A 51,799-nucleotide genomic window follows, 5' to 3' on the forward strand; every position below is an offset into this window, starting at 1 on the left:
CTTGCCTGGGAGAAGAGACCAACATCTGTCTGTCTACAACCTCCCTTCAGATAGTTGTAGAGAGTAATAAGGTCACCCCTGAGTCTCCTCTTCTCCAGGCTAAGCAACCCCAGCTCCCTCAGCCTCTCCTCGTAGGGCTTATGTTCCAAACCCCTCACCAACTTTGTTGCTCTTCTCTGGACTCGTTCCAGCAAGTCAACATCCTTCCTAAACTGAGGGGCCCAGAACTGGACCACCATTGCCCCTTGTCCTGTCATTGGGCATCACCCAGCATCCTCTTGGCTCTCACCTCTTGGCACTCACCCTGCACATCTTTATAAACATCAGTGAGGTCACCTCTCAGTCTCCTCGTCTCCAAGCTAAAGAGCCTCAGCTCCCTCAGCCTCTCCTCATAAGGAAGATGTTCCACTCCTTTCATCATTTCTGTGGCTCTGTGCTGGACTCTTCCAGTAGTTCCCTGAGGTCCTCCCTGAACTGAGGGCCCAGAACTGGACACAATGTTTGAGATGCAGCCTCAGCAGGACAGAGTGGAGGGGGAGGAGAACCTCTCTTGACCTCCTAGCCACAGCCCTTCTAATGCACCCCAGGATGCCATTGGCCTTCTTGGCACAAGAGCACATTGTTGGCTCATGGTCACCTTTCCATCCATAAGGACCCCCAGGTCCCTTTCCTCTTCACTGCTCTCCAACAGGTCAGTCCCCAGCCCATACCACTCCATGGGGTTGTTCTTTCCCATGTGCAAGACTCTACACTTGCCCTTGTTGAATTTCATTCCTCTTCTCCCTGCCCAGCTCTCCAGCCTATCTCAGTCTCACTGAATGGTAGCACAACACGATGCTGCTGTTGTCCAGCAATTTGCATTTGTACTTTCTTTATATGGAGTTGTTTTTTTTTTAAATTACTATTATTTTTAGGATATCCCTATAGATCTTGCAGCAGGGCTCCAAGGATGATTAGAGGATTGGAGCACTGCCTTATGAGGAGAGGCTGAGGGAGCTAAGGCTTTTTAGTCTGGAAAAGAGAAGACTGAGAGGGGATTGAATGTATGTTTATAAATATCTGAGGGCTGGGTGTCAGGAGGGAGGGGATAGGCTCTGCTCACTTGCACCCTGTGATAGGACAAGGGTAATGGACATAAACTACAGCACAGGAGGTTGCACCTCAATGTGAGGAGGAACTTCTTCACTGTGAGGGTCACAGAGCACTGGAACAGTCTCCCCAGAGAGGTTGTGGAGTCTCCTTCTCTTTAGACTTTCCAGACCCATCTGGATGTGTTCCTGTGTGGCCTGTGCTGGATTCTGTGGTCCTGCTCTGGCCAGGGGGGTTGGACTTGATGATCTCTTTGGGTCCCTTCCGAGCCCTGACATGCTGTGATCCTGTGGATGCAGCTACTGAAAAGAATCACTCTTTTTTATACCAATATTCTCTTTCTATTATTTTTTTTCAGTATATTTTCTGTGCAATACTGTAAATCTGATATTTTTTTTGTTCCTGATTTGAAGACCATGAACCTCTAAAGGCAGAGTTCTGTTCTTTTGTGTGTGTGTGCTCTGTTCGATGCATCAGACCCACAAAGTTGCATCTGAGCTTCTTGCTGTCATGTGTCAAGCAATGTGACTGACACCTGCCATGTGCTGTTTGCTCTCTCCTGGTTCCCCAGGGAAAAGCAGAGAGCAGACAGCTTTTCATTCAGGGGGGGCAGGGCCATGTTTCTTTAAAAACACAGAGACTGTTGCACTGTGCAGAGGTTACAGAGAGGTTAGATATGGCAAGATCAAGAAATTACTGCCTTGCAATTGGAGCTCTGCCCTTGGAAAGGTCTCTGTTTCAGGCATGCTTTCACAGCACACATGGCCTCTCTCAGCTCATCCTCTCTGCAGGCACTGGAGAGCAGAGGAGCTTCACAGGATAAATCCCTTCTATCAAGGAAGCCAAGCTCGTTACAGCATCACAGTACATTAGAGGTTAGAAGGGACCTCCAGAGATCATCCAGTCCAACCCCCTGCCAGAGCAGGATCACCTACACCAGATTACACAGGAACTCATCCAGGCAGGTCCTGAATGTCTCCAGAGAGGGAGACTCCACAACACCCCTGGGCAGCCTGTTCCAGTGTTCGGTCACCCTCACAGGGAAAACATTTTTCCTCCTGTTTCCATGGAACTTCCTATGCCATGGAACATCCTCTTGGCACTCACCCTGCACATCTTGATAAACATGAATGAGGTCACCTCTCAGTCTCCTCCTCTCCAAGCTAAAGAGCTCCAGCTCCTTCAGGCTCTCCTCATAAGGAAGATGTTCCACTCCCTTAATGATTTTTGTGACTCTGTGCTGGACTCTTCCAAGCAGTTCCTTGAGGTCCTTCTTGAACAGAGGGGCCCAGAACTGGACACAATATTTGAGATGCAGCCTCACCAGGGCAGAGCAAAGGGGGTCCATCTCCTCGACTGTCTAGCCCCTGGAGGACTTTCTGTCTCTATGGTCAAGACTTCCAGTGCTTAACCCCAAAACAATACTGTACAGCAAACAGAAGGCACAAGTAGCAGTAGAATGCAAAATTGTTTGGGTTGGAAAAGACCTCTGAGTTCATTGAGTCCAACCATCAGCCCCACATCACCATGGCCATTAAACCATGTCCCAAAGTGCCATGTCTACGAGACTTTTGCATGCCTTCAGGGATGGAGGTGTTAAGGTGCTCCAGAATGGAGTGTTAAGGGTAAGTCAGATGAAACCAGTTTGCTGTAGTTGAGGCTGCTGAGCAGATGCTCTGTGCTAGATGATGTTTGTGCAGCCTTGAAGGCCTCATGCTGCATCACTGCAGGACAGGGAAAGGATGCTGCAGGCTGTACCTGACCCTCCTCATCACCCTCTGTGTCAGTGGGGTGACAGCAAACACTGCCCTCAAGTGCTGGCAGGAGTGGTCACAGTCACAGTGACAGACCCACATCACAGGTAGTGGTCGTGTCCTCATAACAGGGCTGATCAACCTCTGCAACCACCAACATGCTTTTTGCCCTGTGCACCAGCTGTGCATCTCATTTCTTGACCTTTATCTCTGTTTTGATCCCCATTTTAAATTCTCTTACCACTGAGTGGCTGCTGTGAGCTGGAGCATTGGAAAGACCAACAAAACTGTGGCTTCTGTGTGCATCAGGCCTGTTTCCCATTTGCTGAACCCAAAGGCTGTGGAAAAGGTCCACCTGAGGACCAGAAGTCAGCCACAGCTCTAGTGCTGAGCATGCCAGGCTTCATTTGGTGTCACAGAATCATAGAATGATCAGGGTTGGAAGGGACCTCAAAGAAGAGGATAGGATAGGATAGGATAGGATAGGATAGGATAGGATAGGATAGGATAGGATAGGATAGGATAGAATAGACCAGGTTGGAAGAGACCTTCAAGGTCATTGTGTCCAACCCATCATCCAACACCATCTAATCAACTAAACCATGCAACTAAGCACCCCATCAAGTCTCCATCATCTAGTTTCAATCCCCCTGCCATGGGCAGGGGCACCCCACACTACATCAGGTTGCTCACAGCCACATCCAGCCTGGTCTTTAAAACCTCCAGGGATGAGGCTTCCACCACCTCCCTGGGTAACCTGTGCCAGTGTCTCACCACCCTCATGGGGAAGAACTTCTTCCTAACATCCAATCTGAATCTGCCCACTTCCAGTTTTGTTCCATCCCCCCTAGTCCTATCACTCCCTGGCACCCTAAAAAGTCCCTCCCCAGCTTTCCTGTAACCCCCTTCAGATAGTGGAAGGCCACAATAAGGTCTCCTCAGAGCTTTCTTCTCTTCAGACTGAACAGCCCCAACTCTATCAGTGTCACTGAACTGGTCTGATAACCTACTTTCTATCAAAGTAAACACTTGGCCTTAAACATACAAGCAATTATGGGCTATATTGCTAAAAAAAAAGAAGTATGGAGTTCAGTGTTTGTGGGCTCAGTGCTGTGCTGCAGAGGCAACCTTGCAGCTTGGACAGAGGGAAAAAAACCCTGAAATATGGCAAGGCTTCTAAATTATTTTTCTTGCCTGCTACAGTGCTTCAATGGGGCTGATCTTAACACATCTGAAGGAGCCACGTAGGGACCTTCATGGACTCCTCCTAAACAGCGCTTTGTCCTTGACAGTAAAAAGAAATGTTAGGTTTTTTAAAAGCAGGGATCGATAATGCTGCGTTTTCTGGCGGTTCTTGGTGCATGGCAGCAAGGCAAGGCGCAGCAAGCTGCTGGGTGCTGGAACAAGCGATCCTATCTCCCCCTCTGCTGGAAAACCACGATATGACCTCCGGGAAGAACAAGTGAGATGGGCAGGGAACCAGGCTGGGCGTGCTGCTCTTGGCCCTCCTGGGGACGGAATAACCACGTAAAAACTGAGATTAAATTCTTCCTGGCACAAGGTTGTGTCCTTTTATCTACTTTTCCTCGGTTTTGTGAGTTCTGAAGTTTGGTGTGGGGTTGGGTGTTTTTTTTCAGGCATACAGACCCTACTGCATTGTACCTAGGAGCAGATGTTTCCCTCGCTCTCTGTCCTGTCTCCTTCATCTGTGTTGTCCCACAAGTAGGTATGACAAGGGAAAATACCTTGTCAGATCATCCCCTAATCTAATGTTATGACACTGGGATAAAATTATCACCAATTGTGCCATGAAAAAAATAGCTGAATCATAACATCTTAACATGCTTTGGCTTGGAAAGATCCATCTAATTCAATCACTTCCCTGCCATGAGCAGGGACACCTTCCACTAGACGGGGTTGCTCCAGGCTCCATCCAGCCTGGCTTTGACCACTTGCAGGGATGGGGTATCCACAGTTTCTCTTGGCAACCTGTTCCAGAGTTTCACCACTATCATAGTAAAGAATTTCTTCTTTTAATCTAAATCTGTCCTCTGGGGTGCATCAAGAAAAGTGTGTCCAGCAGGTCCAGGGAGGTTCTTCTCCTTCTCTGGAGTGTTGTGTCCAGTTTTGGGCTCCTCAGTTCAACAGAGACAGAGACCTGCTGGAGAGAGTCTAACAGAGAGCCACATGGATGCTTAGGGCACTTGAGCATCTCCCCTGTGAAGAGATACTGAGCCCTGGGGCTGTTTAGTCTGGAGAAGGCTGAGAGGGGATCGGATCAATGTCTATAAATATCTGAAAGGTGAGTGTCAAGTGGAGGGGGCCAAGCTCTTTTTGTGGGTGTGCAGTAATAAGACAAGGAGCAATGGATACAAATTTGAACATAGAAGGTTTCACCTCAATGTGAGGATAAACTGCTTTACAGTGTGGGTGACAGAGCCCTGGAGGAGGCTGCCCAGAGAGGTTGTGGGGGTCTTCTTCTCTTGAGACTTTGAAAACTGCCTGAATGCATTCCTGTGCAAACTACCCCGTGTGACCCTGCTCTGGCAGGGAAGCTGGACTTGATGATCTCTGGAGGTCACTTGCAATCTCTAACTTTCTGTGATTCTGTGGTTCAGTTTAAATCCTGATACAGAGTCCTTCCCCATCCTGTAGGCCCCCTTTAACTTCTGAAAGGCCACTGTAAGGTCTCCCTGGAGCCTTCTCTTCATGCCAAACAACCCCAAAATCTAGTTATCGTCCAAAGAAAACTGGACTGTCCAAAAGTTACTCTGGTTTTCACCAATTGCACTGCTCCCTCTTTCTCAAAGTCTGGAAGATCGGGCATAAAGCATATCCCCAAGCTCTGCTGTTGTTTCTGGTCCCAAGTAATGCCTCTGTGAAAGCTAAAAACCAGCAAATCCCAAATCTGTTATGATATACCTATAACCTCTGACTAATCCCACCAGTCACTACGCAGCTGAAAAGAATGATGCAGGGAAAAGAACTCTGCAGACAGCTGTGCTTGCAGCCCTTTGGGGAGGTTCCTTCTTGCCTGGACCATTCTATGATTCTCTTCTACATCCAGGGGTGGTGACCCCACCACCTCCCTGGGCAGCCTGTTCCAGGGACTGACAACACTTTCAGCAAAGAAATTTTTCCTAATATCTAAGCTCAACCTGCCCTGGCACAACTTGAGATCACTTCCTCTCTTGTTACCTGGGAGAAGAGACCAACCCCCACCTCACTACAGCTTCCTTTCATGTAGTCACAGAGAGCCTTGCTCAGGCTTCCCCTTTGCTCCAGACTAAACATCCCCAGTCCCCCCATCCTCTCCTCATGAGACTCATCCTCTAGACCCAAATCATAAAATTTTACATTTTTCAGCAGGCTGAAATTGTTTGTTCTGGGGAGACGGTGCCTGCTTAGGAAATGTTTGGTTCTGTGCCTCTCAGTAGTGGTCTTTGGTTTTATTCAAGTCAAGGCTATGCCTGGGAACTCCTGTTCTGGGTCACTGCCTCTGACACACGAAGCCAGACCAAACTCCCAGCTCCTGCTCCAAACTGCTGCCAGTTTATTAGCGGTGGTGGACAAGGTGGTCATTGTGTTTTGTGGGACACCGCTGTTCGTGGCAGTTTGCAGCTTGGTGGGGACCAGCAGGAGGCTCCAGCAGTGTGGGGAGAGGTGGCGCAGGAGGAGAAGGGCTACTGATGGGATTACCTTCGTTCCCCGCAGCACTTCAGGGAGGGCATAGAGTCCTGGTTTGTTGTCTCCTGACTAGTTTCTCCAAGGAAATTGCGCCATGTGGTCCATTTAAAGGTGACAGCTCCAGCTCTTTATCATTAGGCACTCCCCAGGAAGGTCTGCAGCCGGAATAAAAAGTCAGCTCCCGCTTCTGCAGTGTTTGATCTGACAAGAGCACAACTACATCACAGCTCCACCACGCTCCCCGGGCAGTTACTACAGCGCAGCGCGATTTACGGCAGCGCCGGGGCTGCTGGGCAAGGGAGGTGAGGCGAGAGGGGTCCCACCAGGGCCAGCAATCACAAAATGCGTGTTTTAAAGAAACTTTTTTTGGCATGTTCTTTTTATTTTTAGAGCCCATCTAGGGGAATCTGCCCTGTGCTTTTCCACAGGACCACAGCTCTGAAGTCTCAACCTCCCGAGTCTCCAACAGTGCTTTAATTCACAGCCCACGCTCATACCACTGGGCGGGTCATAAATCCTCCCAGCTACCTGTACACAAAGCAGGCATTCATTTTCATCAGGCTGCAACTCCAGCCCTGGCTTGGGGGACTTCCCTGCCAACTCCCAGCTCGGCAGGACCCCCCCTTTCTTCTCTGAGACCACCAGGCAGCAGCAGGGCTTTTCATGTGGTGAGGAACGAGACTCCGGCTTCGAGTCATGTCTCCGACCAATTAGTCTTCTTTTTTTTCTTTGCCCCAATTTATTTTCCTGGAGGGTGGGTTTTTTTTCATCTCTCCTCAAGATTAACTTTGGAAATCAGGGTCAGGCTAGGCTGTGAGACCATTAGTCCCACTCCCAACAGATGCCTGGGGCAAGGCTTTCCTCAGTACCCATGGGCAGAAGGGGAATGTCCATCCGTAAGTCATGTATCACACCCGTTACTGTCAGCTCATTGGCCAGAAATCTGGAACACCTTCAGGCCATCACACAGGTTGCCACCAGATCCTGCACATCACAGACAGGCTTTGCCAAATCTCTTTCCCCCTAATCTCAAGGCCATCTATTTCTGGAGGGTGTCTTTTCCAGGCATGTCTTTGGGAATAATCATAGAATTGTAGAATGGTTTGGGTTGGAAAGGACATTTAAGATCATCTAGTTCCAACCCCTAGGAACACCTGCTAGACAAGGTTGCTCAAAGCCCCATCCCATCTGGCTTTGAACACTTTCAAGGATGGGGCATCCACGACTTCTTTGGACAACCATCCACTCCCTTCACAGTAAAGAATTTCTTCCTTACATCTAATGTACATTTCCCCTCCCTCTTCCAGTCTGAAACTGTGATCTCTCATCCTATCACTACACTCCAAGAGAAAGTCCTTCCCCATCTTCCCTATAGGCCCTCTTGAAGTGCTGGAAGGTGACTAAAAGGACATGATATATATGTGAAGTGTTCTGTCCTGGTGTGAGGGATTAGAGTAATTGGCCAGTGGAACGTGCTGCCCAGGGAGGTGGTGGAGTCACCATCCCTGGAGGTGTTCAAAAAAGGATTGGACATGACACTTGAAGCCATGGTTTAGTTGTCATGAGGTGTTAGGTAATAGGTTGGACTTGATGATCTCTGAGGTCTTTTCCAACCTGGTTGATGATTCTATGATTAGGGTCAGCTGGCCATGGGTGAGTATTGCCCAGGCTGCCAGTGGCTCCCTGCCCACCCAAGCCCTATCAATAGCCACTTCTGAACACCACCCAGCACCTGCGCTCTGTGCAGCAGCTGTGTCTGCTGGAAGGAAAAACATCAAGTGCTCCCACAGAGAAAGATGAAATAATATTTGATCAGTTATGGAGGAGAAAAATAAAGTCCTGGGGCTCTGAGCTCTCTTCTTGCCAAGTTAACCAGCCTTGCTTTTCCCAGGAGACGTGCTCTGTAAAAACATGGGCACCACGTTCGGACAGATCCTTTCAGGCTGTTCTCTAGGCCAGAAATATCCAGTAATGGGAAAAGGCTTGTTTGCCCTGGTTTAACTGGTCTGTCCTCAGGACTGAGATACAGCTCATTGTGAAAAGGAGCTGCCTCACCAGGGAATCTCTGTGGCTTGCAGTGGGGATGGCTGTTCTTGCTGGGTTCTGCTATCCAGAGATGAAGAAAACCCTTAGGTCCTCAGGGAAATGTCTGCTTTAATCACTCTCAGGTCTCTGGCTGTGGCTTGAGGAAGAGCCTGTTGCAGGCTGGGCTGATGCAGTGGAGTGAGTGTCACCCATGAGGAAACCTATGAAGAGATGGTTGCTGGGCATGGTGGGACTGCTGCGCTCACTTCGGCTTCACATTCCCCAGAAATGAGAAAGGACCTGAGAACTGCTATGTGGGTCCAGAGAAGGTGGTGAAGGTTCTAGAGAACAAGTCGTATGAGGCACAGCTAAGGGAACTGGGGTTGTTTAGCCTGGAGAAAAGGAGGCTGAGGAGAGACCTCCTGTTCTAGAGCTCCCTGAATGGAGGTTGTAACGAGGTGCAGGGTCGGTCTCTTCTCCCTTTTAACTAGTGATAGGATGAGAGGAAATGGCCTCAAGTAGCACTAGGGAAAGTTTAGGTTGGATACTGGAAGAAACTTCTTCGCTCAAAGGGTTCCCAAACACTGGAACAGGCTCCCCAGGGAGGTGGTTGAATCCCCATCTGTGGAGGTGTTTAAAAGATGCAGAAATGCAGTGCTGCAGGACATGGTTTAGAAGCAGAGTTGGTGGTCAGATAATGGCTGGACTCATAGAATCATAGAATTGTTAGGATTGGAAGGGACCTCAAGGATCATCCAGATCCAACCCCGCTGCCATGGGCAGGGACACCTCACACTACAGCAGGTTGCTCACAGCCACATCCAGCCTGGCCTTAAAAACCGCCAGGGATGGGACTCAATGATCTTAAAAGTTGTTTCCAACTGAAAGGATTGTGTGGCATGGACATGGGTGCTGCAGAGGCACCCATGCTGCACAGAGATGCCATTCTGTCGCTCCAAAAGACAAATCAAACACAGTGCTTCCCTTTCTGAGCCCAGCCAAAGCTTCCCGCAGTGTTGACGTTTACGGTTCAGGGAACTCATGAGTCAGATGAAGGAAGCCTGGTGGTGGGCAGGGCTCTGCTCTGGCCAGCTCAGCCCTGCCCAGGTGAAGCTCTCCCCGCCCCGGGGGCAGGCCCATACCTTGGTCCAGGTGTGGTTCTGGGCTTGTCCCCGCCTCACCTGACGACAGAGTGAGGAGCAGCTGTGGCAGGCACCAGCTAGAGGCAGGGACAAGGAACCATGCGGCCAGGCTGACCCACCGGAGCCAGCACGGAGCAGCGAAGGGATGGACGTGGTAACTGCTGGGGTTTTCATCTTCACCACAGCAAGGGGCTGCTCTGGCCCCTGTGCCCCTACCCTGCCCTGCTTGGCTTTCTGCTGCTGATTTAGTAGCTTGGGGCCGTTAGCTCCATGAAGTGCCGGGAGTGGTGTAACCGCAGGGGTGGTGCAGGCTCTCCTTGCTGCTTCTGCTTGGCATGGGGGCCGCAGAGGGACAGCACAGATCGAGGGGCTCCTAGCGCCTGGTTTCTTCTCCCCCGGCTCTGAGATGAGCTGCAGTTGCTGCCTTTTTAACCTAACAAACAGTAGATTTTATTTTGGTTTTCCCTGTTGCCTGGTTTCTTCTCCCCATGGCTCTGAGATGAGCTGCAGTTGGCTGCCTTTTAACCTAACAAAAAGGAGAGGTGGATTTCATTTTGGTTTTTCCCTGTGGTTTTGTTTTGCTGGCTGCAGCTGGTGGGTTAAGGAGTAGATGGTATCTGCAGCGTGTTCTTATCAGCGTGCCCAGGGTGCCCGGGCTCAGCTCCAGCCACCCTGCTGCAGGGCAGAGGGCAGCGCTGATTAAACATTCACCCGCGAGAGCTCCCCTGGAGGTCGAGATAAAGAGTGGATGAAACCAAAACCACTTCAGGAGGAGAACGTACAGTGCTTTCTCTGGGCTGTCCTGTGTGTCATGTCCCGAGTGGGGTTTCTCTCGTTATAGAAAAACAGATAACTAATGAGCAGGAAAGCTGCAGAGAGTTTGGATTCCTTTTGGTTAGTTGTTGGTGTCGGCACAAGCCTCCAGCTGCTGCTCTTTCTAATCATTGATCCTTATATTCCCAAACCAGTCTCTTAGTATCTTTACCATAGGCTTAAGCTGAGCTTTATTCTTGCTATTAGAATGATGTTAGAGGAGCGTTTTATTTCCAGGGAGAAAATATGGAAAGTTTAGCTGTCCCCTGACTCCATAACGCTCAGAGCTTTCCGGCCAGTGGAAGTTTGTTTCCTTTTTGCTCTCTTCCTCTCTCATCTTGCGTGGGCTTTTGCCAAATGTAGCATTATTCACAGGGAATTATTTGGCCAGATGTAGCTGCAATGAATATTGTGAGCTTTTGGCAATCCTTGTGATTTATTGGTGTCTTCTCCCTGCTTGTCAACTGGTCTGATTTTCAGGGGGGTGGGGGGTGGTGCCTCTCTCTGCTGTGCTGAGCCCTCCCTGGGCTGGTGGGGCACTGAGGCTGGGACATGACTTGTGTCCTGCCTGCCTGTGAGCCCATATTTAGGCTGAGTATCTCCCTGAGCTAGATTGAGGTGTGTGGATTGACTCAGAGAGTCACTCAGATGGGTCTGTGGTTTGAGAGAGTCCCAACTGAGGTGGAAAATCATCCCTGGAGAGACCAGGAAAACTCATTGCACCTCAGAGGGTTGTGCTAAGCTCAGCCCTCTGCAAAGAAGCAGCAGCTCAGGAGCTTTGTGAGGAGGGAGAGACTGTCCAACCAGGTGTGGGTGTGAAGGATGTGGACTTGAGTTTAACTCCATCCTCCAAGGTGATTCAGTGTGCTCAGCCAGGGGCTGTACATGACTCTCCTGCACCAGATCTGCTTGTGGCATCAGTACCAATATCACAGAATCATAGAATTGTTGAGGTTGGAAGAGACCTTGGAGGTCATCAAGTCCAACCTCTTGCCTAGGGCTCATGATCCTACCACCCAAGTTTGCAGGCTGCAAACTGGGGGAAACGATATTCTAGTGATGGACATCAAGCACAGATAACTTTCCAGTTAATTAGACAAATCATTTGAAGCTATCACAGGATGTTAGGGGTTGGAATGGGCCTCAGGAGGTTGGTCTCTTCTCCCAGGCAACCAGTGACAGAACGAGAGGGCACAATCTCAAGCTGTGCCAGGGGAGGTTTAGGCTGGATGTTAGGAAGAAATTCTTTACAGAAAGAGAGATTGGCCATTGGAATGTGCTGCCCAGGGAGGTGGTGGAGTCACCATCACAGGAGGTGTTTAAAAAAGAGACTGGCTGAGGCACTTAATGTTATGGTTTAGTTGATTAGATGGTGTTGGGTCATAGGTTGGACTTGATGATCTCGAAGGTCTTTTCCAGCCTGGTTAATTCTGTGATTCTGTGTGAGATAATCGAGTCTGCCCCCTATGCCAGAGCAGGACCATGTGCAGGTCACACAGGAACACATCCAGATGGGTCTGGAAAGTCTCCAGAGAAGGAGACTCTACAACCTCTCTGGGACCCTCCCAGTGAAGAAGTTCCCCCTCATGTTGAGGTGCAACTTCCTGTGCTGTAGTTTGTATCCATTACCCCTTGTCCTATCACAGGGACAAGAGGAAGAACAACTTGGTGGGGGGTGGAGAAAGGGAAGCTCGTATCCAACCCCTTTTAGTTAAAGGTAGTGCCAAGCTGACTGTCACAGCCAGTGCCAGGAAGAAGCCTGACTAAAAACCTGCTTTGGCAGGAGTCTGCCTCACCTGTGGTAAACTGAGACATGCAGGTAATTCTTTTCTGTTTTCTTTGCCTCTGCATGCACTGGTGGGGAACTGTAAAGAAAATCAGTCAGGAGTGGTGACCTCATCAATGTTTATAAAGATGTGCAGGGTGAGTGCCAAGAGGATGGAGCCAGGCTCTGCTCAGTGATGCCTAATGACAGCACAAGGGGCAATGGGTGGAAGTGGAGGCATAGGAAGTTCCATGGAAACAGGAGGACAAAAGTTTTTGCTGTGAAGATGACAGGGCACGGGAACAGGCTGTCCAGGGGGGTTGTGGAGTCTCCCTCTCTGGAGACATTCAAAACTCACCGGGATGTGTTCCTGTGTGATCTGGTATAGGTGATCCTGCTCTGGCAGGGGGTGTTGGACTGGATGATCTTTGGAGGTCCCTTCCAGCCCCTGAAATTCTATTATTCTGTAAACAGCACTGAACTCTGCACTGTTGCTGCAGCACGTGCTAAAGCTCGGTGCAATTGCATTCGGGCAGCTCACTGCTGTATTTCCTGTCTGGCATTGCTGGAGGCATTGGGTACATGTGGGATTATTTTAGTTTATTTATTCCCCCCCCCAAAAAAAAAACCAAAACCAAACCAAAAAAACCCCACCCTGATTCATCCTCCTTATGCTTTTGAGAACTCCCCTTCCCACCAGCTCGCCGCTGTCTGGGCAGCTCACACAGCATCACGCCGCTGACCGCTCCCTACAAGATAGAATTGGAGCAATTCAAAGCTGGGGTCCCCCAAGGGTTGGTTTCTTTACATCATGCACTGCCCTGTGAAAGTAATAAAGCCAGTGAAAGGGGTTATTCAAGAGAAATTGTCAGTGTTTAATAAATTGTGCAATTAAATGCAATAAGCCCTCAATATGCTATTCATCTGCTCTGCCTTAACACTTAAGGCCGGGGCTTTTTTTTCAGCATAACGAAGTTCTGTCCTAGATATTTTTTTCCAATTTCCTCATTAGACAGGTTCTCAGGAAGCCTTACAGTTCCTTGCACTGAACTAAGCTGCCAGAGTTGGTGTACCTAATGTAATCATGGCATATAAAAAGTTATAGAGCAGTTCAAGGACTTAAGTAGCTCATAAATTTTTCCTTCATATTTATTTTCTCCCCCCCGCCCCGTTCAGTTTGGGGATGAATTTAAGCCATGACACTGCAGGCCAAAAAAACTGTGGTCCCTGTTTTCCAGTGAGATGCTTGGGGACAAAGGCTTGGAACAAAATGTTCTTTAAGTGCTTTTTTTACATTGTGCAGTCAATGATTAGCTCTCTTTGTGCAACATCATATAAAACCTGGGGCCTGTCCAGGAGAGGAGTTGAGTGTTTTAGCCACTGTCCATCACCTGGGCTGGGAGAGTCTCTTGTTGTTCTTGTGTGCCACGTGTTTGGGTTGCATGTCCTCTGCTTTCTGGGGTGGGAAGAATGGTGAGGGGAGAAATCTGAAGGGAACTTTGAGCTGAACCAGCACCGTGGAAGAAGGAGGTTTTTGTGCCAGGTGTCATTTGGAGCCCGTCAAAGAGGATGCTTGGTGCTTCTCTTCCCATGGTCGAGTCATCTAGAGGAGGCAGGGGATGGGATGGGGATGTCTGGCAAAAGGCTGAGAAAGTTGGGGTTGTTCATCCTGAAGAAGAGAAAGTTACAGGGAGACTTTTTGGTGGCCTTTTAATACTTAAAGGGGGCCTATAAGAAAGATGGAGACAGAATTTTTAGCAGGGCCTATTGTGCCAGGACAAGGGGTGATGGTTTTACTCTAAAAGAGGGAAGATTTAGACTAGATTGAAGGAAGAAATTTTTTATAGTGAGGGCAGTGAAGCATTGACATAAATTGCCTGAAGAAGTGGTAGATGCTCCATCCCTGGACACACTCAAAATCAGGTTGAACGGGGCTCTGGGCAAGCTAGTCTAGTTCAAGTTGTCTCTGGTAACTGCAGGGAGCTTGGGCTAGATGACCTTTAAAGGTCCCTTCCAACCCAAACTATTCTCTGAGTCTATGATTCTCCAGCACTGGGTGATTTTGGGGAGCAGGATCCAGCTCCCCAGCAGGTTCCACTGGCTCTGCTTGGTTGTGTTTTCATGCTCTGGTCCTGTGCCTTTCCCCTGCCTCATCTCTGTTGCCCTTACTAGGAGTAATTTGAGAGCCTTTTGGGGGGATCCTTTGAATGAACCAATTCTTCTTTCCTGCTTTTAATTTTTTCTCCAGGCTCTGCATGTACATAGCAGCCAGGGTGGAGTCACTTTCTATCTAAAATGGTCATGATTGTATAAATTGTCTGTTGTCACCATCTGAAAGTGGATGTTTTGTGCTTTCCTCTCTTCTCCCCCTCAGGAAGGTGTGACTGATTTCAAAGCCCTGAGAGCAAAATTCCAGAATGACCCCAACTTGGCCAACAAGCTCATGCATCCATTTAGGAAGCCTGTGAGGATCCCACCAAAGCTGGACTCTGGAGAGGATGCTGTCTTCAGCCCTTTGCCCTTGAGTAAGAGAAAAGTAATAATACTAAACCCCAAGGATGAAGCTGCCCATCCAGCCTCCCAACACAAGCCTTTGGTGTGGCCTCGACCCGGGCTGGGCTACGTGAAGCTGCCGGGGCACGACGAAGAACCCAAAGGTAATGTCTCAGAGAAAGGGCTGACTCCTCCCAAGCAAGGTCTAGAGAAGCCTCTGCCATCCTATTGCACAGACCAGCAAGGATCAGCCCAAACATCTCCAGAGAGCCCTCTGCTCCCAGGTTCTTTCCACCACACCCTACAGATCTGGGAAAAGACTTCATCCCGTGGGGAGAAAGCGAGCGCAGTGTTCCCGACCCAGCGGGCAGCAAACTTGTATGTGCAACCCTGCCCTGAGCAGAGGCTAACGCATGCTCCAGCTGCATCAAGCAGCAGCAGGATGCAACTGTCTGGAAGCAAGCCCATGCTGGACTTGCCTGTCCAGAAGAAGGATGCTCTGCCCAGCAGCGGGCTGGTTCTTCCCCAAGCTCCCAGAGGACACAGGAGCTCTGACGGAGTTGCTGTTGAGAACATGGTGGCAACTGCAGCCTGCCAGCCAGGGTATGGTGCACCAAGAGAGCAATCTCAGCAGCAGAAAGGTATAGTAAGCTGTGCTCTTTACAAGGAGAATAGAGAGATGCATTTATATAGATGCATATTTTTGAATGTTAGGAAGAAGCTCTTCACTATGAGGGTGGTGGAACACTGGAACAGGCTGTGCAGGGAGGTAGAATAGGAATAGAATAGAATAGAATTAACCAGGTTGGAAGAAACCTTTGAGATCTTTGTGTCCAACCCATCACCCAACACCATCTAATCAGCCAAACCATGGCACCAAGCACTCTATCCAGTCTCTTCCTAAACACCTCCAGTGATGGTGGCTCCACCACCTCCCTGGGCAGCCCATTCCAATGGCCAATCTCTCTTTCTATGAAGAACTTCTTCCTAACATCCAGGCCTCATCCCTGGAGATGGTCAGGCTCAATAAGTCTCTGAGCAACCTGATCTAGTTAAAATGTCCCTGCTTACTGCAGGGGGGGTTGAATCAGATGACCTTTAAAGGACCCTTCCAACCCAATGCATTCTATGGTTCTATGAGCATATCTACATACTCTCCCAGGACAGTTGGAAAGAAAAGCTGTTACAAGTTGGGACCCTCAAAAAGAGGCCAAACTGGCCCATTGTAGTGTTCTCCTCTTTCCCTGGAGGTAAAACCCAGCCTTCAATCTGCTGCCCTGCTTGGCTAAGGGGAAGAGTTTCCCCCCTCCACTGTATTTTTTTTTTTCAAGGTCACTGAAAGAAATTGCCTAAATTTTGAGTGTAGGGTGAAAAGAACAGAGGAGTATCTTTGGTTTTGATCTGCTTTGACCTTTTTGCAGTTTTAAGGTAAATGTTGCTATGTGCTGCTTGGCTTTTCTGCAAGGAGAATTTAGTTCAAATTATAAAAACCCCACTCTGCACCTTCCCAGTTTTGCAAAAGGTCACATTTGAGCTTGGAGAGCATAATCCTCCTTGCAATATTTCTTCTAGTAACTGGTGCTAGGGAACTTGAATGCTGCTCACTTCCTCTTGCTGATGTCATGCCAAGTGCAGGGGCACTGAGAAGATGGAGTCTTTGTTTACCCTGGAAAGCTTTCCCTTGCAGGGCTGTATATTGGAAACAGCCATGGCACTAAATCCTGGCAGATTAAAATGTTCTGGGTGCAGCGGATTAGGGTAGTATTTTATAATCCAGAGGAAGGGAGCTGTCAAGAGCTGAGGCCCCAGTACAGTTAAACTTCACTGAAGCATGTTGCCCAGGAAGGTGGTGGAAGCCTCATCCCTGGAGGTTCTGAAGGCCAGGCTGGAGGTGGCTGTGAGCAACCTGATGTAGTGTGAGGTGTCCCTGCCCATGGCAGGGGGATTGGAACTGGCTGATCCTTGAAGTCCCTTCCAACCCTAACAATTCCATGATTCTCCAAAAGCTGTACAAATGGGCATTCCCATTTATTTTTCCATTCTGGGAGCATGGTAAGAGCCCCACTGTGTAGCTGGGATGCTGAAGCTGGGAGGAAGCAGAGCAAGCTCGGAAGGTCTGTATGACAACTCCTGATCCCACCTGGCTTTTTGCCTAATCGAGGGCTAATTGCTGCCTGTCCTTGTGCTTCTCTGGAGCAGGATCAGAGCATCCTCTGTGCCAACCTCAAGCAGCAAAACGTGCTCAGAGCCCCAGGAGCAAGCAGCCAAGGATTAAACCTCTCCCTTCAGCTGAATCCCTGGGTCCTGCCCCTGAGAAGCCAGCAAGACCCCAGAAGTTTGATCTCGGTGCTTTCCAGCATTCCATGCCTTTGGTCCACAGAGGATCTAAACCAAGTAAGACATTTCTGGTCTTTCTTTCCAAACCTCATCTGCAGAAAATTAATAACAGTAATAATAATTTGCTATTTATTGGCATCTCTAAGGCCACAATTCCAAATTCACAGAAATAAGACTTTAGGGAGAAGTCTGAGTGTTAGGAAGAAGTTCTTTACTGTGAGGGTGGTAGAACACTGGAACAGGTTGCCTCAGGGAGGTGGTGGAGGCCACATCCTTGAAGGCATTCAAAGTCAGGCTTGATCTGGTTGGGGATGTCCCTGTTTACTGCAGGGGGGATGGACTAGATGATCTTTGGAGGTCCTTTCCAAAGCTTTCTATGACTCTAAACTATTGTGTGTGGCCATCAGGAGCAGGGAAGTCATTCTGCCCTGTACTCAGCACTGGTTAGGCCACACCTTGAGTCCTGTGTCCAGTTCTGGGCCCCTCAGTTTAAGAAGGACATTGAGACTCTTGAACATGTCCAGAGAAGGGCAACGAGGCTGGGGAGAGGTCTCAAGCACAGCCCTGTGAGGAGAGGCTGAGGGAGCTGGGGTTGTTTAGCCTGGAGAAGAGGAGGCTCAGGGGAGACCTCATTGCTCTCTACAACTACCTGAAAGGAGGTTGTAGCCAGGACAGAGTTGGTCTCTTCTCCCAGGCAACCAGCACCAGAACAAGAAGACACAGTCTCAAGCTGTGCCAGGGGAAGTTTAGGCTTGAGGTGAGGAGAAGATTCTTCACAGAGAGAGTTGTTAGCCATTGGAATGTGCTGCCCAGGGATGTGGTGGAGTCACCATCCCTGGAGGTGTTCAAGAGGGGATTAGATGTGGCACTTGGTTTAGTAGTCATGAAGTCTTGGGTGACAGGTTGGACTTGATGATCTTTGAGGTCTCTTCCAACCTTATTGATTCTGTGATCTTCCTCACACAGTAAAACGAACCAAACAGTTTCAGTGAGGCTGTTTGGGTGGGTTTTTTTTTTCCCTTAATGTGGAAAAGGCACCTGAGTTTCCAGATTGGATGTCATCCCCCCCACAGACACCCACTTCCCTCCCAACAGCAGCATGTTGTGAGCAGTTTACATCTGGCCATAAAGCAGCAGCAGCAGCTGTGTACAGCAACAAACTGATCTTTATCACCCTGCCTCAATGGGAAATGCCTTCACTCTGCAGCACACAGCTGTGGGAAGGCACAATAAAATGGGTAGGAACTGGTCTGCTAATCCCTCCCCCCCTCTCCACACCCCCCTTCTGTTTTAAATACAACAGAGGGCTACGTGGTTACATGTTCCAACAGCAAGAAACGCAGAAGTTCATTTTCCCATCATAAAACTCTCTTGATGTTGCACAATGTAATATTTTGAACTTCTTATTAGGCTGGTAAATTGTGTTTGTTTTATAGATACAGGCTTAATTATAGCCAGATTTTTAGGCACAACTTTTGCTGAATTCAAAAGGAGTTCTTTTTTTTCCTTCTTTTTTGTTTTTAGGAAGGGCTCAGCTAAACCCTCTTTGGTTTTGCTGTGCCAGTGTTTATTCATAGAATAGGATAATTAAGGTTGGAAAAGACCTTCAAGATCATAGAATAGAATCACAGAATGGTCTGGGCTGGAAGGGACCTCCAAAGGTCATCTAGTCTGCCCTTCCCACAGTCAGCAGGGACACATCAGGTCATCAAGTACAACCATTAACCCCACTCTACCAAGTCCACCACTAAGCCATAATCCCAAATCTCACATTCTGCCCTGTACTCTGCACTGGTTAGGCCATACCTTGAGTACTGTGTCCAGTTCTGGGCTCCTCAGTTTAAGAAGGACATTGAGACACTTGAACGTGTCCAGAGAAGGGCAACGAGGCTGGGGAGAGGCCTTGAGCACAGCCCTCTTAGGAGAGGCTGAGGGAGCTGGGGTTGTTTAGCCTGGAGAAGAGGAGGCTCAGGGGAGACCTCATTGCTCTCTACAACTACCTGAAGGGAGGTTGTAGCCAGGAAGGGGTTGGTCTCTTCTCCCAGGCATCCAGAACAAGAGGACAAAGTCTCAAGCTGTGCAGGGGGAAGTTTAGGCTCGAGGTAAGGAGAAAGTTCTTCACTGAGAGGGTCATTAGCCATTGGAATGTGCTGCCCAGGGAGGTGGTGGAGTCACCATCCCTGGAGGTGTTCAAAAAAGGATTGGACATGACACTTGAAGCCATGGTCTAGTCATGAGGTCTGTGGTGACAGGTTGGACTCGATGATCTTTGAGGTCTCTTCCAACCTTGGTGATTCTGTGATTCTGTGATCCATGTGGCTCCTAAATATGTCCATGGATGGTGACTCAAGCACCTCCCTGGGCAGCCTGTTCCAATGCCAGACAACCCTCCCAGTGAAAAACTTTTTCCTGATGTCCAGCCTGAACCTCCCCTGGTACAGTTTGAGGCCATTTCCTCACGTTCTGTCAGTAGTTACTTGGGAGAAGAATTGCTATTTGGTCTGCCCTTGCCTTGATAAGAGGGATAAGAGGGAAGTTTTCAATGACTCTCTTCTCTAACCTACTTGCCTTTTCTAAATGTATCAGGAGGAAACTCATTGTATTTATATGTCACTGGTGCTGTTCCTTCTCAATACTGCTCAACTACTGATCTCTGGACCCACGAAATGACGACATTGGCACAGCCACCTCCTCTGGTTCTGTTGGCAATCTGATTTCATGCCTGCCTTTGTGTGGCCTCAAAGAAGGGCTGTCCCTTTCACACCTCCCCGCGGCTGCAGCTGGTGGTCTGTAGGAGAGCAGTCAGGCTTGCCTCCTGTGATAGTTTTAGGCTATGCCTTTAAAATTTTTCACAGATCTTGAACAGAAAGTAGTAAATCACTATTGGGGGTAAAAAGGAAAGCAGAGATAATTCTAAACAATCCCATTGGAAGAGATAAGGGACTAAAACTAGTTGTCCCAAACCAATTCTCTCTTCTCACTTCTTGGCTCTGGCAGAGATGCTAACTTGCTTCTGCTCGACCTTGGCTGCAGTGTTTTGGTATTAACTTCTCTGCTTCTGTCTCTTCTCCCTTTTGTACAGGGGAGTAGGAGGGGACAGAGAAGGAGAAGCTAGTAGCTTCTCCTGGCCTTTGACCAGGGGTTGTCCTGTGCTGTTTATCAATCATAAATACCTGTAGATATTGTAAATGCTGGATATTTTGAACACATTCATTCCATTCCCTTGTAGATTGTAGTTTTGCTTGTAAATACAGCTTTCATTTGCTTCCATACTGAGCTGGCCTGGCAAATATACTGTTGGGGGTGGGGTGGTGAATTTCAACCCACCACACCTTCAAATGTTAATCCTCTCTCTGTGTGTTTGTGTGCAGCTGCTGCTGAAGAGGATTACTTGACCCCTGAAAGGTAAGTGTGTGGCAAGGCAACGTGTGTCTTGTGGGTGAGTGTGAGGAGCATCCTGTGATGCTGAAGCATCCTTGTGCAGTCTGGAGGGACCTTCCAGCTCCTGGAGGCAGTGAATTGCTCCAAGGGTTCACAGAATTTCAGGGGCTGGAAGGGACCTCAAAAGCTCATCCAGTGCAACCCCCCACCAGAGCAGGATCACCTACACCAGATTACACAAGAATGCACGCAGGCAAGTTTTGAGTATCTCCAGAGAGGGTTCTGTGAACCTACATGGGAAGCTCAAAGCTGCTTGGGATGTCTTCCTCCTAAAGTTTCATCTCTGTTTTCTTCTCCATGCCATATTTTTTGGTCTGGGTATTTTAAGCAGCATGGAAAACCCTCTACATATTTGTCATTGGGTCTGATTTAGATGGCTGGAGAGAGAACGCTGCTGGTGCTTTGGTGGAAAAGATCACTCAGCACCTGTGTGCTTTTTGCTTCCTGTTTTCCCCATACTCAAGCTGGTGTTTTTAGAGAAGAGGTGCTTTTGAGAACTGTTGCTGAAACAAAGCCCTGGTGTAATCAGCAGGTGTTGGGGTGGTGTTGGGGTGGGTCTTTGCCAGCAGCGGGAGGAGCTTGCCCTCCCGAGTGTTTGTGCAGCCAGCACAAGAGCCACCCCCATCCCAGGACTTCAGCTGTCTTCAGATGCTGAAGTGAGATTTTTATTGAGTGGTGATGCAAACTCCCTGCAGGACATGAGTTGATCAGTTCAGCTTCTAATACCAGGGATATCTGAAATGGCTCAGACATCTTAGACACAATTCTTCCTTGTGTGTTTGAGGGCAATCCTGGCTTTTTCTGGTATGCCTCTGGCTTGTTGCGTAGTGGTCCTGGTTCTGTGCCTGGCCTTTAAAACCTCCAGGGATGAGGCTTCCACCACCTCCCTGGGCAACCTGTGCCAGTGTCTCACCACCCTTATGGGGAAGAACTTCTTCCTAACATCCAATCTGAATCTGTCCACTTCTAGTTTTGTTCCATTCCCCCTAGCCCTGTCATTACCTGACGCCCTCAAAGAACAGCAAAAGTGGAGAAAAAAATATTCATGTGCATGTTTTGGTTTAGCTGCATGAACACACTGCTGTGAAAATGGGAAACAGCATGGCTGAAACAAGTGGGGGGGAAAAAAAGAAAAGGAAAAAGAGATGAATTCTCAAAATACTTCCTGTGCCCAAACAATTAACTCTGGCAGCTCTCCACGCAGCAAGTTGTGCTTTTCACATCATGAGGTGGTCCTGCCAGGTGCTGCCTGGGGTTCTGCTTAACTTTTAACCTGTACTTGTCAGAAAAGAGCTGGGAGAAAAAAAATAATTAAACCAGCAGCAATAACAACAAAACCCTAAAAACCTCTAAAAAACAAAAAAACAAGATAAAAAGCCCTTAGAAGGGACCCCCTAGAAAAGCCAAAAAAACATTTAAAAGGCCTAAAAGGCCCTAACCCCCCCACCCTTTAAAAGCCCTAACCCCAGCCCTAAAAAAAAACCTTTAAAAGCCCCAAACCCAGCCCTAAAAAAAACCCCTTAAAAGCCCCAAACCCAGCCCTAAAAAAAGCCCTTTAAAAGCCCCAAACCCCAGCCCTAAAAAAAAACACCCTTAAAAGCCCCAAACCCAGCCCTAAACAAACCCCCTTAAAAGCCCCAAACCCAGCCCTAAAAAAACCCCTTTAAAAGCCCCAAACCCCAGCCCTAAAAAAAAAAACCCTTAAAAGCCCTAAACCCAGCCCTAAACACACCCCTTTAAAAGCCCTAAACCCAGCCCTAAACACACCCCTTTAAAAGCCCTAAACCCAGCCCTAAACACACCTCTTTAAAAGCCCTAAACCCAGCCCTAAAAAAAAAACCCTTAAAAGCCCTAACCCCCCCCTTTAAAAGCCCTAAAAAAACACCCCTTTAAAAGCCCCCCAGCCCTCCCAAAACCCCTACCCCCCAAATAACCTAAAAAAAACCAACCCAAAAATAAAATACAAAGCAAAACTGAACAAAAAAAGCTAACCTAACCCCCCCCCCTAAAAGAAACCTAAAGACCCTGAAAAAAAACCAACTAAAAAAACCCCAAACAAAACAAGAAGAGCCCTAAAAAAAAACCAAAACAAAACAAAGAAACAAAACCCCTAAAAAACCACCCAAAACCACCCAAAAACCCCAGCCAAACAAACAAACACCACCCCCACCACCACCCCCCCCCCCAAAACTCCCAAGCTGTCATGCACCACAAGGAAGCTGTCTTGGTAATATATTGCAGCAAGATTAGCTGCCTTGCTCTAATAGCTGTGAAATGGGCTTTGCAATAGGTCACTTGTTAAATATTAGCCATGGGGTAAGTGGGGAAATGAATGAACTCCCAAAGTAACAGCAAAACCATGGGGGTTTGGGAACAGAAATTCCCCTCCTTGAAGCCTCACCTATGAGCCTGGTCTCTTAGAAACCCTGACGTGGTTGCTTGGGTCAGCTAAGCTTGAGCTCTGATTCCTTGTTTAGGGATAAACACTCTGGTGCCAGGCAGGGATCCATTGGCCCAGCTCTGGTGCAGCACTGTGGTGTGTAGGAATGGCTGTATGGTGTCCAGCTAAGCTCCCAGGATGAGACTGTATCCAGTGGCTAAGCTGGGAGAGTGGAAGGTCAGGGGATTTCCAGGACTTCCTCAAACAGTGGCACCAGGGACTAAATGACAGCTTGCAGCATGAATGCAACCTAGAATCACAGAATTGTAAGGGTTGGAAGGGACCTCAAGGATCAGCCAGTTCCAACCCCGCTGCCATGGGCAGGGACACCTCACACTACAGCAGGTTGCTCACAGCCACATCCAGCCTGGCCTGAAAAACCTCCAGGGATGAGGCTTCCACCACCTCCCTGGGCAACCTCTTCCAGGGTCTCACCACCCTCATGGGGAAGAACTTCCTAACATCCAATCTCAATCTATCCATTTCTATTTCTTTCCATTCCCCCTAGTCCTATCCCTACCTGACACCCTAAAAACTCCTTCCCCAGCTTTCTGGAAGGCCACAAGAAGGTCTCCTTGGAGCCTTCTCTTCTCCAGACTGAACAGCCACAACTCCCTCAGTCTGTCTCCATAGGAGAGGAGCTCCAGCCCTCTGCTCATCCTCGTGGCCCTTCCCTGGACACCTTCAGCACCTCCAGATCCTTCCTGTACTAGGGGCACCAGAACTGGACACAATATTCCAGGTGGGGTCTCACCAGAATGGAGCAGAGTAGAGGGGGAGAATCACCTCCCTCGACCTGCTGACCACACTTCTATTGATGCAGCCCAGGATCTGGTTGCCTCTCTGGGCTGCAAGTGCACATTGAGAGCTCATGTTGAGCTTCTCCTCCACCCGCACTCCTAAGTCCTTTTCTTCAGGGCTGCTCTCAAGCCAGTCCCTGCCCAGCTTATATTGGTGCCTGGGATTGCCCTGACCCAGATGCAGGACCTTGCACTTGGTCTTGTTGAGCCTCATGAGCCTGGCTTGGGTTCAGCTCTCCAGCCTGTCAAGGTCCCTCTGGATGGATCCCTTCCTTCCAGCCTGTCAGCAGCCCCACACAGCTTGGTGTCATCAGCAAACTTGCTGAGGGTGCACTCAGTGCCATTGTCCATGTCACCAACATGCTTGTGTGCATTCCCTTCAGTAGGACCTGCATGCCCAAACAAGCTGTGGGACCAGCAAGCTGGCAGGCACTCCCCTGTGCTTGGGGAGCATGCAGGGGGCTGGGACAGCTTTTGGTGTTAGCCCAAGGTTCTGCCTGACATTTGGAGTCTCTTCTCGCTCTGATTTCATTACTGTTAACATGCATCTAGAGTTTCTTGTTCCTCCTGTTCTGGTTTGCAACAACTACTTAATCCTTACTCTGTTGACACTGAGTTGTGACAGTAGAGTGATTCAAGGAAAACCAAACCCTCCCTGAGGTTTATTACTGTTAAAAGATGGAAATTCTCTCTGTAACTCTTCCTGGTGTTTTTTCACCACCCTAGCTCATCCCCCACGTGTGCTACAAGCTGCATCTTGACTTTGGCTGCTAAAAGCTCTGCTGCCATGGGTGTAGGGGAAGCCACGAGAGCCTTGCTGAGTGCTTTGGGAAGGCCTGGACTTCTCTCTGCACCTATTCCCAAATGATGCTGATATAAATCTCCAAAGGAGGAAATAAGAAAAGGAAAATGAGGAGATGGGGACTGTCCTGGGAAATCCAGTCTTTGAGACTGTGTGGTGCTGGGGCTGAGATCACAGCTTGCCTCCTCCCATGACTGCCACTTGTCACTTGTTGTCTCAGCATGGAATGTGTGGCCTGATAAGCTCAGGAGTGGGCCCTTTAAATATGCCTTCTGACACCTCTGATTTTTCCCTTCCTGTTTCCTTAAGTGAGAACCAGCAGGGCAGAGTGCAGCTGGGTTGAGTTTCTTGTTGAAGGAGCTGTGGTAGGTTTCAAAAGTGCTGCACTCTGGCATCCTTGAATTTTTTTGGTCTGCTTCTGCTTGAGGGGTCACTGCAGGCAGAAGACCATAATGTCAGTATGAAGTCCCCTCATGTGCTTGGTGCTGCCTGTCCTCTCAAAGGAGAAGCAATGGGAGTGTAGAATTGGGGTGAAGCTCAGCTGAGTCCTGCATCAGGCACAGGTCCCCTCTCCTTCCAAGGAATTCCTGATTTCACTTTGCTTTCTCACAGATTCAGTGTCAAAGCACCTGAATTCCTTGTCCTTAAGCTAAAATATTTTTTTCAGACTTCTAAAAGGGTCAGAAAAAATTCAATCTCTTCTTTTTTTTCCCCTTCATCTTCTCAGTGCTCAGCTTGAAGAACAGCAGAATGATGAAGAAACCCCCATGTACCTGAATCAGTGTGAGGACACCACGACCTTGTGTGTCATTGGAGGTACTTTGCCAGGCAAGATTGCCTGGTTAATTACAAGCTATGTGGGATAAAGCCTTGGGAAAAAGAAAGAATGCAGTTTATTCAAGTTGAGAAAAGCAGCTGTGCATTGATCCAGGTGACTGAAGATCACACAAACATTCAGGTTGGAACAGACCCTCAGGATCACCAAGTCCAACCCAGAATCCTACTCTACAAGGGTCACCCCTAAACCATAGCCCCAAGCACCACATCCAAACCACCTTTAAACACATCCAAGCTTGGTGACTCAACCACCTCCCTGGGCAGCTCATTCCAATCCCTGACCACTCTTTTGTGGAAAAATGCTTTCTGGTGTCCAGTCTCCAGTCTAAACCTGCTCTGGTGCAGCTTGAGGCCATTCCCTCTTCTTCTATCACTAATTACCTGTGAGAAGGGAACAGCATCAACCTCTCTGCAACGTCCTTTCAGGTAGTTGTAGAGAGCCATGAGGTCTCCCCTCAGCTTCCTCTGTTTCACACTAACCATCCCCAGCTCCTTTGGTTGCTCTTCATCAGCTTTGTTCTCCAGGCCCTTCCCCAGCTTCCTTGCCCTCCTCTGCACTGGCTCCAGCACCTCCACATCTCTCTTGTGTTGAGGTGCCCAAAACTGGACACAACACTCAAGGTGTGGCCTCACCAGAGCTGAGTACAAGGGGAGAGGATGACTGTTTGTACTGTCTCCCTGTGTACTGGCAGTGTATGAGGGCTCTGGGGCACAGACAAAGCAGAAGTTAGTATTTTGGTGTTGCAGTGGGGAAAAGTCATGTGGTGCTACCCATGTAGAAGAGAAAGAAAAGAATATAGTGAGGCAAACCTCAGCATCTTCTTGGGAACAGAAGGGTACAGGGTACAACACTTTTCTATCACCATCACTGCTTCCTTCCCAGTACAATTATCTCTATCAGAGTTGCCACTGCTCTGCTTTTATGGTTTTCAGAGTTGCCTCTTTTTTGGGGGTGGGGAGATTAGCTTCTGCTTTTTGTATTGGTTGGAACAGGAGCCAAGCAACTTCCTTCGGGGGGGATCTGCCACAGACCCCTTAGATTTATCCTGGGCCTATGAAAACTGTGGCCAGTCAAGCTTGATGCTGCAGTCTGCTCAATGGAAATAGCAAATTGAATGACCCTGGGCAGTAGGATGTGGCGAATGTACCATGGTGAATGTGTGCCTGGATGCTGAGCATGTGGACTCAAGCTGGGTTTTGCAATTTAAAGTGCAATAACTTTTTTAACATGGACTAAACAAGTAATGTGTGCTCACAAATATCTTTTCTAGCACCCAAGACAGAGCCTCAAGAACATGAGGTGAGTCCATCACAGCCAGTTTTGACCTTCCAGGCTTGACTGTGCCATACATAACGAGGCTTTCCTATCCTAAACATCCCAAACATCTGATTTCCTCATCTGCTGAGTATTTCTTTGTGTGTGTTTTCTGTGAAGAGTCACAAAAACTAAATCAGAAATTGCAGAGGGGACATGAGAACTGGGGAGGTTTCCAAACTCCCTAGGGCAGAGAGGCAGCACCCCTGACTTCTGCTGCAAACACGTAAGTGGTAACACCATCTGGACATTGGTGGTAGACCAAGTAAATGTCAAGCATCAATATCAAGACCATGAATTCTTGGAAGGGAAAGATCCACTGAATTCTTCTTGGAAGCTCTTGCCAAAGGCAAGTTGCTGGTGGTAATCCCTCTGTGAAGGCAGGAGAGCAAAACTGAGCCAGGCTCCTTGTCATGGCAGCACACTTCAGGTTTTGGCTGATAAATGAGGGCAACTGTTGTCGGCATGGCCATAGAGGTTTTCATCCCCTGCTGCAGGGATCTCTCTGTTGCAAACTACAGCTTGACTCTTCATTTTACCCTGATTGCAAAGGGGGTGGCAGTGGAGATATCCTGCAGTGGAGGGAGGGGAGGACAGCCTGCAGTGGGGGGAGGATGGTGCGTTGCACCCTTCAGGAATTGCTGCAGTTGTCCCTAAGAAAGCCCTGCTTGGCTGCATGGCCAAGCCCAGCAGGTAGGTGGGCTGAAAGAACATGTCACCTTGTGCCAGAGAGTGAGCATGTGCTGGGTGTCAGTTCTGGCTCCCCTAAAAAAGGGCAAACTACTTCTTGGAAAACAACAAACTCCACTGTCAAGTCCTGACTTGCAAAGCAATCAAGTTGTCCAGGAAGCAGCACTGGTTTCCAGATGCACTGATCTGTGCATGATTTGCAGAGAGGTTCTCTGGCTTGGCTCTAGTCTTATTTTGTGGTAGGTTGGAAAAAAATCTTTATTTAATTAAAAAACCTTTCCCCCTTCTTTCTGTAAGCTCTTCAACCTGCCATTGCCCTCCTTCTGACCAGTAGCTTTGCTGGCCTGATCCCTTGCAGTGTTACATTATCCCTGTGTAGTTTGTCAATATGTGTATCCCCTGTCCTGCAAAGCAGAGGGATATCCATGTCTGATGAGTATTCCAAACCTGAGCTGCTTATGGGCTTTCTGAAGAAATATTTCTTTCAATGCTAGCTGACAGCTGAGGTCTTGTTTGAGAGTTTGGCTATTGAAAACAGCACAGCGGCTGAAGCCTTTCCTCTTCTTTATTCTAGAAACAGAAGACGACTTCACTCTTTGCCAAATCCAGGTAATTTCCTTTCCCTTCTCTCAAGCTTCTTCTAACCCCACAGCTAACCCAGGTTGGGGTTAGAATGTTGTAACACCCAGTAAATAGAAAGACATTTCATAGATTTGGTGACCGGGACCATGCTGCTGCTGCTCTTCTGTGTCAGCACTCATGGTTTCTAGGATTGTTTTCATTCTAAAGCATATCTGGAGAGGTGATTTTCTTCCTTCTTCTGGGAATGCTTTGTCTTTTCCTACTGAAGCCTGAACTTTTTTTTAGTATGAGAAGGGACAGACAGGAGGCTCTCAAATTGGGACATCTGGTTCTAGCTAGGTTCAAAGCTGTAGGGTAAGGCAAGGTCCACACTGAATTTTACACTATAAAAGTCATGGTTGAAACTCTCTGCAGGGCTTAATTGCTGTCTCTAGCTATAGGCTGGGGTGGTTGGTTGGGGTGGGGGCTGTTGGTTTGTTTATGATGGGGATTGAAGAATGATGTGATAGAGTGGGGGCTACTTCAGTGGAAATGTTGTGATGGTCAGGAAAAACAAATGTATCATGTTCTTCCTCCCGTTGCTGGATCCTTGCAAACAGTCTGGTGACCACCACTGGCACATGAACCTAGCTTGGCCATTCTTGCTACTAGAAAACAACCAACTTAGTCTGTGTCTTTTCTAAGAGTGATTGCTATTAACACAAGTAACCAGTGGCCTTGGATTTGGATTTAGATTTACCCTTCCTTTTAGTACTGCTGGTCCTTTGGGCATCTACCTCAGTCAGAGGGAGAATGACCTGCTGGTTTGGGCGCAGTCAAAGAGCAATCTGCCTGACTTGTGACTTTAGCAAAGTGTCTCTGTCCTAAGCCCACTCTCATTTCTGAAATGTTCAGTCCTGGAAGAACTATTATAGAGGATGAAAAAGAGGAAGAAACAAGACTTGAAGGAGAAGAGCAGGAAGCAAAGAAAACTGTCAAGGTATTGTATCCTTGAGATTGCTTTTAATGGTTAATGTAGGATGTCTCTTCTCCTTCTGTGCCCCCTTTCTTTGGGAAGCGGTTGAAATCTGAGTCCTCAATCACCTGGGGGTTTTTCTGCCTTCTCTTTTGCCTGCCTGTTGCTCAAATGTCTCTCCCAAAAAGGCAGGTAGTGCTGCCAAGCAGCGGTCAAGTCTCCCAGAGATTCCCCAATGGAAAAGTGCATAAAACCGGTCTAAATCCATAGAAAGATCCCTTCTGTTCTTGTAGGTGTATGTATATGCAGAATTGATATTAACTTATGGTAGAAAGATGGTGCCAAAGACTCTACTGACCTGTTCTCAGGCAGATGGGAACGAGTACATGTCGCCCACAAGCCAAACCAAGGAAGACGACAGTGGTGAGATGAAAGCGCCACAAGCGAAGCAGGATATGACCAGTACCCAGACTCCAAAGCATCCTACCCAACAAGGGCTGGCAAAAGACACAGAGCTCTGTAAGTATCTCATTGTGCTGCTGAGTGTTCCCTCAATCCTCAGTCCCATCTGTTGCCCAAATGTCTCTTCCATATGGGAAATAATGTTCAATTTGGATGCGACTCTTGAACCAATTTAGTTAAACCAGGGCAAAAGGTTGCAAGCACATTTATGCTCTGGTCTGAATCATTTATTTTGGCTTTGCAAATAGCTTCCTAAGTTGGTTAACCATCTGTGTAACTCAAACCAAGGTGTTTGTTTTTCTAGCAGATTGCCCTTATCCGAGAGAGCTGAAATCCCTCTCCTCTGCTTCATGTAATTTATTGAGTCTCAGAAAAGGGTTTGGCTGAGGTTTGTGATAGAAACACACATGAGTAGGATGAGTGCCTGGAGTCTCCCCCTGTTCCTTATTAAGATGGATGATTGCTCCTTGCTCCATCTCCTTAGTACCTCCGGGGAGCCTTTTTTCTGACTTTGAGCTCTTTCTGTCAGGATGCTCTGAGATGTAATCCAGAGCTGGTGCTATGTACCCTAGCTGCACAATCAAACCCAGGAAACACTGTTTTGCCACTTCAGGGGTAAGTGGGCACGGAGTCTGTTTTGTGAAGGTTTGCTCCTGTCTCTGCAAGCAGCATTTGAAAGGTTTCAAAGCTTTATGGGCAGGCCAGGACCGTGAAGGAGAGAGTGCAAATGGACCGTGGCTGTGGTGGTTGTTATTGGTGTGGTCCTCGTTTGGTTTCATTTCTTAGCTTTCAATCACTTCATCATAATTTTCTGGTTGAGTTGGCATCTGTTTTTGTAAGAAATCTTGCTGGTTTGCTTGACCTTTGAACAGCTGGAGGCAATTTCTGCTGGGATTGGTTTTTTTTTAAAGTACTCATGGTGAGCCTCCTGCTATTGCTTCATCAGAGAGGCTGATTCAGAGGACTGTTTGGTTCTCTCCCACCAGTCCTCCCCCCATCCTTTTCTTTTTCCTGGGGATTCAAATGTTTTGCAGAAATTTGGGTCATTAACTAGACCATAGCATGCTGGTGCATGTTTCTGTTCATTTAAGGGCTCTTTCAGCTTTTATTTGTGTGGCTACATTGCTCCAACTCCAAATCAGTTACTCCAAATCAGTTACTCCAAAAGTCAATTTCAAGGACTTAATATTGCCACTTAGCAAAGTTCTCCAGTAATAATCTTTTTCTAACCTCATGAGGTGCAGCTCTCATGCTCTGTTCCAGCCTTTGCTGGAACACATCCCTGGGATGCTCTCCCTCCTTGTTTCCTTTTCAAGATGCTGCTTTACAGGTGTATTCCCACGGGGCTGGGCCATTCTTTGGATCTTATCATCTCCACCAACCATGCTAAGCCCTCCCTTCAATCAGTCCTGTAAACATCCATGAATAGTCTTCTGGGATGTTTTCTGGTAAGGAGCATGTGGATCAGAGCTGCCACAACTAAGAATCCTGAGGGATGGTTTAATATTTTTAAACCTACAATCTGTTAGAACTTAAAGTTAAGCATTTTGAATCTGTTTTCAAACTTCAAGGCTTTTAAATTCTTCACTTTTCTTACTCCAAGTGGCTTGGAACAAAAACTCCTGGCACGGGAAGCAAGTCTATAGGCTCTTATTTGTGGTGGCATCAACTGTTGCACTCAACAGTTGTCCTTGCCCTAAGAGAAGTTCCTCAGAAAAGCTTCCAAAACAAAGGTCCTTTCTCATTTCCAGTGCATGTTGGTGCTCCAAAGCCAGGGGTAGAAAGAACAGCCTTGGACCAAAACACTCAGCAGTCTCTGCAGGAACCAGAGAATCTATATGATGATGTTGGGGAAATACAACACATGCTGTGAGTATGGACCTGAGCTCTTCACCATGGCTGTGGCTGTGAAATGCCTCACACAGACCATGCTGCAGCACATCCCCCATGTAATGCTTCTGTCTTCTAGAAGCCACATGTCAGATGCCTCAAGTTCATTTGCTTCAGCCAGCAGTAAGTGCAGCAAGTGGGGAAGCTTGAATGGGAGCTGCTTTTAATTTGCATTGGTCCCTAATTATTAAAATATTCATTTGGGGTTGGTCCTTAATTCCCATTAAGAAAAATGTGTCCAGCAGATCCAGGGAGGTTCTCCTCCCCCTCTACTCTAGTGAGGCCACGCCTGGAATATTACATCCAGTTCTGGGCTTCCCAGTTCAGGAGGGACAGGAATTTGCTGGAGAGAGTCCAAGAGAAGGCTAAAAAGATGCTGAAGGGATTGGAGCACTGCCTGATGAGGAGAGGCTGAGAGACCTGGGGCTCTTCAGTCTGGCAAAGAGAAGACTGAGAGGGGATCTGATCAATGTCTATAAATATCTGAGCATTGGGGGTCAGGAAGGAAGGGACAACCTCTGCTGACTTGTGCCCTGTGACAGGACAAGGGATAATGGATGTAAACCACAGCACAGGAAGTTCAACCTCAGCATGGAGGAACTCCTTTGCTGTAAGGGCCCAGAGCACTGGAGCAGGCTGCCCAGAGAGGTTGTGGAGTCTCCTTCTCTGGAGACCTTCAAGCCCTGTATGGATGTGTTCCTCTGTGACCTGTGCTGGATTCTATGGTCCTGCTTTGGCAGAGGGGTTGGACTGGAAGATCTTCACAGGTCCCTTCCAACCCCTAACATCCTGTGATCCCTGGGAGATGCTGTGAATAGCTTCATTTAATTTTCAGCATCTCTAGTGTACCCTTCTGGCCTGGTTGTTCTAGACTCCCATTAAAACCGCGGCGGGGGGCAATACCTGTGTCTAGCATGGAACTAATTTCAGTGACTTTGAAACCTCTGTAAGACTAAAATGTAGTAGCCTTGGGATGCAGTTTGTCCAGCAAACCTCACCTCATTGCTGCTGAAGTTGGCTTGTGGTAACGGCATACATTGGTTTGAAGCTTCAGGAAGCAGCCACGAGGAAACCTATGAAGATGTTGAGGCCATGGGTGACACTCCAGCACAGCCAGGGTAAGTTGCAGTTTCTTAGCCTGCATTTTGAAATGCTGACCTTCATCTCCCAATCCAGGTATTGGCTGGGAGCCTTTTTGTTTTCTCCTTTCTTTCTTTTTGCAGAGAAGTTGCTGTATGGGTGGGTTTCCTCCTCTCCTTCCTCCTTGTTGATACTTAGGGAGCAAAAATAGCTACCAAAATTACATTGCTAAGGAGTGAGGCCCCACTATGAGAGCTTGTAATCTTCCTCCTTTGGAGGTCCTCCCTCGTACAGAGCTATCACAGAATCACCAAGGTTGGAAGAGACCTCAGAGATCATCAAGTCCAACCTGTCACCACAGACCTCATCACTAAGCCATGGCACCAAGTGCCACGTCCAATCCCCTCTTGAACACCTCCAGGGATGGTGACTCCACCACCTCCCTGGGCAGCCCATTCCAATGGCTAATGACTCTCTCAGTGAAGAACTTCCTCCTCACCTCAAGCCTAAACTTCCCCTGGCACATAAAACACACTTACTTGCATAAAACACACAGGACAGTCATAGAACTGCTCTTGTTGGAAAAGACCTCCAAGATCTAATCCAGCCATCAACCCAATACCACCATGGCCATTAAACCATGCTCCCGAGCGCCACATCCACACACTTCCTGAGCACCTACAGGGTTGGTGGCTCTACCACCTCCCTGGACAGCCTGTTCCAATGCCTGACCACACTTTTATTTTCCTAATATCCAGTCTAAACCTCCTTGGCATAGTTTCAGGCCAAACTTTCTCTTGATCAAAAGCATTGCTCAGCTGTAGCTCAGAAGTGACACCTTTTAAGTGCCAGGAGGGTGGCACAAAAGGCTTGAGGGACAAATAGGGACATAGTCCCCAGTATAATGGACATTTGTCAGATCACAGGAGGTTGAAAAGCTGAAATGAGCACTGCTTGGCACCCTGCTCTTTTTCTATAGCTCCTCAAGATACTTTCTTCCACAGGGTGTGTTCTAAAAGCAATGAGTTCTGCAGCTTCCCAAATGGATTAAGAGATGAAACATGAAGCCACTCAGTTTTTTGCTTACCAGCTTTGTGTGGTTCCCTGCCTGCGGGCAGTAAAAGATTTCCTGCACCTCTTTGCAAGAAACTGAGACAGCCTTTGGGAGCAGCACATGGGATGGGGATGCTGCACAGGAGAGCTCTGAGTGTATCTGGTGACTCTTTTAGGGAGGGGTGTTGGAGGAATGCTAAGGTGCTGCTGTACAGCTGCTTTTCCCTTCCTGATGTGAGACTCAAACTGGCTTGCATCTGGATTCAAGTCTAGCTTGTACATGTTGAGCCTGCATGAGTTGGAGGTGGGGAGAAGGTATGGGAAACCTGAAACCTGGAGGTGGCTGGGCAGCTGTGGGAAGGTGAAAGTGTCATTTCTCTGCAAATGGACTGTGGGAGCTTGGTGGTGGAGGTGCTCTGGTGAGACCCCACCTGGAGTACTGCATCCAGTTCTGGAGCCCCTATTACAGGAAGGATCTGGAGGTGCTGAAATGTGTCCAGAGAAGGGCCACGAGGATGAGCTGGAGCTCCTTTCCTATAGAGACAGACTGAGGGAGATGCCTGTGGTGGAGCATCCTTCTCAAAAGCCTACAAGACAGAAATGTGTGATGAAGGGTGGCACAGACATGCTCCTAATGTCCTCCTTCAGTGATCACTGCATGCTTCTGGAGAATTTTTGTCCCTTTTGCCAGGAATTTTTACTCCAAATGAACCTGGATCATTCTGTAGCTATTGGATCAGAGAAGGACAACTTCAGTGAACACAGAGAAGTTTATTTTAAGGACAGCTGTGAGCTTGGACTTTATAATTCAGCACCTTTTGCTGTGCTGGTGCCCATTCCATTGAATCCATCATTCACCCACATCACAATGTTCAGGTTAAAGCCTACTGCTCAGCTGAGGTCTAAGGTGTGCTGAGATTCTTTTACCTGCTTCAGGATCTCTGGGGCCATGAGTATTGCAACTCTCCCAAACTTCTTTCCTTCTTTAATTTAAAATTGCTTTCTCTTTTGGACAGAGCAGAAAAACAAAAGAGGTTTGGGAACTTGTTCAAGAGAGAAAAACTGAGGCTGAGAAATATCAAGATCAAGGGGAACTTAAGGTAAGAAAATGTTGCTTGTCCAGTCAATTTACTCCTCCAAAACTGAGCAATTCTAGATGCAGTAATTTAAGGGCAGGAGGTCTGGGTTAGGAACACAACTTTACTGGGAAAGTTATGCCAGAAGTGCTTCATTCAGCTCATCAAGAGATGCCGTGGCAGATGTGGCCAGTGGTCCATCTGTGCAGCATCTCCAAAGCCTCTGGCATTAGGAACATACAGGAGCTGGTCCTGCAGCAGTGTTCTAGAACCATTAAGGCTGAAAAAAAGACCTCTAAGGTCATCAAGTCCAACCATGGCCACGAAAACCAAGTTTCTGTAGGCCTTTGGTACCTGTCTGATACCTCAGCATGATGCAGGTACACAATGGGTACCCTGAATATAGGGGAGGAGCCCCCGGGTTCCATGCAGTTCTGGCACAAAGAACCTTTCAAGCTCCTGCAAGCATCTTGGATGTCTACAGTCATTGTCACATTTAAATTTCTGGCCAACCCATGACAATGACAGACTACAAGGAGGGAATTTCTACTGAGTGGTTACCAACTGTCCACCAACCCTCTAGCTCTTGGGAAGGGCTGTAGGAGTGGGCAGGAGGAGGGTGCTATTGCCAGATCACAGAATCACAGAATGTTAGGGGCTGGAAGGGACCTGGAAAGATCATCCAGTCCAACCCCACTGCCAGGGTAGCATCACCTAGAGCAGGTCACACAGGAACACATCCAGGTGGGTTTTGAATATCTCCAGAGGGAGACTCCACAACCCCCTTGGGCAGCCTGTTCCAGTGTTCTGTCACCCTCATACGGAAAACAATTCTTCCTCATGTTTCCGTGGAACTTCCTATGCCTCAACTTCCACCCATTGCCCCTTGTCCTGTCATTGGACATCACCCAGCAGAGCCTGGCTGTTGGCACTCACCCTGAGTGCCTATCAACATGAATGAGACCCTTTAGCTCAGAGAGGAGGAAACTGAAGAGCCCTCAGCTCCCTCAGTCTCTCCTTGTAAGGAAGATGTTCCACTCCCTTCATCATTTTTGTGGCTCTGTGCTGGACTCTTTCCAGTGGTTCCCTGAGGTCCTTCCTGAACTGAGGGGCCCAGAACTGGACACAATACTCCAGATGCAGCCTCAGCAGGGCAGAGTAGAGGGGGAGGAGAGCCTCTCTCAACCCACTACCCACAGCCCTTCTAGTGTACCCCAGAACTGGCCACAAGAGCACGTTGCTGGACAGCTTGGACTATTCTCTGGTAGACCTTTCACAACCTGCTTGATGAACAGGCTGCTCTTGTTGCTGCCAGAGTCTGGAAGTGCTTGTTTAGCATGGGATGTACTTCTTGGCAATTGTGGTTGATGTGATGTAGCCTGTGCACCTAGAGCTGCCTTCATTGCTTCAGTGCTGCTAGTTCTGTTGGTGGCTTTCTGGGCAATGCTGATGTGCAAACTTGTCTCTCAAAGCCTCTTTCTATCCACAGGTTGGTTTCCATTTCAGTTCCAAATATAGGTAAGCACCATACCTGCATCTGGCTCCTGGGGATCTGTGTGTGTCTGTGTGTGTGCATGAAGAAGGAAACGTCTTGCACAATGGAAAATAACCAGCTTTGTGCATCATGCCTGTCTGAGTATCATGCCATGTGGCAGCACTGGCTTTGAAGGCTTGGTAGAGATTTGTGCTTCACATGATGGTGGGGGTTTTGCTCCTTTTTGGATGGTTTTCCTTTGAAGAGGAGTATTCCTCCTCAAGATCTGAGTATATTTAGGATTGAAACATGTGAACCAGTTGATGCTGAGCCACTGCTTCCAGGCTGACATGGAGTTCAACACCCAAACTGCACTCTAGCAGCTCTCTGCAAAACTACTTATCAGTGCCTGCTGGAAGGGCAACCTCATGTCTTGTGTAAATTGAGGTAGACATGAAAACTGGCTAACTGGGGTGTTGGAGTGAATATACCTGTGTCTTTTGGGATGCAAAGCCTTCCTGGGCTGGGGTTTTGCCACTGCTCCTGCTCCATCCCTGCAGCTGGATAGCCAAACCCACCCAGACAACTGCCCACAGTCACAACTAACACAAGCATCCCTCCTTGTGCTGGAGGTTTGGAATCCCAAGGGTTTTGCATTGCCTTGACCCCTTTCGGTTATGTGACTATTCACAGCCCCAGTTTTCCTCTGCTTTGAGTTCCAGACTCAGAATGACATCTCCTGACGAATTTCTCTGCTCTATTTTGGTTGCCAGCAGCTGTTTCCCAGGAGGACACGGTGGTGTACGATGATGTGGAGATGGGGCAGAGGGATCCAAGGTGAGGAGGGTGCCCTCTCCTGGTGCTGGCCCCCGGCCATGGAGATGTTCCTCTTGGCATGAACCTGAGCCTGCTAGCCACAGAGGGTCATGATCTGGTCAGGACTCAGTCCTCTGGAGACAGTCCAGGTGTCCCTTCCATGTGTGTTTAACTTGGCAAGGAGCATCCCACAAAGCGTTCCTTCAGCGTTACCTAGTTAGTGCCAGAGACGTGGAAAGGAGAGAGCTGCTGCCAGAAAGATGTGGAAATTCAGGTGGTTTTCCTAAGGAAGGAAAGCTCCAGCCCTGTGCTGGCAGGCTGCTTGTCAGGAAAATGACTTTTAATAGGAGCAGCATGACTCAGGCTCTTGCTGCCAGATGATGGTGGCAGCAGCACGTGCTGAGATACACCGCAGCAAGTGTTTGCCTTTCGGTGGTGGGGGTGGGGGGGACACAGGGAGGAAAATGCATGACTTTGTAGCTGCACAGGTTTGGGGAAGGGGACACAGTCTGATGGAGAAAACTTGGATTTCTGTGTGCTTCTTTTCCACTCCTAGAGAGAAGGATGAAAAGTCCAAAAACTGGATGCCAAAATTTCTGACAGCAAAGGAAGATAAGGACTGGAGGAAAAGCATCGAAAACCTGGAAAGGTCTTGATTTCCATTCTGCCTTTTCTTGTGTTGTCTTACTCTGAAGGAGGGACTTGAGTGTTTTGCCCCTGATTGCCCAAACCTTTTGTGTTTGGCTGCTGTGTCAAAGTCCTACCCCTTTGCATGCAGTTCTCAGGATGTTTTGCAGCAATATCTTGAGGGCAAAATGGTCTCTTGGACCTGAGCTGTGTGCAAATGTGGGGGGTCTCACCCTGAAGTTGTCCTGTCTTCCCACTTAGCTAGGACAGAAAGGTGCTACTCACCATATATTTGGCTGTTTTTCTGTCCTGGTCAGTGCCAATCCTTCTTTAATTGTTCCTTGGTAAGGTAATCTCCATGGGTTAGCTATTGTGGCAAGAACACAGTGTTTTAGAAGCCCTTTAACTGCCTGAGTGTTCCCTTTGCACTTACCTTCAAGTATTGATGTCTTGGGTCTTCTTTTCCCAATTGGGCTTACTGCATTTCCTCTTGCTGTACCATTTGTGCATAAAAGCAAAAACCAACTTCTGTTGTTGTTGCCACTGCTGCAAATACTCACATGGAAGTAGAGTTCCCATTTCCCTTTCAGATCAGAAAAGCATTGCCATGAGCAGAGATTGGAGCTTTCAGAGTCAAAGGGCAGGACAGGATTGTCAGAAATAGTGTGGCCAGCAGGAGCAGGGAAGTCATTGTGCCCCTGTACTCAGCACTGGTTAGGCCACACCTTGAGTCCTGTGTCCAGTTCTGGGCCCCTCATTTTAAGAAGGACATTGAGACTCTTGAACATGTCCAGAGAAGGGCAATGAGGCTGGGGAGGGGTCTGGAGCACAGCCCTGTGAGGAAAGGCTGAGGGAGCTGGGGTTGTTTAGCCTGGAGAAGAGGAGGTTCAGGGGAGACCTAATTGCTCTCTACAGCTACCTGAAGGGAGGTTGTAGCCAGGTGGGGGTTAGTCTCTTCTCCCAGGCAACCAGCACCAGAACAAGAGGACACAGTCTCAAGCTGTGCCAGGGGAAGTTTAGGCTTGAGGTGAGGAGAAAGTTCTTCCCAGAGAGATTGGCCATTGGAATGTGCTGCCCAGAGAGGTGCTGGAGTCACTGTCCCTGGAGGTGCTCAAAAAAAGGCTTGGATGTGGCACTTGGAGCCATGGTTTAGCTGTCAGGAGGTGTTAGATAGTAGATAATAGGTTGGACTTGATGATCTCTGAGGTCTTTTCCAACCTGGTTGATTCTATGTTTCTATGAGCTTTTCCATGACTTGGGGCTTCAAGCAGATGCAAATCAGAGATCTCTTCTCTGGGTTCTCACCACAGAGTTCCTGCATGGGGTTGCTCAAATACCACTTCTTGTTCTGTGCAAAGTCATGCATATAATTTTGCAGGCTATCAGGAAGCTGATTTGATTTCCTCTGCTTCCTTAGAGATTGTAGGTCCTGCAGGCTGAGAATGCCAAGCAGGAATCTCTCCACAGCTTCAAAGTCCCTAATTTCGGTTCCTGTTTCCCCTCCTCTTAATTTTAAGTCTGTGAAAGTTAGCCAAGGGACTATAATTTATTGCAAGTGGGTGGGGTTTTTTTTTGTTTGCTTGGTTGTTTCATTCCCTGTTTTAGTTTTAAATGAATGCCATAGCTGGAATTTTGTGTAACCAGATAGGGTGGCACTTCCATACCAAGGGAGCGTCCCAGCATGCCACTGCTCCTATTAAACCAATTATAGGAGCTTGGGTTTTGACTTTACAGTGCCATGTACGTGTCTGCTTTGGTGACAGTCTCCTCCATATCCTAAGTGAAAAAGCCATAAAAAGCAGGAGAGCTCAGTCAAGCCCAACCTCCATAAATGACTGAGGATGGGAGTTATCTGGGGGACCCTTTATGTTTGAACATAAATAAAACCAGAAGGAGACAAACTGCTGCAGAAAAGGGAATTGTTGACTTCCATAAAAAACAAAACTGATTTGAAGCATGTGATGGAGGTTTGGTTTCTTCCCACATTGAATCATAGAATTGTCAGGGTTGGAAGGGACCTCAAGGATCATCTAGTTCCAAACCCCTGCCATGGGCAGGGACACCTCACACTACAGCAGGTTGCTCACAGCCACATCCAGCCTGACCTTAAAAAACCTCCAGGGATGAGGCTTCCACCACCTCCCTGGGTAACCTGTGCCAGTGTCTCACCACCCTCATGGGGAAGAATTTCTTCCTTACATCCACTCTGAATCTACCCATTTCTAGTCTTTCTCCATTCCCCCCAGTCCTATCACTCCCTGACACCCTAGAAAGTCCTTCCCCAGCTTTCTTGTAGCCCCCTTCACATACTGGAAGGCCATAAGCAGGTCTCCTCGGAGCCTTCTCTTCTCCTCACTGAACCACAACTCTCTCAGTCTGTCTCCATGGGAGAGGAGCTCCAGCCCTCTGCTCATCCTCATGGCCCTTCTCTGGACATGTTCCAGCACCTCCAGATCCTTCCTGTACTAGGGGCTCCAGAACTGGATGCAGTACTCCAGGTGGGGTCTCACCAGAGCAGAGTGGAGGGGGAGAATCACCTCCCTCAACCTGCTGGCTATGCTGTTTCTTACAGAGTTATTCCAACTGGAGATACAAAATGGCTCACCAACTGATTTGTGTTCTCTATTCATCCTGTTATAAACAAACCAATAGTGATATAAACGATGTGTTTTGCCCTCCCAAGTCTTCATAACTATGAATTCTTAACTCCAAGGCTGGAGTTAAGCTGTTGGGTTGCATTTCTCAGAGTGCCAGAAGCTCACAAATGTGTCTCTCTCTCTCTCTCGGTGCTGAAGTATCTTCAAAGTCAAGAAGAGCAATGCAGAGAAAAGCAAGAGGATGGAAAAAGAAGAGCAGTTTTTTAGAGAAACATTTATGGTACATGTCCAGTTTTGCTCTGTGTCTTTAGAGAGATCCAGTTGTGCCAGAGGAGGAAAGCAGCTACTTGCCATGCTTAAAAGAGGAGCAGTGGGAAGTTCTGTCAGGAGCTCCTCATCGAGTTGGGGATAGCCCTGCTCAATGCAGAGGGTTTGGACAAATGGGGGTCCCTTCCAACCTGTCCCATTCTGTATCCCATTTTATATCCCATTCTCCCCACTTTTGCCTCTCCCCCTTTCCTTCCCCCCCCCTTTGCCTCTCCTCTAGTTGTTGGTACTATGCTGTGAGCAGTGACCTACTACTACCTTCTTCCCTAATCTGGGATCTTCCCTAGGGATGTTGCTGGGGGTTCCTTCACCCTCTTCAGCCTCCTCCAAAGCCTCATAACCCATCCTGAAATCTCTTCTCTCCTTCCCTCTTTACTGCTCTCAAAAGGATTGCTCACAAGCATCGTGAACTCGTGGTTTTATTTCTTCTCTGCAGTATGATAAGGAGATCAAGGTCATCAACACAGCCATTGCTGAGTGCTCAGTCCCCAGTAACAGGAGAGTTGATCTCCCCATCACAGCTGGAGAGCAGCTGGAGGTGATTGATGTCACGGAGGGCACCGCAGTGATCTGCCGCAACTCGGAGGGCAGATGTAAGTTGGCAGCAAGCCTCTGGCACCGGTGGCCACATTGCAAATCCACTTTGGAGGAGCAAGCAACAGTATGTTCTTTGTGCTTAGCCACTGAGCCTTTATTTGCTCGGGAGTTCATTAATTTGCTGCTCTTTTTCTCTCCCCTCCTCAGATGGCTATGTTCTAGTGGAGCATTTGAACTTCAGGTAAACTCGGGAGTCAGTTTATTATGATGCATATTTTCTTCTCCTTCCTCTGTAAAGAGATTAGAGCGCTGGAGGAATGTACTAAAAACTTCTGAAGGCGCAGGGAAAGGTTAATGTAAGCAGCCAGCATTAAATATTTAATAAGCATTTCCAGTTTTAGTCTGGTGTTCTGCTCTTACCCAGGGTTCCAGTCCAACTGCAGCTAAAAAAAGCCCCAGTCCAGTCATGACTTGTATAAATTGGAGATTCTTGACTTGCCTTCAGATATGCCACATTAATTCACATAAGCTGCAAACATGGGGCACCCAGTGTGCTTTGCCTTGCCAAAAACACACCCTTACATTCCCTGCTGCAGTATCATTTCCTCCCATGCTCATGCATAATTGATATAAATGAACCTCCTCTTGCACAGGTGCCTGTTGCTATGAAACTTTCTTTCTCTTTTTTGAGACAGACCCCACTAGGTGCTTCCCCTGAAGGTCTCTTCTATGCTTCTTCCATCCACGAGAGCCCACCTTGGTCAGCTGTGGAGTGATGATGTGAATGTAAATAAATCTTTGTTTTGTACACTGCCAGTGTTAAACATGCAAGAAGTGTTCCCTCTGGGGTTTTTTTGTCTGCACTTTAGAGCATCTTGTCACTGAGTATCTGTCTCACCATCACTTTTTTGGGGGTGTGTGTGGTATTTCATTGGCCCACTCTGAAAGGGCTGTGATATTTCTGTGTTTGCATGGAAAAAAACGTTGTGCAGAACACATTGGGGGTTGCTCCATGTCCCAGCTCATTCTCACCCTCTGTAGGTGTTAAGAATTTGCAAGACTCTCCCAAAAGCCTTTGCAAAGCCTGAAGAGCTGAACCTGGTTTGGGGCTTTGACTAAAAAGTGTGGGGGCCAAGAAATATGTACTACCACTCTTGAGGGATTAAATACATAAAATAAGGAAAAGCTTGACTCATTTCTTGGGGGGGAAAAAAAACCCAAACCCAACCAATCAAACTAAAAAAAAGACCCCAAAACATCTTAAAAGAGTTAAATAAAGCATTCATTTACCATTTACTTTATTTTTGTAAGCTAACTTCGGCATCCCAGCTATGTAAAGGCTGACTTCTGGCTCCCACCACCTCACAGCAGTAGGCAGTTACTCAACAACAGTTGCCCTTGTGTCTGGGGCCATTCTCTGCCAGAGGATGATTGCTTATTTTAAGGAAAATGCTCCTAAATGCAGGAGGAGAAGTGTGAATTCCTCCTGGCTCCTCCTTGCTTTATCCAGTGGATACCTTTTCAAACAGGGGAAGTTAAAAAACCAAAGCCCTTTAAAGACGTCTTGCGCTGTACAGCTTCTGCCCCTTCCCTGGCACCTTCCAAGAGCCCCTATCAATTTGCTCATAAATATCCTCCAACTCTAGCTGGTGTAATTACAAATTATTAAATGTTCCACAGTTAGGAAAACACAGCCAAAAGAAGGAAAAAAAAAAAAAAAGGAGACAAGTTGTGTTTTGCCACAGGGCCAATTCAAAGCTGGCATAGAAGACAGCAGGGGAAAGGAAAAAAAGAAGGTGGGGGGAGGGGGTGGGGGGGGAAAGGCAGAGCAAATATTTAACATTTACTTTTAAGTCCATACAGGCATTCTTATTTATTTTACCATGTGGTTACTATTAAGTGTGTTGGCCTTCATCCATCCTTGCAATAAGGGGGGGGGGGGGGGGGGGGGGGGGGGGAAGAAGAAATAAATAAAACAAGGCTCTGCAAGCATGCGCAGCTTTGCAGCCTTGCCAGCCCAAATATTTAGACTTCTCCAGCAGAGAGGGAGAGTTGAAGGAGCTGAAGTGAGGCATTAGCTGCAGAGAGGCCTGTGCTGTTTCATAGAATCATGGAATTGTTAGGGTTGGAAGGGACCTCAAGGATCAGCCAGTTCCAACCCCCCTGCCATGGGCAGGGACACCTCACACTACAGCAGGTTGCTCACAGCCACATCCAGCCTGGCCTTAAAAAACCTCCAGGGATGAGGCTTCCACCACCTCCCTGGGTAACCTGTTCCAGGGTCTCACCACCCTCATGGGGAAGAACTTCTTCCTGACATCCAATCTCAATCTACCCATTTCTAGTTTTGCTCCATTCCCCCCAGCTTTCTTGTAGCCCCCTTCAGATACTGGAAGGCCACAAGAAGGTCTCCTCGGAGCCTTCTCCTCTCCAGACTGAACAGCCCCAACTCTCTCAGTCTGTCTCCATGGGAGAGGAGCTCCAGCCCTCTGCTCATCCTCATGGCCCTTCTCTGGACACCTTCCAGCACCTCCGGATCCTTCTTGTAACAGAGGCTCCAGAACTGGACACAGGGCAGTGTCCTTAACCTACAGGCAAAGCTGTGGAGATGGTTTAGCTGGGTGAACATGGTGAGGGTTAGGATTGATCCTGTGAAGAAAGATTCCCCTGCCCCATCCTCCTCCCCATCTAGTGCACACACACACAACTCCTGACCTCTATTCCTCATACACACTCTAGGCAAATTTTATCTTAGCCTTGTGTGCTCATTCTTTCTTTTTTTTCTCCAAAGGAAGTTATTTAACTTCTGGGTTTTTTTCCTGTCTGTCTTTTTTCATTTTTACTTAATTTCTACAAAACCCTGCCCCATATATCAAAGAATAACAGAAAAGTCTGGGTTGGAGGGGACCTTGAAAGTTGATCCTCTCTCCTCACCCTGCCGCCTACAGAGCAGGAACATCTGCACCTACAGCAGCTTGCTCAGAGCCCCAAACAACCTCACCTGAAATGTTTCCAGGGCTGGGGCTTTTACCACCTCTCTGGGCAACCTGGGCTGGTGTTTCATCACCTTCAGTGTAATAAAATTCTTCTTTCTTTTTAGTCTAAATCTCCCTCTTGTAGTTTCAAACCATCAGGCCTTGTTCTGTCACAACAGGACCTGCTAAAAGCTCTGTCCCCATCTTTCTTCTGGTCCCCCTTGAAGTACTGAAAGGCCACAAGATGGTCTCCTCAAAGCCTTGCCTTCTCCGGGCTGCTTTTGCATAAGGTCCATCAGCTCTGCTGGATGCAAGTTAATAGACATGAAAAGCTCTTTGCCTGGCTCACAGCTTGTAGTCTGGGCTGGGGAAGCCATTTCTGTTATTCAGGTAGATATTTGAATACCCTTCGCTGCCCCCTGGCATCCCTAAACCCCAGGGGCATCCATGGCCCCAGAGACAGGCTGCATCAGCAGCGTCTCCAAAGAGAAAAGTCCATCAGCCACCCCCAGCCTGCAAAAAGAAAAGGGAGGTTTTAAGGATTGGTTGCTTTTGTCTCTTTTCATCTCTGAGTTTATTAAAGTGCAAATGTCAACCATGGAGACAGCTATCACATGCAGTGCAGTACATCAAGAAAACACTTTCCACACCATAAATGGAAGGTTAAAAAGGCTTCATTGTGATTCTCTAATGCACAGTTACTTGCACAAAGGACAAAACTGAACCCAGGCTCTGTGCCCTTCCACACCAGCAAGCCCTGCAAAGTACTAAGGCCATTAATTTGGAAACAAAAAAAAAACCCTTCTCCAGTCCAACAACTCTTGACAGCACAGAAAATGCCAAGAGGGAGGGAGTAGTTCTAGAGGATTTTCTTCTCCTGAGCTTTGTGCTATGTTCAAAAGGATGCTCAGAGTCAGGGCTTCTGAAAGGTCATCATTTTAGACACAAAATAAAACTCCAATCAGAAATACAGCATCACAGAAACATTCAGGTTGGAAAAGACCCTCAGGATCACCAGGTCCAACCCAGAACCCTACTCTACAATATTCACCCCTAAACCATCTCCCCAAGCACCACATCCAAACCGCCTTTAAACACATCCAGGCTTGGGGACTCAACCACCTCCCTGGGCAGCACATTCCAACCCCTGACCACTCTTGCTGGGCAAAAATGTTTCCTAATGTCCAGTCTAAACCTACCCAGTGGTATCACAGATCACAAATACTTCTAGCATGAAGAAAACATTGCAAAGGACTAGTCTGGTTCCTCTCTCTCACATAGAGCTGAGGCTTGGGCTGTGGCCACTACAGATACCCTGGGATTCAGTTTTGCTTTGTGCTCTATAAAACCAACGGAATAAACAAACAAATGCATTGAGAGGTACAAACCACGTGAGTATAACATGATACAGAACACATGAGCATGCTGTCAGCAACTGTTACCATGTCTACAGTACCTACTTCACAGCTTGGTGAGATGAGGAGAAACCACAACTCTTGCAAAAGTTGGAAGGAAAAACAAAAGATCGAGTACAGTAAAACAAACCAAAAGACCCCGCACAGAGAGATGAGACCTACAATAGAAAACTCGGATTGTTTTTAAGTTAAGGCAGCTTCAGCAGGAATTTCAAGGCTTTTGTTGAAAACAGACTCTTTGTGACACCTGAAGTGTGCTTTGCAGCTAGAGCTCTGATTGACCGTCCACTTCTCCTAGGTCTGATGGAAGGGACCTCAGAGATATCTGCTCCAACCTCCTCACCATGGACAGGGACTCCTCTCAACGAGACCTGGCTGCTCAAGGCCTCATCCAACCTGGCCTTCAACATCCCCAGGCAGGAGGCAGCCACAACCTCTCAGCCTATGCCAAAGTCTCGCCACCCTCCTACTGAAGAACTTCCTCCTAAGCTCCAGTCTAACCCTGCTCTGCCTCAGCTTCAACCCATTCCCCCTTGTCCTGTCTCCAGACACCCTGATGAAAAGTCCCTCAGCAGATTCCTGTAGAATCGCTTCAGGTATTGGAAGGCAGCTCTAAGGTCCCCCCAGAGCAGACACATGCATCAAAGCCAATGTCCTACCAGGTTTGTGCTCTCCAAAGCCAGTGTTTGATCAACAGGTGTAATGAAACCCAGTTCCCCTCTCAGGTATGGGAGTGAGGTACCTCTGAATGAACCATTTACTCCACGTCCAAGAGCCAAGCTGGAGCTTCAGAATTATAGGAAGCTGTTGTTTTTTTCGCAAGTGAATGATGAGAGGGAATATAGAAAGAAAGGGCTAAGGAAGCCAAAAGAAAGCACTACATGGAAAGCCTATCCCAAAGGAAGACCTTCAGGAAAGTGGCTCTGGTGGCTCCATCACATACCTGAAACCTAACAACTCCTAAACTTCCAGTTTTACTGCAGGAGCCGGAGTGGGGACTTGTTTGGCTCATCCAAAGGGATGGATGTGCAATGATTCTTCCCTCTCCTCTCACCTAATTAAAGAGTGAAGCCACAAAACTGCACACCAAATGATGCTTCAAGTATTTGGAAACACAGCCTGCACGTCTCATTGGTGGGATCTGTGCACCTCCTTTGACTTCCAGCAGTCCTAATGTATGCTGAAGGCACAACTTCATGTCCAGCTCCTAGGTCTCTCCTCTGTCTGGGTGCACACAAGATGACTGATGTGAAGCGCAGTAAAATGAGAAGGAGCAGGCAGAATGGTGACTATGTTCAAACTCATCTATTCCAGCATGAATGGCATTGCAATCACACCAAAAAAAAAAAAGAGCACACAACCAGCTGCTTCCTTTTTTACAGCACTGCCCATGCATACTCCCCCAGCCCTGGCCGTGCCTCTGCCCACCTTAGGGAGTGCTGAACTGCAGGCGCACACTGAACCTGCAAAACAGAAACCCTGCTGCCTTCACCTGCTCAGCTCCAGCTCCTGCCAACACAACTGCCCCCAACCCTGCTGGCACCAGGGCTGCAGCCAGGAAGGGCAGGATCCCGTCCCTGGATGAAGCTGTGCTGGGTCCAGCAGGGTCAGCTAAGCTCCTCATGGGCTTTACCTAGAAAAGGGTGTAAAAATAACACCCCCTTTCTCCAGGTGCGCTGGCATCCTGGGATTAGTGTGTGCCACGGAAGGGCTCCAGGGCGCACCCCTACCCTGCTGGGCAGATGAAACGGAGAGGCCAAAGACAAGGATGATACCTGGATTTTATATATATATATATACACACACACACACACACATATATACCTACCTAGATTTTTAGATTTTTATATATATATACACACACACCCCCCTCCCTACCTGGATCTTGTTTTAAATATATATATATATACATACACACACACATGTATCTCCCTATCTAAATTCTTTCATATATATATATATATATGTATGTGTGTATACATATATATCCCTATCTGGACTCTTTCATGTATATATATATCCCTATCTAGATTCTTTCATACATATATATGTATGTGTATACATATATATATATATATCTCTCCATCCCTAGACTCTTTCATATATATATATATATATATCCCTATCTAGATTCTTGCATATATATATGTGTATGTGTGCATATATATATATCTCCCCCATCTAGATTCTTTCATATATCACAGAATCACCAAGGTTGGAAGAGACCTCAAAGTCCAACCTGTCAGCACAGACCTTATGACTAAACCATGGCACCAAGTGCCACATCCAATCCCCTCTTGAACACCTCCAGGGATGGTGACTCCACCACCTCCCTGGGCAGCCCATTCCAATGGCCAACGACTCTGAGCTCAGTGAAGAACTTTCTCCTCATTTCGAGCCTCAAATTCCCCTGGCACAGCTTGAGACTGTGTCCTCTTGTTCTGGTGTATATATATATATATATATATATATATATCCATCTCCCTATATAGATTCTAGAATAGAATAGAATAGGTTGGAAGAGACCTTCAAGATCATCGCATCCAACCCACCAACCAATCCAACCCACCTAAACAACCTATATCCCTATCTAGATTATTCCATACATATATATCCCTATCTAGATCATTTATATATATATCCCAGTCTAGATTATTTTATACTTCTATCTCTCCCTATCTAGATTCTTATATACTCCCTATCTAGATTTTATATATATCCCTACCTATATTTTTTATACATATCCCTGCCTAGATTTATATATAGATATGTACACATTCCTAGATTTTTATATATATATACACCTCTAGCTATACATACACCCCACCTACAGTTTTATATATCTATCTATCTATTTATATACACACAGAGCTACCTAGATTTATATCTATCTATCTTTCTACATAAAAATCTAGGTGTATATATCTGTCTGCATATAGAAGATATGCATACCTCTAGTTGCCAGCTAGTACAGTACAAGCTACTTCTGCCTGAACTCATGCAGGAGCTGGAGCCTAGATCTGAACTCTGTGCCCTTTGCATTTTTCTCTCTCTTGCCTCCCCTCAGGCCGAAGCAAAGTTTGGGTGAGTTTGTGGCTTGCTAAGCACCGCTGCCCAGTGGCTTCTGAAGAATTGCACTTGGAGTAATTCAAGTTTCTGTAGTTCAAATGCATCTACCCTGCTTTTCCTAATGCTTGTGCATGGACCAGCATAACTCAAAAAAAAAAACCCCAAACCAAACCCCAAACAAACAAAACCAAAACAAACCCCAATAAAACCTGATCACAGTGTAACAGAGTAAAAGTTAAAACTTTTCCTTTGGAAAAGGTAGCCTCAGGTCAGCAGCTTCTCTGCAGCTGGGAACCCAAAACCAGACTATTTGAAGGTAAAACGAGTTTTAAAAGGAAGTGAAACACAGACTCATAGAAGCATCGTGGTTGGAAGAGCCCTTTAAGATCATCAAGTCCAACGATTAACCCAGCACTGCCAAGTCACCACTAAATAATGTCTCTCAGCACCACCTCTACACATCTTTTCAATCCCTCCAGAGATGGGGACTCCACCACTTCCCCAGGCAAACTTCTCAGAGTATTTCAAAATGTGGATTCAGGTAAGGCTGTTCTGGACAGGTTGAATTCACTGAGGTACTTCCATCAGTCCCACTCACTTCACTTGCCTCTGCTGACATGGAGCAGGAAAGCTGCTTCATTTCTTTGTGCCTCTCCATATGGAAAACCGAGCCACTCTTACTGCCTGCCAGGCAGGACTGGTTTTGCAGATCCACAGATGAGTTAATATTTGCATGGGTCTCAGAAGATGCCAAGTGCCACAAGGGCTTTTGTTCTACCACCTAGAAATCTCACCCGCCTCCAGGAAGCAAAGATTTCCTGCCAAGAGCATTTGCTGCTATTTCATACTGTTAGCTCTGCTGGGTGGACAAGTGGCATTCCAAGGCAAGACATCTGCACATCTATGTGCTTCTGACTGCAGCAGCAGCCTAGAACACACCAGCCCTTCACCAACTGGACTACAGGTATTTCCAGGACAAAGAATTTGGGCTTGATGATCCTCGAGGTCTCTTCCAACCTTAGTGATACTGTGATGCTGGAAGATGCTCAGCTGCGAGTGAGGATTTAAACAGCCTTGTACATTTCAAACACAGAATCACAGAATGTATCTGGTTGGAAGAGACCTCCAAGAACAGCCAGTCCAACCCTTGACCCAGCACTGAAGGATCAACACTAAACTATGTCCCTAAGCACCAGGTCCACACACTGCTCGAACACCCCCAGGGATGGTGACTCCACCACTACCCTGGGCAGACCATTCCAATGTTTGAGAACCCTTTCAGTGAAGAAACATTTCACAGAATCACCAAGGTTGGAAGAGACCTCAAAGATCATCAAGTCCAACCTGTCAGCACAGACCTCATGACTAAACCATGGCACCAAGTGCCACGTCCAATCTCCTCTTGAACACCTCCAGGGATGGTGACTCCACCACCTCCCTGGGCAGCCCATTCCAATGGCTAACAACTCTCTCAGTGAAGAACTTTCTCCTCACCTCCAGCCTAAACCTCCCCTGGCACAGCTTGAGACTTTGTCCTCTTTTTCTGGTGTTGGTTGCTTGAGAGAAGAGACCAACCCTAATATCCATCCTGAAACACATTTCATGGAGGGGTACAGACTCTCCAAACCCTTTCCTGGATGGATATTGATGTCTGTTCCTACAGCTGATCAGCTGCCCTCTCCTGATCCTTTCCAAAGGGACTTACCCATCTGCAGCACCCAAACCACGTAGTGCTGTTTGTTCAGCATTTGCTCATGTCTCAGCACTGTTCTGAAAGCTGCTGAAGAGTTGGGTGCTGCTCAGCTTTGGCTCTGGGGTGGGGTGGTTTTTTTTTCCCCCCTCCAAACAGGAGTCTGGATTCTCCATCCTGACCAGGCACAACCCTGTTCACACCACAGCACCGGAAACACGCATCATCTGGCAACCACCAGGCACAGCACCCAAGCCATCCTCCACCCCAGAGTATTTATTCAACAAGGAGAATGTAATTAAAAAAAACCCTCATTACAAAAACCTAGGAAGTACTACAAATATTTCCAAGTATTCTTTTGTTGTTTAAAACCAAAAACTCTTCTGCTGCCACCTTTCTGATCCACAGCCACTGCTGTGTTGGATTGAGCATACCAGAACCTAACAGCAACACTGATTTGCTTTCTTTTGTGTCTTGTTGGGTTTTTAAACTTTGTGTGGCTTCTGGAGTTAAAAAAAAACAACAACCAACCAAACAAACCAACCAAAATAAATTGGGAGCTGTAAAGTCACATCAGTTGAAAAAAAATCCAAGCACAACCTGTAACAAAAGTAAGGCAATTTTGTGGTTTGTTTCAAGCTGAGACTTGACTTCAAGCTGAAAACGTCCATTGAACTGCCAGTAGATGGCAAAAATATCCTGTATTTGTCTGCAGTACCTAAAATGATTAGTACAAAAGGCTTAATGTGTCCTTCCCCTCCCTTGCTTCTCGTAGAAACCTGCAGAAAGTATAAATTAAAGTGCACCTGTACAAAAAGAAACCAACCCTGGTACAAAAAAACCAACCCAACACCCCTCTGATGGGTCTTAAGAAGCTCTCACAGAAAAGATGGATTGAAACCATTTGGAAGTCGAATGGCTGCACGTCTCTTGGGACTCACAAGAGCTCTTTGCTTTGTTACTTAAAAACACAGCCCAAAACCCAAAATAAAATAAAATAAGATAGGAAAGAAAAAAAAAAATACCCCAGGAATATTTTGGCAAGGTTTTCCTAAAGCATTTGCTCCTTGAACTGGAATTAAATCCCACAGCAAAGCCAAGCAGATGCCGAGGCTGCCCCTTAAGATCAAGTCCATCTAAGCTAAAAAATAAGAATTCTTTTAAAGAAAAGAAGTCACAGAGGCTTTAGGGTTTGCTCTTGAAGAACCAGAATTTCACCTTAAAAATCCCTGTAGTTTGTCTTAGAAAATAAAATCCTGTCCTTCAGATAGCCCAGTAGTAAAGAAGCAGCAGAACTCTGACTCCAGGTATCCCCCTGCCTGCTGGGTGGAGCGCTGAAGGTCACAGTCCGGCGGCAGGCGGCGGCAGGACGGCAGAGCCCTTCAGTGTGAAAAGTGAGGCTCTGGCAGAGCCAGGCTGTGGGTAGGCAAGGCAGGGAAGGCAGAGTTGGCAGCGAGGTCAGGGTGGTGGCAACAGGCCAAGGCTTCCCGCGGGCAAGGCGAGAGGTACAGGCTGCGTAGCTGTGCCACGCCACCAGCGCTCGGCCGGCAGTGGTCACAGAATTTGAGAGGTTGGAAGGGACCTCAAAAGCTCATCCAGTCCAACTCCCCTGCCAGAGCAGCATCACCTAGAGCAGATCACACAGGAACGCATCCAGGCAAGTTTTGAGTATCTCCAGAGAGGGAGACTCCCCACTGCTGGGCAAAGAGAGGTTGTCTTTGGGTGGCTTGTTGGCATCCAGCCC

At 47.7% G+C, this 51,799-nt stretch overlaps 1 protein-coding gene across 1 annotated transcript; it reads left to right on the forward strand.

Annotated features, from left to right (window-relative positions):
• Positions 1-2,630: 2,630 nt before the first annotated feature.
• Positions 2,631-41,151, forward strand: FYB2 (FYN binding protein 2). Its single transcript, XM_054164972.1, is given in 21 exon segments — positions 2,631-2,714; positions 9,590-9,772; positions 9,774-9,851; positions 14,650-15,409; positions 16,965-17,162; positions 20,477-20,510; positions 25,316-25,404; positions 26,697-26,725; positions 28,005-28,039; positions 28,907-28,991; positions 29,261-29,486; positions 31,181-31,298; positions 31,399-31,442; positions 32,368-32,437; positions 34,469-34,552; positions 36,018-36,046; positions 36,779-36,839; positions 37,375-37,467; positions 40,241-40,322; positions 40,806-40,962; positions 41,114-41,151. Coding segments are annotated over 21 exon segments (2,577 nt in total).
• Positions 41,152-51,799: the final 10,648 nt, after the last annotated feature.

This window comes from Dryobates pubescens, chromosome 11, assembly GCF_014839835.1.
Source record: "Dryobates pubescens isolate bDryPub1 chromosome 11, bDryPub1.pri, whole genome shotgun sequence".
NCBI classification, from domain to species: domain Eukaryota; kingdom Metazoa; phylum Chordata; class Aves; order Piciformes; family Picidae; genus Dryobates; species Dryobates pubescens.